At 41.3% G+C, this 72,089-nt stretch overlaps 4 protein-coding genes and 2 pseudogenes across 7 annotated transcripts in view; 4 read left to right on the top strand and 2 right to left on the bottom strand.

Annotated features, from left to right (window-relative positions):
* Positions 1–152, bottom strand: part of LOC4346489 (uncharacterized) — a 6,297-nt gene extending 6,145 nt beyond the window's left edge. Inside the window, exon 1 of the mRNA XM_015756971.3 lies at positions 1–152. This exon is cut by the window's left edge and continues 114 nt beyond it. Coding sequence (XP_015612457.1) covers positions 1–38 — 38 coding nt within the window. The 5' untranslated portion in view covers positions 39–152.
* A 29,521-nt stretch (positions 153–29,673) lies between these two features.
* Positions 29,674–34,748, top strand: LOC4346486 (uncharacterized). The gene is made up of 5 exons (XM_015755961.3): positions 29,674–29,822; positions 30,921–33,434; positions 33,508–33,810; positions 33,886–33,994; positions 34,072–34,748. Exons 2-5 carry the CDS (start codon positions 31,558–31,560, stop codon positions 34,573–34,575), a joined length of 2,793 nt encoding a protein of 930 aa, XP_015611447.2. The 5' UTR covers positions 29,674–29,822; positions 30,921–31,557; the 3' UTR covers positions 34,576–34,748.
* Positions 34,749–36,540: 1,792 nt separating this feature from the next.
* LOC4346485 (uncharacterized) lies at positions 36,541–41,734 on the top strand. 4 transcript variants are annotated; one of them, XM_066304038.1, is made up of 17 exons: positions 36,541–36,715; positions 37,496–38,083; positions 38,158–38,376; positions 38,462–38,554; positions 38,644–38,730; positions 38,817–39,152; positions 39,250–39,345; positions 39,427–39,504; positions 39,585–39,674; positions 39,921–40,007; positions 40,090–40,179; positions 40,258–40,359; positions 40,434–40,514; positions 40,593–40,673; positions 40,767–40,811; positions 40,916–41,161; positions 41,257–41,734. In XM_066304038.1, exons 3-17 carry the CDS (start codon positions 38,158–38,160, stop codon positions 41,290–41,292), a joined length of 1,767 nt encoding a protein of 588 aa, XP_066160135.1. In that variant the 5' UTR covers positions 36,541–36,715; positions 37,496–38,083; the 3' UTR covers positions 41,293–41,734. The 4 variants fall into 4 exon arrangements, with proteins under 4 accessions (XP_066160135.1, XP_066160136.1, XP_066160137.1 ...); XM_066304039.1 differs by having other exon boundaries at positions 39,424–39,504; positions 39,927–40,007; XM_066304040.1 differs by having other exon boundaries at positions 39,424–39,504; positions 40,258–40,353.
* Positions 41,735–47,519: 5,785 nt separating this feature from the next.
* LOC136351855 (uncharacterized) lies at positions 47,520–49,436 on the top strand (annotated as a pseudogene).
* Positions 49,437–49,678: 242 nt separating this feature from the next.
* On the top strand, positions 49,679–50,580 carry LOC136351854 (E3 ubiquitin-protein ligase listerin-like; annotated as a pseudogene).
* Positions 50,581–62,192: 11,612 nt separating this feature from the next.
* On the bottom strand, positions 62,193–67,246 carry LOC107278817 (BTB/POZ and MATH domain-containing protein 1). Its single transcript, XM_066304276.1, has 2 exons — positions 67,067–67,246; positions 62,193–62,834 (listed from the first exon to the last, which is right to left on the bottom strand). The coding sequence occupies exons 1-2, from the start codon at positions 67,244–67,246 to the stop codon at positions 62,193–62,195; spliced, it is 822 nt and encodes a 273-aa protein (XP_066160373.1).
* Between the last annotated feature and the right edge of the window lie 4,843 nt (positions 67,247–72,089).

Below are 72,089 nucleotides of genomic sequence, written 5' to 3'. Positions count from 1 at the left end.
ACCCCGTCGACACAGCTCTCCGCAACCTCCCGCACCATCCCTCCTCCTCCTCCGCCAATAAGAGGGTGCGAGAGAGAGGAAAGATCTAGGCAGCGCGCGGAGGGGTAGTGGAAGCTGGATGGACGAATCGAGGTCCCGTCGCACGAACCCACGCCTTCTCCCGTCAGGTCCGGACGATCCTATCAAGCCACAATCCCTCGCACGCACGCACTTGATAGGATCGGATTTGTACCTGAACCCTATAATAGGATCGGATTTGTACCTGAACCCTATAATTTGTATCTGCAATTACGTATAGTCCCATCATAAAAAAAAAAGAGAAAATTTCTTTTGAAGTCCCAAAATTTGATTTTGATTTATTCCATGCCCCTCCCGTCAGTTTATTATTAGTTGACCGTCTAATTTTTATAAAAAAATAATTATTACACATGAATAAACATTAAAATTTATGAATTATATTATTGAAATGTAAAAGTTTATTACATAAGACTTATTATAGTTATGAGTTTATTATGCGACACATTATTTATCACAATTTTTTTTAGTTAATGAAAGAAAAACAATATGTATTTATTTTATTTATTAAAAAGTTCTACAAATGAGGAGTATTCAAGATGGGTCTAATAATGCTCACAATTCTTTTTTACGGATGCTCCTCATTTTTTATGACGTTCGCAATAAAAAGTCATTATCCTATTAAAATATTAAATAAAAATTTCAATTTATTACATTTTTATTTTCAAATTTTATGTTAACATTTCCTGCACTAATTATTTAGTCTCATTAGTTTTATAAAATGCACATACTAAGCATTCAAACAAAATTTTAAATTTAATTTTCAATCGTTTTTTAAGTTTATATTCAAACCTACATCGTCAAGGGATAAATGATATTTGCAAACAAACTTAACAGTGAAATGAAAGAAAATATAACAGTATAATCATAGAAGGATCAAGTTAAAATTTTAATGGTATAGAAGGGATCAGATAAATATTAGGGATATGAGCAGGATTGAGTGAGTTTCCAATGATATACAGGGAATTTACTCAAAAATGCTATAGCCGTTTGATCGTTCCTCATCTCAAATATCAGCCATCAGATACAATATGATTCCTGCTAACGCTAGGCCCATTTTGCACATTAACCACTGTTGGTGAAATGAGAACTAGGTACCCATTTCCTTGGGGACCCGAGGTTATATTCTCGTCACATAAAGAAAACATTGTTTAGCTATTATTTAAAATAACCGCGTGGCAGGGCAGGGGTTCGCGGTCAGGAGCTACTCTGCTTAGAGTCCCGAAGGCCCCCGTGCCCCTCTATATCACACACCCCACTTTCCAAGGGTTGAAACGTACAAAATTTATATCTAAGGTTTACATCTCAAAATAACAAGTCAGGGAGGCGCCCCACTCCGCTCTCTCCGCGCACCTGATGCACCCCACTACCCGGAACCACCTCCACCACTCTCGCCGCACGTGGTTCTCCTCAAAATCGGCGGGATTCGATTTTCGAATCCAGCCGTCGTCTCTCTCTCTCTCCCACGTCCGTCACAAAATCTGCCCCCTACTTGCCACATCCGAGCTCCCCACCGCTATATAAATGATACATGTGCTCCCCTCCTCAGTTTCCCTCTTTCGCCGCTTGCTCCCGTGCCCTAAATCGCGCCCACACCATCACTCCCGCCGCTGTCGTCTCCAGCCGTCGCTAGCTACTGCGCCAAGCCGCGCTGTCGCCTCCATCGGGTTCGCGAGGTCGAGAGCTACCTCAGCCGTCGTTCCCCTGTCGTCTTCCACCGCCGGAACCGTCCTCCCTCGGTTCGCCGGTGAGCTCTGCATGCCTGCCGTCTACGGCTGGCAATGCTTGCCGCCGTGGCCTCTCTCTCTCTCTCTTTCTCTCCCTCTAACCCCTCTCATCTCCTTCCCAAGGTTGCTCCGGAGCCCGTTCACCCCTTGCCGCCTTCGTTGTCGTCCGCTCCGCGTCGGTCGCTGTCATCGTCGGTGAGGCCCTCCTCTTTTCCTCCTCTCTCTCCTTGCCACATCGCTGCTCTCCGGTGGGCGCCGCCGCCACTTGCCGCTCGCTCCCGTGCCGCCATCACCTAGCCGGCTCGTCCCGAGCCGAGCCCCTATCCCCGTGGACCGGCAATGGACTGTCGCGGTGGTCCCGTTCCACAGTGGACCGGGCATTGTGTCACTGATGGGTGGGACCCGCGTGTCGGTGCCGCCTCTCCCCTTGCTGACATCAACATCCGGCTTTAATACGCAGTAATTGATTAAGGATTGTTCTGTTTATAGTAAAAACATAGTGAATCTTCTAAATTTCATATCTAATTCATCCGAGCTCCGTTTAAGTCCATTCAAGTCTCAGTAAATTCATAAAAATGCCTAGAATCCATTAAAAGTGGTTTGTTTCCTGTTTCAGTAGTCTTATAGCCTGTTTTGCTTATGTGCTTTGTTTGTCGCTTAGATTCCGGTAGTTTCGACGCTCTCTTCTATTATGAAGTGGTTGCAGAGGTTCTAGCAGCACAGGAGCAAGGCAAGTCATGCATCCCTCATTGAACATATTATACCTATATTGCAAACATCTTGCTTTCTATTTAAATTGCATTATTTTACATTGTCATGTGGATGGTTCCTATTACTCAGCCATATGTTGTTTACCACATGCCTTTGATAAATTGGGATCTAATATGATGCTTAGCCATGCTTAGATCAACTAGCTCACTATGAGGAAAGTACCATGGTGGCTATGATCATGATCTTTTTTCAGTAGTTCAAGACGCCCGGTCGCTGTGCCCCGGGGGTGGCGCGGCTGGCGAAACAAGCCGCGCCACCTCCACCCCTCTCCTCCCCTCCCCCGTCTCGCCGCTGCCGGCAAAGCCAGGTGGCTGCAAGGACAGCGGCGGCGGGCTCTCTCTCCCTCGCTTGCGGTCAAGGCAGTCGGGGTGCCAGCAAGATGGAGCTCAGGGCAAGGCGCCAACACCGAGGAAGATCCGATGGCAGCTTCCAGATCCGGCGCTGGAATGCACGGATCCGGTCCCCCTATGGTCGGATCTGTTGCTCCGGGCAGCGGAGAGCCGGGTCGTCGAGTTGGCGGGGTCGGCGGCGTGGAGTTGGCAGCGTCAGCTGAGTGGAGGTTGTGGATGGAGTTGGCGGCCTCGGTGGTGCGGAGTTGGCGGCAGTAGGCAGCGGAGGCACGGGTGGTCGTAGCAGGCACAAAGGCAGTGCTGCTGTGCCCGGCGGCAGGCTGTGGCAGGCCGGCGGCTCGAGGCGGGTCGCCGGTGCGAGCGGGCCGGTGAGTGGACGTCGGTGGCGGGCGTCGGAGGCTGTCGGATCCGTAGAAGCTACGAAGGTGGAGAACGGCATGCTCGCGGCGGCCTTCTTCACGGCGATGGGGTGGCGATGACGGCGCGGTTGGTGGTGGAGCGACAACGGCGGTGGCGGAGCCCAGGAGGCGGAGGACTGGGGCTGCGGCGGCTGTGGCTGTGGTTGCTGTGGCGACCGTGGCTGCGGCTGTGGCGGGAGGAGGCACGGCGGTCTCGGATGGCTAGCCAGGGGCGTGGCAGACGGCTGCATCTGGCTGGCGCGCAGCAATTGGAGGAGGGGTCGAAGGCCGGCTCGGCGCAGAAAGGCACAACGTGAGGAGGTGCGGCCGGTAGCGGTGGAGGCCAGTTTGGCGCCTGAGGCGCGGCCGGTGGCAGGAGGTCGGCTTGGCACGATGAGGCGCATCCGGCGGTGGAGGAGACCGATGTGGCACGATGAGGCACTGTTGGTGGTGGAGGAGGCGACCACGGTATGAGGAGGAGCTGCTGGTGGGTGTGGCGCGGTCTACGGCGCACGACGGCTGGCCGGCGGGAGCGCCAGTGGAGGGGTCCCACATGTCGGTAGAGGTTGGGTGGTGGTGGAGCATTGGTGCGTCAGCCATGGACTCGTAGGTGGTGAGCAGCTTTTGAAATCCTAGCCCGGCCTTTGCCGGACTGACAACGATGGCGCTCGAGTGTCATTCCCCCTCCTAAGGGCGTTGTCATGCCGTCTCACCGCTCAAGGGTGGTTGCCGGGCGAAAGCCTAGTCTTAGCTCTTTTGAGACCTTGATGGATGGCGGCGGCGGTTTTCCATCGCTTCTCTCGTTGGAGACATCGTTTAGGTATCCCCTTGTCGAAATCACTCGAGCAATCGGCGCAAGCACGCTCTAGATTCTCATCCTCTTGTGGCGGCGTCCTAGTTTCTACAAGTTGGCCACGTCGGAGGGCCTAGCGGGGACATGGCAATTAAGGACCGGTTCGTGGATTACGCTGGAAGAATTACCGTGCTTACCACAAGCCAGTGCGGTCAATGGCTGGGCTTGTAGTGTAGCTTTTCCCTAGCTGACGTACCGCCGGAAGGGTGAGCGTGATGGAGTTTGGATGGGCCATGTGATGGCTTTTGCGGCTTCCGGATTCACCTAGGCACAGGATGGGTAGCCCGCCATGGTTATAAAGGTGGTGGCAAAACCTGAAGTGGGTATGATTGGTTAAGGAGGGTTATGCGATGGGTCCTGTCACAGTCTCTTTCTGGTATATCATGGTGGCATGTCAGCGCACGGAAACGTGTCGTGGGGCTGTGTCTTGTGGGTATAGTTGTACACCTCTAATCAGAGTAAAACTATTCGGATAATTGTGCCCGCGGTTATGGGAGATCAACCAGACTCACCGTGATTAGTCTCACCCTTAATAATTCGACTTAAATGGAACTGGTTTAGTTCAGGTGGTTGGTTGGGCCTGTTGTAATGTTGTGTAGCGTTTGACATAGATGATTAATATTGCTTAATTTACTTTAGTAGTTTTCCTACTTTCAACTTCTGCTTTTAAGCACTTTATGCAAATAACCCCTAGCCTCCTTTGGAATTACCTTGCATCATACCTCCTCTTGGTATGACTTGCTGAGTACATTAGGTAGTATTCAGTCTTGCTCTATCTTCCCTACCTCAGAGGCAGAGTACTTTTCAGATGAAGGTTACTCGGAGAAGTAGGCTCGTCGTTGCCGTCAAGGATGCATATAGAGTGAGAGTGGAGTCGTCACGTTGCGAGCGTCAAGTAATCTAGTTTAGCTTGCTTTTAATTTCATTCCATATGTAAAACTTTATTATGTTTGTAAGACGTGGATATGTGTATCAATTTTGTCGTTTGTGTACCCTGGCCGGTCCTGGACAGGGGTTCCAATGAACATTCTGCTTGGGGATTTTGGTTCATGAATTTCTAGGCGTAACAAGTTGGTATCAGCACTGACCTTGTATAAACTCTTCATCACAAAGCACATGCGTCCAAAGGTGGTGTCTATTAACAGTGAAATTTGCTAAGCTCCAAAGTCATGATCGGTCTAGAGTCATTATCGGCTTTAGAGTCCTAGAATCGGCCGATAGGAATTATCAAGTCGCCAATAGTCGGATTCTTACTATATTCGGTTAAGGAAATTAATCTATTAAAAGAAACTTATCCAGAAGTGACCGAGTTCAAGGAGGATGCGGCATGGCAGTTTATCTATTAATTAGGAAGAGTCTGTTAGTTTAGTTTTATCTTTAGGAAACTGTGTTTAGTGTCCAATAAGGACTTTATGTTTTCCTTTTATCTTTAGGAAAGTTTCTTTCTTGTCCGAGAAGGACTAGTATCTACCCATGGGTATAAATATGTACACCTGGGGTCATTGTAAACTATTCACAGATCAATACAACTACTCTCAGCGCATCTCCACCCTCTTTACCGAGGTTTTTACTTATCGCGGCGGAACTTGGCACCAGATGCGGGGTTGCATCGGTTTTCGATCTCCGGCGAAGGGGTAAGTCCTACGTTCCGCCAGCCCCTGGCAATTATATTGGCTACATTGGCGTCGTTCAAGGTTGCATCAGCACATTCGACCTCTTGGATTGCTCTGGTTTAGTTGATATATTTTCCTACCTATTTATCATATATCTTAGTTAATCTAGTTTAGCATCTTAATTTGATCATATCAGCTGAGATTCGTTTTAGGGTTTATGTTGATATCGGCTAAATTATCTTGCTAGATTAGATTAACTAAGGTATCTACCACCCTGAAAATCAGTCAAGGGCTTGATTGTCTAGATATTATGTTTCTTTTCATACTTAGTGCTGCATCAGTTAAATTTGATCTACTAAGTCGTGTTTAGACCCTAATCTCTACCCTGCTTTTTTATTGCCAATAAGGGTTTCATCGGGGTTTCAGCCGTTGAGGTATCTAGATGTCGCATTTGGATTTAGCCAATCGCAACACATGTTTCACTATTTATCTAATCTCGTTGATTTTATGACATCGGACCTTCAACCGATTCATGCTTTAACCTTCGAATCGTTGCTTATTCTATCATATCATTGTTAGCCGATTGGTTTCTACTGGATTATATTTTATTTATCATCATCAGCCGATTGTCTTTATATCATTATTTACATCAAGTTTCAGACTCTACATCAAGCATATAGCCAATAGCTCAAAACCCTATCGCTATCGGCTGGTATCGGAATCGGTTGGAATTACTCCATCGGCTTGTCGGCCAATCGGCTCATTGATTTTTTATTTGTATATCTTGTCACTTGCAGGATCAAAGCCATGCCCGCATCTCATCAACCTTTAGACCTACATTGGAGCTAAGAAAATCTCCCAGGTCGTTGTGTTCGTCGACTTAGTTCGCGCCAACACAGTTCCGGAACCATTGGCCAAGCGCGGATTTTTCGTCAACTGTGTCGTTCTCCTCAGACGGTGACTTGAAGGTGCTGACGTCAGCAGAACTGCCATGACGAGGGTGGTAGTGGTAAGCAGTGTTGTGGAGGTTATGGTCGTGCAGCTCCCTTATCCTGGCCATCATCATGTAAGCGGCCCTCTGACAAGCATGCTTGAAGGTGCCTCCTATTGTTTTCACCACCATGTTGGGTAGAACGGTAGGAATGTCGTGAACCTCCAAGTGAACCTAGTGTGGGAGCTCGCCATTGAGCGGACAGTTAGAACCACAAACGATAGCCGATCGGCTAGAAAGTTGATGACGTATTGTCTTTAAACTAGCCGATGCAATTAAACAGGATCGACTGTTAGGTGTGATGTTAAAATAATACAAGTAAACCCTAAGTATGATGTATCGGCTGTAGAGGCAAACAATCATCTAATCTCGAAGTCAATCTTTTTTGAATCATAGACAAAAGGTATAGATCAAACTTATAGAGACAATATGGATTGTATATAAATCAGATTGACCATCTTTAGAGATTAGATGTGTTTATATCATAGCCGATAGAACAATACTTAGATAGACACTAAAGTGGAGGAGAATCAACATCAACTCAGACGATAAATCAATTAGACGATGTCGAGAACCAGACTTGTGTATGAATGGGCCAAGAACTCAGAATTGACACGATGAATTGGGCCAAAATTCACAAGTCTGCGGAGAAGAATAACGGAGAAGGCCGCCAACCGAAATTGGGCTGGATTGGGCCGGCCCCAGGTTCGGTGGCCGAACCTCCCTCGCCTTCGTTGAATCCAGGTTTTGGCTGGACGGTTGAGATGAAACCCCAATGACGGTTGGAGGGTACGTATTACCGACCATTCCAACCGTCACAACCGTCATAGTTCAGTTATAAAAGGACTTCACCTTCTCACTTCACTCACACTCCTCAAGCAATAGCTCTCTCATTTCTCTCAAGTTTAGTTTAGTAGTATCTAGCTAGTGGAATAGGAATAGAGTAGAAATCAGGAGTCCGGAAGCCTTCGGAAGAGCTCGGGTATGGCTCTAGTAGCTTTCCTTTCCTCTTTTGTAAGCTTTGTACTTTTATTAGAATACTCTTCTAAATATATTTATGGTATTGAAATACTTTCTGAGTATATGAGTACCTAATTTACATTATGTTCATGTTATATTGAATATACGGCTAGCTTATCTGGGAGATGCTTTGGTGCGGGTATAATGTTTGCTTATGCAATTGCTCTATGTCATGACAATGATATTAGAGTAGTATATGGTAGTTTAGGCATAGTGTTTAGATTATGGGATATCATTATTTGGGGTTATATATTGCGGATGAGAGGTGGACCACTGATGGTGACAGCTCAGTACGGGTATTCCTCCGCGCCGATATATAATCCTATGTTAATTCCCTGGGGAGGGTATTCCTCCGTATTTAGCCCCGGTTGTATGGTCATGATGGGCTGTCGTAAGGAACTCGGCAGTTAGGAGTGGCTTCTCGAAGTACCAGGAGGGCATCGGATAGGGGGTATTAGCTAGTATATCAGTTAACTAGAATGTATGTATACTATGTATATTAGAAGTATAGGAATAGATTTTCTCTCTTTTCTTTCCACTTAGCTTAGATGATTTATTATGAGAATGAGTAGTAATGCTTGTGTGTCACTCTACTCTTGGATTATCTTAACCCTTGCTTAGAATATGATTATCATAAATAATATATAACTTATTAGTTGAGTTCTCTCTACATGATCTTCCCACGGAATAAAATAAATACGATACCCTTGGAATACTCTTGGGTGAGATGCTACAATGGTATATCCGTGCGCTTGCGGATGAACTCTGTAACCGTAATATACCAGGAGTATTTCTGCGCCATTGCTGGGAATTATATTTTTAGTAATGACGTTAAGAAATACCAACAGCGCGCGCAGGGTGGAGCAGCGTGGCGGCCCCGCGGGTGCACGCACAGGGAGGCGCGGCGGCCAGCGGCCCCGCAGCCAGCGCGCAGCGGAGAGGAGCGGCGGCTCTGTCGACCAGCAAGCCAGCGAGCAGGGAAGCTTGGCAGCGGGATGGCGCAGCGTACAGGAAGGCAGTGAATCTGGCGCAGCGCCACGGGAAGGCGGCGGCGAAGGCTGTGGCGAGGCAGCTCCTGCACAACGCACGGGCAAGCGAGCAGCGAGCAGCATGGTGCGGCAAGCCGGCAATAGCGACACACGACAAGCAGCTCGTCCACAAATACAAACAATGCCATGTCGTTTGCTGCTTGATTTTCCTTTTATTTTCCCCATCTCATAGTATTTGTGACTTGCGACGAATTTGTGATGAATCTTTGTGCTGATGTTCTGCAACCGTGCCAATTGTGTGAAAATGCTATCAAAATTCTAAAAGAAGTTGGACAAATGTTCAAGGGTATACATGTCTTTTTATGAGTGAATTGACACAGTTACCTGATGTTAACAGAATATGGGTAAACTGAAGCTTCGTTTGAAAAAAGTAATGGCAAAAATGCAAACCCTAAAAAAAGGGTAAAATCACAATTAGAATACAAAGTAGGGGTAAGAACACAGTTGCCCCAGTATATTTATCTTAAGTGATACATATATATAAAGGATAGATATAACATGTAAAGCATGATTAGATTAACTAAACATATTAAAACATCTATATTAGGTAAGATCGGCTGAGACCCCGATTCTACCCTTATTGGCAATCAAAAAGCATGCTGAGCTAGATATTCAAATCACATATTAATAGATCAAACTTAACTGATGCAGCATTAAGTATGAAAAGAAGCAATATATCTAGACAATCAAGTCATTGGCTGATTTTCAGGATACCTTAGTTAATCTATTTAACAAAAACAACTTAACCGATACCGGCAAAACCCTAGAAAAGAACTAGCCGATACATATAAAATGAACTATTGACATAGATTAACTAAGATATATATGATAAACAATGATTATATTAGTAAGATTAAAATATCTAAAGCGACATAATAACCTTAATAATACAAATCTCTGAGACAAGCATTACCTCTTGTCAGTAGATCGAAATCGATGCCCTAACCCAAAGCAAAGAACTCGTCGAAAAGAACTAAAAGAAAAGCTGGCAAAGCGCCAAGATTGTATTGAACGATTGTTGTCTTTTACATGGTTATGGGCACATATTTATACCCATAGTAAAAACTTGTCCATTATGGACATGACTCAAAGCTTTCCTAAATTACAAAAAAAATACAAACAAGTCCTTATGGCAGACTCTTGCCAAATCTTTAAGAAACCCACATTAATATACCTAATTAATAGAAATAATTGCTTATAATGGACTCTTTCCTCGCACGGCAATGTCTTGTAATCCAATCTAGGCCTGGTGCAAGCTCAGCCATACCCGTATCGGCTCATGTCACCCTATATGGGCTCAACCTAGTTCGACTCCGTTTCTACCCGATATGGTTCCAGTCGATGCGCACCCGAAATTTGGGAATAATTCCATCTCCCTCCAAATCTTCCTCGATTTGTTCTTTGACTTTGAGTTTATCTCTAAATTCTGCAGTTAACACACAGCTCCAGTTTGCATTCTACTGGTGCACCCACCTCCACCACCTCCAGTAGTCCCAGCACCAGCACCAGCTCCAGCTCCAGCTCCAGCTCCTTCATCTTCGCCAGTTGCAGCTCCTGCACCCGCACCCGCTCTTGCACCAGCTTCAGCCTCCACTCCAGCGCCAGTTCTCACCTTCGCTCTAGCCTCAGCTTTCCGAGGCGTAGCTAGTGGCAGCAGTAGATGGTTACCTTCTACACCCAGTGGCAACAACAACTCTAGTTCAGAGGCAGCCAATGGCAACACCAACCTGATGGACTCCAGGAGTCGCTTAGAGGAGCTGGGAGACGAGCAAAAGACTGGCTACGACTCCACCAACCGCAAGAGCCGCTCCGAGCATTAAGCTCGTTACCCTTTAGTTTACCTCTTTGCTTAGCTCGTTACCCTTTTGTTTAGCTCTTTGCGCAGTTCGTTTGCTTGTTAGTTTCCGTGTTTAGGCCTGTTCGCTTGAGGGTTAGTTGGTTGTCGATACCATGTGCATATGGTATGGCTATCTTAATAAGGACTTGGTTGCTGTCTTTTAAGTGTTTTAAGTCAGATAAGAACAATTGCAGTTTAATTATAATGTAACAAAGCTTAGTTTCTAAGCAGTTTGTTTTTCTTTTTTTATATCCCCTTCTTGCCTGTTACCCCTTCAGATGGTCAACACTAGGACTGGCAGTCGTGTAGCAGGAGATGGCAGCAATAGTGAGGAACAGACTGCTCATGTCAATGGTGTGCCAGGCAACGGCCCACCTCCACCACTGGAGAATCCAACTATCGCTCAAGTGCTGGCCAACCAGACGCAGATGATGACTATGATGATGCAGCAGGTGCATCAATAGATGCAATAGCAGACGCAGCTGTAGCAGAACCAACAGTTTGGTCCTCCTCAATCCAAGCTGCCAGAGTTTCTCTGTATCAGGCCACCTACTTTCTCAAGCACCACCAACCCAATGGAGGCAAATGACTGGCTTCATGCCATTGAGAAAAAGCTCAACCTTCTGTAGTGCAATGACCAAGAGAAGGTTGCCTTTGCCACTCACTAGCTATAGGGTCATGCTTCTTCTTGGTGGGATAACTACTTGGTTACCCGTCTAGTCGGAACAGAAGTCACTTGGGCGGAATTCTGTTGTAGCTTTAGGAAAGCTCAGGTTCCTGACGGGATAGTGGCACAGAAGAAGAGGGAGTTCCGAGCACTTAACCAAGGCAGCAGGACAATGACAGAATACCTGCATGAGTTCAACCGCCTCGCGCGCTATGCTCTGAAGGATGTGCGTACTGATGCCAAGCGGAAGGAGAAGTTTCTTTCTGGCCTTAATGATGAACTGACCAACCAGCTGATCTCTAGGGATTATGCTAACTTTGAGAAGCTGGTAGACAAGGCAATCCGTCAGGAAGATCAGTGCAACAAGAGAATAGTGGAGGGATGTGATTGGTTGGGAAGAGAATGTTGGTGGAGAAATTGTTATATTGTGGGACAAATCTTGAGGGCTAAAAGTTCTTATATTTTGGGATGGAGGGAGTAGCACTTTTTAGTCTAAACATTTTCTCTATATTTCTAACTGCAGCTTGAGGTTCTAAATTCTGAACTAGGCTCACATTTTTTAAAGTGTGATAAGTTCAGTTGTGAAAACATGTGTTATAGTTAATTTAGGATTGTGATGAATCTTAATTTTCGTCCCTTTTTTTGAAAATGTGTAACACATAGTTTTGCATACATAAATTTATTGGGTGATGGATTTGTATTATTATTTTGTTATAATAATCTTTTCAGACAAAGTAAATTAGGTATTAGACTGATGCAAGTTTTAATGGTTTGTGTAAAAATAAAGGCATTAGACTGGCTCCCTTGCTAGCAGCCTAGCGACATATTGTTCAATCTACTCACATGTTCTTGTTGTTATCAAGGAAGTTCTAATCTTGTATACAGAACACCTATGCATTCTCGGTGTCGTCAAGGATAAAACTCTTAGATGGATAAAATTCATGGAGTAGTACGATAGATTTGTTTTAGAACTCATATATCTTGCATAAATAATAAACTGCCTTTCATAGTACATGTAAGTAGCGAAAGTAACTGTCAACAGTTTCAGGAGCAAATGAACATGCAATCTACCCATGCCTTCTGTATATAGAGAATTGTCTACATTAGTTTAGTTTTATAGAGGAATAGACTTAGTGCATTTTTTCTATATAAGTATCAATGTAAGACTACCCAACCATTTCAATTCTACATACTATGAGTTCATTTCAATTCTATTGGTAGGCAAATTCATTCTGATTAAAGTAGAGTTTTCATTTCCTATCTCTTTTGGAATATAGGAAATACGGAGGATTTGAATCCTATGGTTTTTTCATAACTTATCTGTAATTATAGTAGTTGGATAATTCGGTTAAGCGACTTGCATATATGGCCTATTTAACTACCTTTGTTGACAACGCATGAGAATTCCTATGGACACTACACCGGATCAAGTCACCTCTAACGGGCCTAAACCCTCACCTTTGACGGGTTTAGCCCTGGTCAGAGATTAGTGGTCACTGATGACTTCGATTCACCTATGACGGGTGAAGACCCGTCAGAGGTAAGAGTCACCTCAAACGGCTCCCAACTAAAACCCGTCACTGGTGAGAGTCATCTCTGACCGGTCTCAACCAAAACCCGTCACAGGTAAAAGCCATCTTTGACGGGTATATATTTTAACATGTCACTGGTCAAAATTAGGAGCCGTCACTGGTGTGAAAAGTGGGGAAAAAAGAAAAAAAAACACCATCCTCCTAGGTTACCATCAAATTCATTTGGACAATCACAAATCACATCTGGCATTCACAAATCAAAAAAATCATCGCAATTCTTCTCGTCTCCATTACATTTGTCCCAATTACAAATCACAGGAATCACAATCGCAACAAGAAGCAGAATCATCAATCACAGTAGCAACATGAACAACACAAGGAAGGCAAGCATAATCGTCCATCATGAACAGAACAATGGGCCTCCACCTGCCATCAGCTTGGGCGCGGAGAAGACGAAGAAACGGCGGTCAGCACTACGTGGATGGAGGCGACGGCGACCCGAGCTCGGTGGCGGAGTAGACGAAGAGACGATGGCGGCGGAGTAGACGAAGAAGGCGGTGGCCGGAGCATGGGGGTGACCAGATCCGGTGGTCCCCAACCACATAGAGACCGGATCTGATGCCCAGGAGCTCGAGATGGTGGAGATGAGGCGACCGGCGACCTGGGGCGGAGGGTGAAGGAGGCAGCGACCGGAGCTCCGGGGCTTCTAGATCCGGTGGTAGGGCTTGTAGATCCGGCAGTACTTGAGGGCGCTGACGCGGAGAGAGGAGGCGGCACGGTGACCGGTGGTGGCGGCGGCGAGCAGCCTGCTGCTGCCACCGGCGGCGGCGGCGCCGTAGAGGAGGAAGGGCGAGGCGGCGTCGAGGAGGGAGGGCGCCATCTGGGGCTGCGGCTGCGAGGAGGGAGGGCGCCATCCGGCGGCGACGAGCGGCCTGCGGCTGCCTCGTTGCCCAACTCTCATCGCTCGATCTCTCGCTGCTGTGGGGGAGGCGCCCGGAAGGAGAGAAAGAGAAGGGAGGGAGAAAGAAGAAGAGGATAAGGATGGACTCAGCAGTAGGGAGAAGAAGAGGATAAGGGTGAGGAGAGTGAATTTTTTTTTTGTGATCTTTGACGGGCACACAAAATTTGACCTGTCACAGGTTACTTTAGCTCACCTTTGACGGGTTCTATTTTTGGACCGTCACAGGTGACTAGTTATCTGTGACGGGCTAAATATTTTTGGCCCGTCAGAGGTGACTTTACCTCACTTTTGACGGGTTCTATTTTTGGACCGTCACAGGTGACTAGTTACTTGTGACGGGTCGTCGCCGGATGGCTCACCGATGACGGCATCCCGCAGAACCCGTCAAAGGTGACCCTCATCATTGACCAACACTTAAGCCCGTCACAGATATGCCGTCACAGGTGTGAGGATCTGGCGTAGTGGGATTAGATCGAATTGAAATCTTAGGCATCTATCTAAGCTTTGTTATCTCTATTTATAATAGTCCATTAAGCATAGCAATAATGGCCACATGCATCTCTAACATTATATACCAAACATAAAAGAGCAATAGCTCCCTGTAACCAAATGATTTTTGGGATGGAGGGAGTACAATAAATGAAAATCTCTTAGATGTGGAAGCTTTTTCTTGATTGTCACAAAAGGAGCTCTTGCTTAGATGCGTACCAATGTCATATCTCCAATCACCCTGCTAAGGTAAGCATGATATCTTTCCCACTTAGGAAAGTAATCAGTGTGGTTTGAAGAAATAAAATGGCATGTCATTTTTAATCTAAAATGAGAAAACAACACTTTTAGTGTGTATAGGGAGATAGATTGAGCTAAGTTTACATCTTGTTGTACTATACCTTTAGATTTCAGTTCTTTACTACAGAGAATAGTGGCACAAGGTTCCTGATATGAAAATATTCTGTTACTGCAAAAATAGTTGTAGACCCCCGATTTTGGAAATCGGAAATCTTCTGTGTTTATCCGTACCAATCCATGAATCAGTAGTTGGTACACACATACATAGTTGGATCACAACATATCACGAATGAATTCAGGCTAAAAGAGTTAAATACTTACATTAGGGCTATGTAGGCCAACAACTATCAGAGAACAACAGCGGAAGACAAAATAATATAAGGGCCCGGTTGACATGCCACAGGCAGCCGACTTGGGAACGAGACCTAGAACAAGACTGCACTCCGATCATCTTGTCAGGTACGCAAGCGTACTAACAAGGACTTCTCTTCAACACTCTCCTAAAAGATATATAAATAGCAAGAGTGAGTACCAACTGTACTCAGCAAGCCACCACAGCAACGATGCATATGATAGAGGGTATTTCAAGGAATGGCTTCAGGTTCCTTTGCACAAAGCAAGTTTTGCAAATCTTTTCACAAGCCTAAGACCTAGCATAGACTGATCAAATTTTAATACCAGTGTTCACATTAAACAACGACGGTTCTGTCCACCATCCATTGTGATCCCAAGGATAGCTTCCCGCCATTGAGTCGTCATGGTTTTCTGAGGACGTCCACCTTCCCGTCTCTCAGGAAGTGGCTCCAACAGCATAAAAATCATCATGCAATATCTCATCCCACACAAGTTAAGAATTTAGAGTCTAACCAAGTGTAATACACGTCCCGGTGCTCAATCATCGCGAGCACAGCTATTCGAATAGATTTGGTTTGCTCACACTGCAGTGGATGTATACTTTACCCACACTCCGCGACTGCCCAACACATGAGCCTCATCCCAACACATGAGACGCGTCACAGCAAAGCATTTCGATAACCTCGCATTGGCAGTACCCGCTCCATGAACTTTACATCCTCATGCACTCTACGCGTACACGGTTTCTAGCAGTGAGAGGAGTTCTGGCGCACCCGGGAAGGAAAGACTCACACATGCATTAAGTTATAACTATGTTTAAATTCTCACATGGCAGTCCTACCGATGGCGACACCACTGTAGACACCCGCCTCGCGGTTCTACCAATGGCTGCCCCACCGTAGAGCCCCTACCTCACACATCAAGAAACCACTATGCATGGATACTGCCTCCGCTCAGCTATCTATTCCACTAGGTCTATACCCATACGAGAAGTGCGGTTGTACGGGGGTCGTTTCATGCTTAACTTCATGGCTCGGTCCTTAATTGACCGGGGACGGTGCTAGCCTTTTCCGGATACCACCTAAATTCTCCGTCCGCCCCAGTCGAAAACAGTTGTTTAATTTTATTTCTCCTTTCACAAATCATGTCATCAACATCATGGCAATGTGGCGCTCATGTCTCCACATGCCGCATCTCAATTACCTTCCCAAAGGTAATTGCCCAAGCATATAGCATTTGATAAATATGAGTATGCATGATTCTAGAGTAGCATTTCTAAGCATTTGTCATAGTTGGCTAGGGACTCATACGTAATCATGGTTACAAGGGAATAAGGGTAAACAATAATCAAGGCATGGCATATTCACAAATAGTATGTTCATCATTGCATGCAATCTTATTTATAAATAAAATAATTTCGTAATTGGGATCAACATGTTCAAGGAATAGTGATGACTTGCCTGCTCAGGATAATCCTTATTATTGATATAATCTTGATCAACCTTCACCTCCTGGAAGTTGCAGATGTTGCCTCACGACTAACCGATACACAAGGTCTATAATACGCGAGAAAAACCAATATTCAAACAACAATCAAATATGCACAACAAAATATACCATTCGTGTTTGCTAACGGATCCCAATCATGCTAAAGGCTAAAGTTTCTTAATCTTTCTATTGTCATCGTGGTCTATTTAGGAGTTAACCAACATAGCATTTATGGGATACATATATATTTGGCTAATCGGTGGTTTAGTCTATCAAATGGCTATGGAAGGATTATGGCTATATATGCATCTATCTAAATAGCACGGTTACATACCAGAGGTTCTGTTGTTAGATGGATTTAGGATCAATCAAATAATGAATCATTTGTATTATTATTTAATTGATGGAGGCTTTACTTTAATTATGAACATATTTTACTTGTCACAATAAATTATAAAAGGTTAATAATTATCCATGCTTTGTATGTTAGAGTTGTTTAGGTTAATCATATTATGGTTACAGATTATCCCATCACATAATTTTACAATGAATAATCCTAATTTACAATTGAACTATAGTTATACGAGGCCAAGATTTATAATTAGTATTTATCCACTATACATGTTTGTCATATATCCTCCTTAATTTTAAAATATGCAATCAAGCGATTTAATATTACAACGTATAGCTATAATGGATTGTATAGTATATGTGAGTGCACAATATTAGTGCACAATATCTTAATATTGAATTATTTATTTGAATAGCTGCTATTTACTTTAAGCTATATAGTACATGTGATTTTAAGTGGATTTATGAGTGAGTTACTGCCTATACAACTTAAGGGTCGATTTCCAACCTAAACATATACTACTGTATTGGAAATATCGTTAATTAATTTCATATTGGTGGTTTAATCATACAAGCTCTGGTATTATTTCTCATAAACAAGTTAAAGACTCATCAACATGTGTTCATATTTTAGTCACAAAATATGAGGCTAAACATTATTTATATATAGTTTGGACGTTATGGGTATAATTATATGTGGTCATGTATTAATAAATGGCACTAGCATTTCCTATGCTTTAATTAATTTGAAACAATGATTATAATTAATTTATGTGGTTGCTACAGTGACAAAACATGTTAAAGGCCTATATTATTACATCTACTCTATTGTACATTATCAAATCTATTTATTAGCACATTTTTAAGTTGACTACTATGCATCATCTTGATATTAATTGTTTAATAATTATAAATATATTTTATTAAATAATGAATTATATACCATTGGAAAGCTTATGAATTTAGATGAATTTAGGATCAAGTTTCATTCAAATCGGAGTTAAAATGAATAAGTTATGCTAGTGTAAAGATTCAAATTTGAATAATTGCGAAACAGTACTGTTCCTAATTCATTTATTTTTATTCCATAATTTACATTGACTGACCCGTGGGACCGGCCTGCCATGGACACAACATACATATATATATAAGTGAATTTTCATAGATTTTAATCATAGGGACCCCACATGTAAGGGACTTAACTAATAAAGATCAAGGGGAGGATTACTATTTACTAATCACGTGGGGCTCACTCTAACCTCTCTCCTCCATTCTCTTTTCTCTCTCTCTTCTCTGTTTTCTCCTCTCTCTCTCTCTCACGGCTCGGCTAGAACCGGCGGGCGGCGCGGCGCGACGACAAGCGGTGGGGAAAGGGGAGGCTCACCTGACCGGCGGCGGGGTCGACGGAGACGCGGCGGCGGGGTCGACGTCGGAGCACGACGCGACGACGAGGCGCAGCGCGGCGGCGGGGCGCGTCGGCTCAGCGGCGGCTTGGTGGCTTCCAAAGAGGCGGCGACGCCGGGGATGGGAAAGAGAGGGGAAAGGGAGGGGAGGTGGTGAGGGTAGTGTGGGAAGCAATGGGCAGCCGGAGAGGGGTTTATATAGGCGCGGGGAGGGGTGGTCGGTCTGATGGCGATGGGACGGCGCGGCGCGCGGAGAGTGAGGCGACGGTGACGCGCGGCGACGCGACGGCGCGGGGCTCGGAGCGGCGACGCGACGGGCGGGACGGCGACAGGCGAGCGGCGTGTGGCGGCAGCGACGGGCGCACGGCGGCTCGGGGCGCGAGGCTGACGGCGATGGCTCGCGGCGCGCGGCGTTGGCAACGCGACGGGCGACGCGACGGCGGCGTGATAGGCGCGCGGCGGGGCAGGGGCGCGGGGCCGACGGGACAGGGGCGCGGCGATGGACGGCGACAGCGCGCGGCGCGGGAGCGGCGACGGAACGCGACGGCGATGGCGGCGCGGGGTGAGAGACGGCGCGACGGCGCGCGGCGACAGCGGCGGAGCGAGGCGACGGCGACGGTGACAGCCCGTGGCGGCGCGGGGCGCGAGGACGGCTAGGCGCGGTATGGCAGAGGAGGAAGAGAGCTAGGATGGCTAGGAACCAAATCGAACACCTAGGGGCTAATGAACAGTGACTTTTTTCTATTTATCCAATTTTGGGGCCTATTTCCTATTAAAACTTGTCCCATAAATTCTAGATTTCATACAAATGGAGTTTACCTAATATATGTTTTAATTTAGATGAAAGTGTACCAAATTTTAATATTACCCATATTTTATTTCTTTTATATATATATATATATATTTTTCTATTGCATTATTTAAATGAGGTCTAATTCTAAAATTAACCTAGATAATTTTGGAGGCTTTGAGGGCTCTAAAATTAATTAAAATATCCTATTGTGGCCATTATTATTACAATAGCACATTGAATGAACTTATTTGTATAACAATGCATTTTACGTGGGTCTATTCATTCTATAAATATAGATTGAGACTCGGTACAACATTAATCTAATTGTTCAATTATACACTCACATATTCTTATATATATATATATATAGCTTAATTTATTTATATGGCTATTATTTTATATGACTGATGTTCATGTCATGAGGAACTCGGTAAAATGTTCTAAGTATCAATCTATATATGCTGGTGAATTACTTATTTATAAACACGATCATTATAGTGGTGATCATCATTTCATGTGTTCTTATATTTCATGTGAGATTGGATTCAAATCAATTAGATTCGATTTTACTATTTCTTTTAGCTAATCATGGCATCAAGCCATCAGCATGGTTCAAATATTTAATATTTGATCCATGATTTATAATAGAAATTAATATTTGACTTATACTTGATTTGGCTTGCTTTCTTGTGCACTAATATTTGTAGGGTTAATAATAAATAACATATTCTCATAAATTATATCTATTGCTTAAATGTAGATCTTTTCTTTACTTTCTTTGTGATCATTTACGGTTTGGCAAGCAATAGCAATCATAACAACCAGCATGATGCAAAAGTTTTAAAAAGTTCGAAATTTTAGTGATTTTTATTGTTGGGAATTTTCAGGATGTTACAATAGTCAATAAAACTTCTCTATTGTCTGTGATGCTTATTTCCATTCAATTACTTCTCAGAAGCTATATTCCTTCTTTGTCTTGCTAGCCTGTCCATTTCACTGGGTTCAATGGTAAGAAATGAATTATTCTGCCACTTAACCCATGTAAATTCTTTTGAAAGGACATTTAATCTTGGGATCCCGTATTCACCTACTTGCATCTTATTGTTTGCTTTACAATGCCTGGTCTATTAAGAAAGTTGTCAATGATTCACACTTTTCCCTTTACCGTTAACATAATTTTGTTTAAGATATTTGTCAGACTATCTTCTTCTGCTGAAAAAAAGCAAAGCATCATTATTTTTTTTATTCCTTTCCATGCTTATACAATGTGAAAAAATGTAATCCCTAACCTATAATTTTTCATACCAATAACAAGTACCAACATTTTTTTTCTAATTAGTGGTTATTAGTACATTTTTTAGCCTAATATATCTGTATAGCAAAAGCAATAATCAATCTATATAAGCTAACACAATTGTTGACAATAGTTGTTGAAGAATGCAATCAAATGGTGGGTTAAGCTTTTGCTTTTGCTGTGATGCCTTTTGAATAGCTATTCTGCTTTTAAATGAGCAAGTAATGTTTTCCTTCCTAAGTGAAGAGGTAGCAAATTGCTGAATTCCTATAATTGTTTTTGATTGAAAATATGTGATATGCTTCAATTGCTTATATGTTACATTGGCTTAAATGAAGTTATGACTTGAGTTAGAGAAATGTTATTTACCTTACTTGCATCAGCGTCTGAACATTTGTCTTCTGGGTCAATTAGTAATGCATCCATTAGGTATAATCATTGGAAGAGTACCTAGCCGACTAGCTAAATCTACAAAATTGCATAAGCTTGTTGTTTTGTGCAATGATGCTAGAATTTTGGGTGATTGAATAATGTATGGATGAGGCATATAACTATTTGCTTGATTGCTTTTTTCCTTCATCCACCAAAAAATGTATAGCTAGAAGTTTCTTAACCGTTGGATCCTCTCATCCAACGATCCACATCGTGAGTTGGATTAACACATGGATTAGCGCTTGCACCCCGTCGTCGACTCCTAATCCTTCTCCTGAACAAACCGTCGGCCGCGCACTCCACCCCGTTCGCTCCTCTTCGCCGGCGTCTGCGCCTCTCCGCCGGCGCTTGCTCTCCACCCACCCGCGCTTCTTCGCCACCGCCTGACCTCCACCCTGCCTGTGCTTCCCCCTCCGCCGGTGCCTAACCTCTACCATGCCCGCCGCCGCCCGCTCCCTCTCCCTCTGCCCGCTCCCTCTCCCGCGCTGCCACCTCGCGCCACCGTCTCGGCTCCCCCCCGCGCCACCGTCTCGGCTCCCCCTCGTGCCACCGCCTCGACCCCCGCCGCCGCTGCCGAGCGCTGTCGCCGCCGACCCATCGCGCTGCCACCTCCGCTTCCAGCCGTCCCCGTCGCCGGCCACCTCCGCCTCTCCCCCTCGCGCCGCCTCCACCTCCTCCGCCGCCGCCATCACGTCGCCGTCTTTGGGCGCCTCCGCCTCCCCCCTCGCGCTGTTACCGTCACCGAGTGCAGCCGTCTCTGCCTCCGCCACCGCTGTCGCCGTCGCCGAGCGCCGTCGCTGCCGCCTCCGCCTCGCTCCGCTGCTGCTGCTGTTGCCGAGCACTGCCGTAGCACCGTCCTCCACTACTGCCGCCATCACCGAGCGCCGCCGCTGCGTCCTTCGCTGCCTTCGCCAACGGCCGCTGCTCTGCCCTCCGTTGCCAGAACCGACGTCAAGGAAGGCGGGTGCTGTAGCGAGAAGAGGAGAGCCGTACGTTGCCAGCTCTCGAGCTCGCCCCTTGTCACCGATCCGTTCTTCGCTCAACCTCGCTTTTGTCGCAGGCTCCAAACCTAGAAGGCGGTACAAATCCAGTGGAGCTTTTGGCCGCTTGCTGGTCGTCACCTCAGGTCAGTCCCCTCTCTCCTTCAGGTCGTCGTCTTTGTTTATCCTCATCTATTTTGTGTTGTCCATCGCCTCCGCAGGGAAGAAGAACATGCGATGAGAGTGAGGGCCGGTTCCAAATGGAGGGTGTCCCTAGCCTGTACCCACAGATCCGCCATCCCCACACGTCGACTCATCCACGGTATATCTTGATTCACATGTATATTGTCTGTTTTTTGTGGAGTGAAACTGAAACTTGGCTCTGTATCTGCCCATTCTTGGAATGGCTTCAATGATTGTTGTGTTGTGGCTCTATTGGCAATGGAAGGAGAAGACAGTGTTGGCATCTCCGTGACAACAAAAAAGTGAAAAACTAAAGAGATTGAAAAGATAAAACGGTGTCGGCGCCTTGCTCTACTCCTTCCTGTTTTTTTCTTTCTTTTTTTTGGCTAAAATTGATTGGTTGGTTTTCACCTTTGCAGGTTTTATTTTCAAAGGTTCACCGAGGATACCAACATGGAGGGAAGAAGAGAGGGTGAAGTTGCAAACATAAACCATATACCTTTTGTTATTCTTGCATTTACCTAGGGTTTGGGGGTGGTTAGGGTTAGTTGTTTTATTCTTGCTTTTCTTCTAGGACAGATACTTCCCTTCATTTTTGTGATTTGGAATACAAATTAGAAGCTGATGTTAGAAAAGCTTGTGATTCTTTCCCCCAATTCACAGTTAAGAGTTTTTTTTATTGTTAGAAAAGCTTGTGATTCTTTTCCCCCAATTCACAGTTAGAGTTTATTTATTTATTTATTTCCTGATTGAGGGACCCTGCCTATTTGCTTGCCCCTGAAGAATGAAAGTTATGTATTCCTAAAAAAAAAGAAAGTTATGTTTTATTCTATCAAAATGTCTGCATAAATATGTGATTGTTACGCACGCAATGCCATGCATACTTCCATATCCCATATATTGATGCTTTCGATAATGACAATTATTTACTTATCTAAAAATTGTCTATGAATTTTATTTCTGTATAATCCTCAGAAATGTTAATAAAAGATGATTTGTGGCATGCCTCATTTGTACTGCTTTTATATAAAAGAAGGAATGATGGAGCTGTAGCACCTTCATGTCCATTATCTCGGCTAGCAAAATTGGCGGAGAGGTACTGCAACCAAATCGGACTGTCCTTTTCTGATTTCACTATATGTGTTCTTGGTTGTGTCTTAATTTGGATCAAAGTTATGGCCCATTATGAAACTAACTATGAAGCTGTTTCACAATTTTAAACAACTAAACATATGGTTTTACATGAAAGTGTAATTTATTTAATGCTTGTGATAGGCCACTTAAACTTATGTAGTCAGGCATTACATTCCTCCACTTCTTGCTCTTACTTCTCCACTTCTTGCTTCATTTCAGTTTTGTCCACTAAGACATTGTTCAGACTGAAAAATTATATATTATTGTTAACACCCACATCATAAATGTGTTGCCATCTATTTGTGTCCATTAGGTATTACCAAGGTTATCATTTTTTGTTAATTCAAGATTACATGACGGTTTGTTAACTGAAAAACGGTGTTATCTGAATCAGCAGAATGTGATGGTGGCTGACAGATCGGGAAAAGAAGTTCAATACTCTAAATCTCTAATGAAAGGTGTGTCTGCACTTTATTTTAGATGTTCTAACTTTGTTTTGTCTCTGTCTGTCAGCTGTCACTATATCTGTACTTCCAACCTACCGCGCAGTTTGGCACATGTTTATAAGGATGAAAAATGTTTTCTTATGTTTTTTAGAACCATTTAGTTTAGTTCTTTCAAAAGGTTTATATTAGTACCAATTTTCTCTCTCCTTTTGTCTTGAATATATTTTTCCTCCTTGTAAGTAGCTTACAATATTTACTATTTTGTCAGCATGGAGATCACAATAATTATCTTTTCATTCTTCTCATTGGTCACATTATTTAGGTCTGCTACTCTGCTATTGCCTACTGCTTGTGCTACGCTGCTAGCGTAAGACTACAAGTCATGCTATTCACTGTCTATTGAGTGAGAATATTTAAACATCATAACTTTGAGATGATCTGATGCATAGTTATTGAGACCGGACCGGTAATTGAACCGACGAAGCCCTTGGTTCTACCCTCGGTCTAAAGCGGTTCAATAGTGTTTATATATACTACTGATTCCATTGAAACGCAAGATCAAGCTTCGCCTGGTGGCAAGGTTCGTGGCTTCCTTGCGTGAGCTCCTTGGTTCGATTCCCACCCAAACCCTTTTTTCTTAATTTTCGCCCCTCCTGTGTCCACCATGCAGGCACGCGCTCCTGGGTAGTTAGCATTAATCAGCGGCTCAAGGACCGGTTTCCTAGCCAGTTTTAAAGAAAAACCGGACGGTCCATCCGGTTTCTAGCGAGTCAATTGCACAGCGGTCTTTTATCCGGACCAGACCGGCGGAGGCTCTGGTTCCGGTTTTTCCCGGTCCGACCGCCGGTCCGGTCTGGTCTCAATAACTGTGATCTGATGATGTGATTTTTAAGAAATCGAGCCTTATGTTTCATAGTATTTGATTTATTGGTGTATTTGTAATGGAGAAAGAAACAACATTGCTTAATTATTTTATATGTGTTGGTGCTTGCTAACTTGACTACTTCCTGAGGTCTAAGAGAATTCACTTTGCATCGGCAAGTTATCCCTTCGTTTTCGTTTCTTCTCTTTTCTTCTCAATCATATGTGTTGAATTTGCATAATGGTATGCTCTTCAATTTAGTTCTACTGACTTTGCTTTGAGCCCATCCTCTATTTGTTATCCTGGATTCACCACTAGGTTAAAGGTTAAACGACAATGTATGATAATTCTTATTGGTCCAATGACTACATTTATCCACTGCTCTTTTTTGGCTTTTCATGTTTGCTCATTTATAATACTTCGTTTGGTTTCCACAGGAAAAGATATAGTGGGAGTCAGAGCAAAGTATTTCATAGCCACCTCCAAAGAACATTGGTATGCACATATATGAAAATGTTGGGGGGTTTCCCCCCAACATTTTTCTGGAAACAAACTGCCATTACTACAGGTTACCCTGAATCTATTTCCCATTAGTTCCTTGCTGTAGCTATGTCCACTATGATTTCATTTATGATTTTGTCTGGGCTTACCTGTTTGTTTCCCTTGCAGAAGTATTCAATCCAACACCATTCTGCACGCTCTCTCTCTCTCTTTGCCCTGCAGCTCCATGTTTACTTTCTTCCCAGGTTTGGTGGTCTGTGTCATGAAATAAAACCTTACAACCTCTTCCTTATTATTTCCAAGGTTCCTCGTATTTAAAGCATTACATATCAATTATTAACTGGTTAAAAAGAAAAAAAAAACTATGAATAGATGAATAGTGGATTTTAGTTTTTCCTTTTTATGCCCTGCGCATACAGTTCTAATATCACCCAAGATAGCAGCTAACCAATGCCTAATGTGTCAGCTTTTAGATGCTTACAGTAGACATATAATGATGTTTCGGCTCATCATCTCAAAGCTCTTCTTCTCCTTTATTGATTTCATATTCAGTTGCTTGAGCTTACAGCCTGAGAGAAGATGTTTTGCACTTCTGGATCTAGGTGCAGCTGCAACACAAACTACACCAGTGGGTACATCTAACTTGCTGACTTTTTTCTTGATCTGTAGGGAAATGCTTTCATTATTTCTCTGAACACAATCAGGACTAGCCTGTGAGTTACATGTATGTTGTAAAATTAAGTTTTGTGGTAGCTACTTAATATTGATTTTGTGGGCGGCTGGTTGCAGAAAGAAGTACCCTGACCCCTGGAAGAGGAGAGTAACAGCACCAAGGTTACTATCGTCCTCGACTTGGCGCTGGAGAAGAAGGCACGACAGTTTGAGGTGGCCACCAATTTCGGCAAGACTGCCCATGGCTGCTGCTCGGCTCCAACTGCAATTGCAACCCTTGCAACGGGTAAAAATCATTTAGACGCCTGAATCTGCCTGCCTTGCTGCTATTCTTTTGGTGGCCTGTTCTTATAGCTGGTCTCTTTGCCTTCGACGGTGATTGTACATGTTTGTTGGTTCTGTGTAGTCATAGCAAAATAATGGAAAATGCTGGTCATTCTGCCTCGCTGTCTGTCCACATAGCAAAATGATTGAGTTTTTTTTTTTTGCATTCCCCTTGAAAAAGAATCTTCAGATGCATTCATTTGTAGGTGTGGTTGATTCGGCAAAGAAAAAAATAATTTGTTTATTACAAGGAATCAGGGATGCAAGCAGTTTGAAGAAATTTTTGGACTAATCTGAAAAGAAGGACGCAGCTCTGGATGAGGTATTATACATTGCATTTATAGGTTAATTTTGGTTCTATATATCCAATTCGCTCGATTCATTTGGTACATATTCATATAGAAATAGTGTGATTCTTTCATTATGTATGGATAGTATTACAGAGCGATGTGAAAAGAAAATCATTAGGTGAATGTAAATAGCATGGTGAAGAATTATAATGACTAGCAAGCAGATTATGTGGAACTACTCCCTATGTTTTTAATAGATGACACTGTTGACTTTTATCATGATGTTTGACTATTGTCTTATTCAAAAACATTATATAAATGTCATTTAGTTTGTTGTGACTTCTATTTTATCATTTAAGAAACTTGTGGTATGGTTTATGCTTTGGCATATTTACACTTTCAGTATACCTGCAAGTAGTGGAGCGTTCCTACTTCAATGTCTCTTAAATTTACAAAATAGGTGGCTAAAATTTTGTAAGCCTCTAGGTTGTCATGGTTGATTTCTTCATGGCTCATCAGCTTTGCAGCCAGGTAAGCACTGAAGAGAATCCATACGCACTAGGATTGTATTTGCTCAGCAGAGAATATTTTCAATGTGAACTTATCAACATGATGAAAGTGGCTTTGTAAATGTAAGTGTTTGTCTGAATGATGCCTCTATGCTGGAAAATTACTAATAAAACAATACTGATGCAAATAGGTACCACTACTTCGGAGCATGGAGTGTCTGGCATGTTATTGCATAATGAGCAATTACAAGACTATGGCTACAGCACAAGAGTGAAGCATTTTACAGACTTGGCTCGTGCAGTATCCTTACTGCCTTACATAAATATTGGTGCTGCCAATATATAGTGCAATACTTATTATATCCTCAGCTTATCTACTCTTGGTGGTATGTTATGTCATGTATTCTTTGGATATAGTGAGATGCTCCAATCAAGGTAACGTCGGTTGAAATTTATGCTTCCCTATGCATATATTTTTAGTTGTTTATTCTAAAATCTATAAATGAAGTTGTATGTGTTCCTTTGCTAGCCTTCCTTCTGGTTCATGTTATTATATGCTTACACTTAATTCTATTTTGGTGCGTTGCTATTTGGTCAATATTCAATAGAATTGCATGATTCATAGGCCCACAGCACAATTGAATATACATGTTCTGATCTGCCACCTCCATGGTATAAACCTTGCCTTTTATTCCATTCTATTTCCATTTATTTCAGCTTCAGCAAACCTCACAACAGAGAATAATGAATTGGATTTTTTTTTTGATAAAGGAAGCTTTTATTAATCTCAGACGATTACATCAAGTTGATAGGAATTGGATTAGTGGCAGGTTTACATTGAAGATGAATATATGTCTATGTATATATACCACTTTGAGAATTATTATAAGAACTAATATGAAAGAAAAATCTTACTATCAATCTTAATTTGCATTGATATATATCCCAGGGTGAAAATTTGGCATGGAGATGTCAAGTGCTATTTGTTATGTATATCTATATATCAAGGCCCAGCCTATATATTAGGCCCATATAGTCCCTGAGGACTCTATATATATTGTCATCCAGAGAGAAAAGGATTGTATTGATTCTAATCCCCAAGGTAAGTAATATGGTATCAGAGCCATGGATTAGGGTTAGGTTTGTAATCATCTCCTACCCACGATCCATCCTGCTCATCACGGCACCATCTCACCACTGTCAAGCCTCCTTCCGGTCATCATCGAGGCTTTGCATCCTCTGCATCATCCTCACGTTTGGGAGCCCAACCTCTGGTCTTCATCTAGGAGCACGCTCTGCAATCTGCTCTGGACTGAGGACTGCTCTGGTTTGGATTTGATTGGTAACTGGTATCTTTCTTGTTTGGCTGCTGTGGCAAGTATTAGTACTAGTTTACAACATGTCACAGATCAATGCAATTTCTATCAATATCATCCTTGATGGTCAGAACTATAGGGAGTGGGCTTTTTGTGTAGAGACTGCTTTGAGGGGTTATGGTTTAGCTTTTCATTTAACCGACGATCCACCTGCGCCTAAAACTGGTGATAAAACTAATGATACTAATGCAGCTGAAATTAAAAGTTGGAAAATTAATGATGGTAAAGTGATGGCTGCCATTTTTAATAGTGTTAAGCACTCCTTGATTATGAGTCTGTCCAAGTTTCAAACAGCCAAGGCTATATGGGGTTCTCTGAAGCAACGTTATGTTCAAGATAGTGGTGCTCTTTTGCATACTCTCATGCAGCAGACTCATGCCATTGAGCAAAATGGTATGTCCATTGATGAGTACTACTCTGCATTTGATCATCTTATTGACTTCAATGGTGCCTACCTATACAACTGCTGCATGTCCAGCACACCAATTTCTTGAAAAGTTTCTTACATATTGCTTTGTTATGGGAGTAAGAGAAGATTTTGACTTTATCCGTACTCGGCTGCTTCACAGTTCCTCTACTCTAACCATGGCACAGGCATTGTCTGATTTACTTGCTGAGGAGACACGCCTCAAATCTCTACCTGCACCATCTGTGTCAGTTTCTCATGGTGTGTTAGCAGCTTCTCAGAGGTTTGGCGCATCCAGAGGTACCTCTTCAATGCCTTGTAAGCATTGTGGAAAGACAGGACATAGTGCAGAGAATTGTTTTGCTCAACACCCAGAGAAGTTGGCTGAGTATAACTACAACAAAACCACTGTTATAAGACATTTGACTTAAGACACTCTGTAAGTTGTCTCAACTTTGAGAATTACGATTAAAATAGAGGCGACTTTTGAGACGCTTTACAAGTTGGAGACATAGTTTAAGACACTTTACGATTAGCATAAGACTACATCGTTTAGATATGAATATTGAGACGTTTTCAGACGTCTCATTTCTAAGATGTGTTTAGATATGAATACTGAGACATTTTCAGACGTCTCATTTCTGAGATGAGTTTAGATATGAATTTTGAGACATATTATATGCATGTCATTGACATCAAACAATACAATTATTATTTACACAGAAAAAAAGAATATTTGAATCATTTAGATTCCATCGGAAAACTACATAATTCCTTATCATCTTCATCACATAATATTATAATTATTTAATCATTTAAATCATGAGGGTTTCCGAGACTAAAATAATATTATAATAATTTTTGAATCATTCAGACTCAATAAAGTCTCTCTCAAATGATTAATATTATAATATTATTTGAATCATTTGGACTGCATTGAAAAACATGAAAAATAATGTACTCGTCCACAGAACGTACAGATTGCGATAATGGGGCACTAACCAAATTAACGTGAATAACTAAGCAGCAAGAATGTGCTTCTTTGTTAGATAGGATAATTACAAACATATACACGTACTTGGTTGATAGAAGTGGGCTGGACCTGCTGCAAACCACTTTATTTGTTGGGCCGACGCTTTGCTTTGTTGGGTGCGTATTTGTGAGAATTCTTGGACGATAGTCTCCGCAACAACCTCCTGAACAATAACCCTCGTGAACAATCCCCTTGGTGGCGGCGACACAACTCACGCCAACAGATTGCGCCTCCGCATCTCGCAGCGCCTCCTCCGTCGTCGGGTGCGGGGTTCCGCCGCCGCTCGCGACCTGAGGGGCAGGGCCTCCACCGGCAGCCGTGGGCATAGGACCTCCTCCGTTCGGCAGTTCACCAACAGGTACAGCTTCTCCGCCGGCTGGCAAGCCCAACGCATACAATCCATTACTCCATCATCACCATTCAGCAGCCATTTGGTCCTTTTCCCTTTTAAGTCTTTATTTGGATTGGGTTTTGTTATGTGTTTTCCCTTGTCATTTAGATCCGATGAATTTTAGAATTAAAATCTTAATCGCTTATCTAGCACTAGTAGTACTGCTAGTGCGGCTATACTGGTGCAGATTCATCAGGGTCACTAGTGACCAAGCATTGGAGTACATTATCCCTGAGAGGCTTGTGAGCTTGAATGCTTGATAGTACTAACAGATTTTGGTGCATGGAACCTGTCTGGGATGTACGACTTCCAGCCACATCGCTGACTATGAATGCAAACAACCCTTAAACTTATATAGCTATTGAATTGAACTTGATATGCAGAACAAGTATTATTCTAATTATCTCTAGTGATGTGATGTCATTTGGCTAACTCTATTTACATTACATGCTTACATATATTTTATGCATTATGTTTTCGCTCTGTATTTTTTATTTTTTAAAATATATATAGACGTATCCCCGTATCGGTGTTTTTAAGAAAATGACGTATCCTCGTATCCCCGTACCGCGTATCCGTATCCGTATTCGTATCCCCGTATCAAGGTAACATAGATATTACGTAGAACCAAGTTAAGACAACTTACGAGAGAGTGGATCCACGCATCTTATGAAATTTTGCTGTGAAGGTGGTTCTGAATGCTAGATATCAGTTCCCAAAAGATGAAACTACCTTTCACCAGTGGTATTTTAAATTATGGTTATGAAATTTGTTAACTATTAACATAGTTATTTCTATGCGCATCTTAATGTCCTTCTCAAATCACCCAATCAATTTCACATTCTTTTTTGTATAACTCAGAATTGGTCAGTAGATCAATAGCTAGTGTAAGTGTTAAGACTTGATGTTGTGTATTCTCGATTAATTATGTGAAGAAAAAACTAAGAAAAATCATGAATTTTGACTTATAAAATATTGTTCGGATGCAAATTTTGAATATATTCTTGTAGTATTGAAGAAGACAATGTTAATAACAAGGTTGATGTTTCTCTCTTATTACTCCAGCATACCATATGACTGATGATGGATCGAGATTGGATGAGTGAACCAAGATCATCCGCTGCTTATAAAGATGGTGTAGAATATTTCTTATCTCTTGCATTTCGTGATGTTCCAGAGGATGCCGAGGTCCTTTGTCCTTGCGTGAATTGTAGAAACAGGATAACACAGAATTTTGATAGAGTTAAAACACATTTGAGATGCGCCGGAATTCTTCAAAGTTATACCAAATGGATTCACCATGGTGAGAAATATGATCCACCACCATTAGTATTTGCTCATGTATCAGGCAACTCCATGAATATTCCTATTTCTAGTGTTCGCAAGAGTTGTGTGGTAGAAGGTGGAGAAGGAAGATCGGATGACATGGAAGGACTCCTAAATGCAGCATTTGGCAAGGAAGATAGCTACGAGTCTCTATCAAGTGCTTCTATCAATGATGATGATATTCATTTTGACTCTAACAGTGTGGAACCTGGCATGGATGAGGATGAGAATAATACATTTGGAGATGATCATATTGGGGGGGAACAAGATATGTTCACAAGCTTGTTGAAGGATGCAAAGACAAAACTATATCATGGGTGTGATAAATTTTCAAGGTTGTCATTCTTGGTGAATTTGTATCACCTGAAATGCATACATGGATGGACACAAGAATCTTTTACAGCACTACTTGGTTTGCTATCAGATGCACTTCCTCAAGAGGCAGATTTACCGAGGAATTGTTATGAAGCAAAAAAAAATCATTCGTGGTTTAGGTCTTGACTATCAGAAAATCCATGCTTGTCCTAAAGATTGCATGCTCTTTCGAGGTGACAGAGCTAACCAAGAGTCTTGTCATGTGTGTGGTTCCTCCCGTTGGATAACTGATAAGAATGGGCATCCAATTAACTCTGAAGGAAAGAAGAAACCAGCTAAAGTGTTGCGTTATTTCCCATTAATTCCAAGAATCCAGAGACTATTTTCTACTGACCAAACTTCAGGAGAGATGCGATGGCACGAGGAGGGACGTACAAAAGATGGATTGCTACGGCACCCTGCTGATGGTGAGGCTTGGAAAGATTTTAGTGCTCGTTTTCCTAGTTTTTCTGCTGATGCCCGTAATGTGCGGCTTGGTCTTGCCAGTGATGGATTCAACCCTTTTAGGAATATGAGTTCAAAGCATAGTACTTGGCCAGTGATGCTTATTCCTTACAATCTTCCACCTTGGATTTGCATGAAACAAACATCGCTAATTTTGTCGATGATCATTCCTGGACCAGATTCACCTGGGAATGATATAGATATATATTTGGAGCCACTTGTTGATGAGCTATTGCAACTGTGGGAGGGTGTGGAAACATATGATGCTTCTGCAAGGAAGAAAATTTCTCTCCGAGCTGCACTATTATGGACATTGAATGATTTTCCTGCATTAGCTTACCTATATGGTTGGAGCACCGGAGGGAAATATGCATGCCCATCTTGTGCCACACTTACAAAATCATTTCGCCTTAAAAAAGGTGGTAAATTTTGTTATATGGGTCATCGTCGATGGTTGCCACGAGATCACAAATATCGAGAATTGAATAGTCAGTTTGATGGCACTGAAGAGAAGGAAATTGCACCTAAAACATTGAATGGAACTTCTGTTTTGAGAATGCTGGAAGGCAGAGTATTTGTATTTGGTAAGATGGCGAAAAAGAAGGTAAGCGTAGCAAAGATGGCGAAAAAGAAAAAACAAGCCAAAAACAAAAGTAATGAGAAAGGGAGCAATCGGGAACTCAAGCGTAAGAGAAAGACATGCAAAGAGAAATCAAGTGATAACGCAAGTAAGTCTGGAAAGAAACCTGAAGATTGGTTGAAAAAGAGGTCAATATTCTTTAAGCTAGAGTATTGGGAGTTGAACAAATTAAGGCACAATCTAGATGTGATGCATATAGAGAAAAATGTGTGTGATAATTTAATTGGAACCCTGTTGGATATTAGTTCGAAAACTAAGGATGATCTCAATGCACGACTTGACTTGGTAGATATTGGCATTCGACCAGAACTTCACCCTACAGTAGATGATAAAGGAAAGCAAATATTGCCACCTGCACCCTTTACTATGTCAAGAGAAAATAAGGAGATTCTATGTTCAGTAATTCAGAACATTAAGACCCCACATGGTTATGCATCAAATATTTCTAGGTGTGTCAACATGAAAGATTGCACACTCAATGGTCTAAAAAGTCATGACTGTCATGTTTTACTAGAAGACATTCTTCCCATAGCACTTCGATCATGTTATCCTAGTAAAGCTGTCATGCATATAGTTAACGGATTGGCTCGGTTCTTCAAGAAGTTGTGTTCTAAAGTTATAGATGTATCCGAGCTTGCTGAACTTCAACAGAGTATTGTGATGACATTGTGTGATATGGAGAGAGTTTTTCTTCCATCATTTTTTACTGTCATGGTGCATTTGTTGGTACACTTGGTCGAAGAGGTTAAGCTCGGTGGTCCAGTGCACTACCGCTGGATGTATCCTCTAGAGAGGTATTTATATATTGTTTTGCTCTATTATATTAACTATACCATGGACATGACATATTTTTTTAATTATATATAGATCATTTGTTCGGATAAAGGCACTTGTGCGAAACAGAGCTTACCCAGAAGGTTCAATTGCTGAAGGTTATATTGCAGAAGAGTGCCTGACATACTGTTCAAGATTTTTAGAAGGAAGTACACGCTTTACAAGAGCACCTAGAAACCCTGAACCTTCAGATAATATAAAAGACATTTATATGTTTGAGAGTGCTGGTGAACCAATTGGCAAGGCCATCACCATAGGACGGTTTGACAACCAGCTTCTAGTGCAAGCACATCGATATGTCTTGCGACATTGTGATGAACTTGAAGACTTTCGCAAGTGCGTAACATAAGCATATTCTATCTTTTTTTTTACAGTCATATATATATTGTTTAATGTATCCAATTGTTGCAGAGAATTTCTTGATGAAGAGAAAAGAAAACTGCCTCATACAACTAACTTGACACAGTCCGACGTCGACAGGTTGATCAATAGAAGCTTTGCTGATTGGTTGGAACAAAAGGTATGATTGTCTATGTATTCATATTTATGCTGTAAGAAGTTATTTAGATAGCCAAGAATAACAATATTCTTATGCAGGTTTTACAAAATGGTGGAGTAGATATCGATGAAAAGACGAGAGCGTTGGCTGCAAAACCGAACAAAACTGTTGTGTGCTACAGTGGCTATATTATTAATGGTTTCAGGTTCCACACTATGATGCGTGAGGCTGGCCGCTCCACTCAAAACAGCGGCGTAGTTAACATTGCTGATGATGGTGTTAATTACTATGGCAGATTATCGGACATCGTAGAATTGTCATATAGAAAATACAAGGTAGTGCTCTTCAGATGTGATTGGTATGACGTCCATCATAAAGCCGGCATCAAAAAGGATGAATTTGATTTCACCCTTGTGAACTTCTCCCGAAAGATACATAGTGGAGATAAATTAGATCATGATCCATTTGTCTTTTCATCACAAGTGGAACAGGTTTTTTATGCTGAAGATGCAAAAGCTAAAGGATGGCACGTCGTAACGAGATTTAAGCCCAGAGATATTTTTGATATGGGTGTGGAACAACAATCTAATGAAACAGAGTAGAGGATGGTTGTGTGCTTTCAGGGATGCAGTAGCAGGAAATTATTTTATCTTGGACAATACTGTGTTAAAGCTTGTTTGTTTACCCATACACTCTGATTTTACTTTTTATTTAGCTGCTTGATTTGATTGCATATATTTGAATGAGCAATGATGTGAGTTTTGACTTATGGTGAATTTGTCGACTGGTTCTGTTTCTGTTCACTGTTGATATTGAAATCATCTAAATTTGTCGACTGGTTTTGTTCTGTTCACTGTTATGTGATGATAGGTTATGGTTGTTCAGTCCTAGTTTCAGGTTTGCCAAATACATGTCTTTATACTTTTAGGGAGTTGCTATGCATAGAAGCACAAATCTTACATTTCCTTGTTGGTTAGCACATCAATCTATCAATCAGTAGTTCTAGGGCTCGATTCCACTTCAACGCATCACTCGGTTTTTATAACTGAAAAACACACTCATATTTTTGCCCTTTTTCTTATTACATCATAACCTGATTTTTTTTTCTTTTGAAAAATACATCTATTATGAATTGTATTTTTATGAATTTGAACCCCTTTCCTTGCCTACGTGAATATTTTTTAAAAAATGCTTAAAATGATTTATAATATAAATAATCTACCCATATATATAAGTCAAGCCTAAAATATTTTTAACTACAAACCAAGTCACAATACAATAAATTATAGTTATGTAGTTCTTTCGAAAAAAGATAAATGGTCAAATAAATATTGAAAATCAACGGCATCATTTATTAAAAACCGACAACTTATACATATGTGGGTACATTAGGGATAATTTTATGAATTATCGTCCAGCCAACATATGCAAATTAAAATAAAAAAGCTTTTTTAATTGTTAAATCTCCTATAAATACAGACTTTTATTTATTAATTCTAAAAAAAATCGGAGCCAAGTATGCGTAGTACCATATAACATATCACCCATCTCGTATCATATCCCATATTATTTCCTTCGAATCGGATTCAGGAACAGATATTAATTTGTATCTCTAATTCATATATAATAAATATAATAAGGTAATTAAAGTATCAAAAAGATACATTAAGAAAAAATATACAATATTACATATGAGCACGTAAAATAATGGTTAACCAATCTTTTATCATGTTTTTATAATACATGACATACGGGCAAATACATGTCTTCCCCTATCCTAACCCATATTTTTTTAACGAATTCGAGTTCGAACTCGGATAGTATCGGGTATCCCCTTTTTTTCATATTCCTCCCATGAGTCTCGGGTCGGGCGGGCGGTTGGGAAATACCCGCCCTATTTCACCCCTACCGACAAGTTAGATCCGCCCCTGACCAATTCCGAATACAAACTATTATTTGCTAATTCCAAAAAAAATCTCAAGCCAACTTATGCAAATCCAGATTAGAGAAAATATATTTTGGAATTATTCATCTGAGATGGACAGGGACTTTAATTTATTAATACTAAAAAATTCTGAAGCAAAGTCATGCAAACCCAGATTAAATAAAAATATATTTTCAGATTGTTAATCTGACATGAATATATTTAAAAATATCTGAGATGAACATACAAAATTATTTACTATTTTTTTAAAAAAAATCTCAAGCAAAGTCATGCAAATCCAGCTCAAAGTAAAAAAAGCAAAAATACAACGAACTTTTGAGCTCGAACAATGTATGTATGTCACAGAAAAACACCTGTTAACCAATAGACCACAACAAGTATTGAGATTCTCTACACGTATGTTTGTAAAGATACGTGTAGTAGTAGTAGTAGCGTTCCTGTTTTGCCGCCTAAGGCGGATTTCTTTTGGCGGCATATTTTTCGAAGCGTTCGCGGTATATATATCGACTGCCGTTCCTAAATATATTTTGTTTTGCCGCCTAGGCTGATTTTTTTGGCGGCATTTTTTTTTTGGAAAGCTTACTGTATATATATCACGGACCTACTTTTCCACGCCACATCCCTAAACCTCTCCATCTCCATAGTACTCTCCTGTAACAGAATTGGAAAACCCAATCTGGCGACGGCTGCCCGCCGCCGGCACCCGGCGGTGCTGTTCCTCCGTTCTTCCTTGCACACGACGGCTGCCCGCCGCCGGCGCCCGGCAGTGCTGTTCCTCCGTTCTTCCTTGCACACAGGTGGGTCAATTAACCTCTGCTGATTCTTCTTGCTGTTTCTTTGTTGCGCATTGAATCGATCTAGGTTAGTACATCGCCTTCTCTCCTTAATTTCAGTCAATCAACAAGTTAGGCAAATTCAAAATCCCCCCTAGCTTCTCTGTAGTTTGGCCCCCTATTCCCCTCCATCAACAGCAGTTCATCACTGCCATAAGGGTTCGTTTAATCCCTAAGAGAAAGGGGGGTTTGGAGAGGATTGAGGGGGAACGATTCCACACCATAATAGGTGTGGAATAAATCCCTTCCAAATCCTCTCGGTCCACTTGTGAGAGAGGGATTAGCAGAACAAGACCTAAAGGGGTAGGGTTCCACTACCTTCCATTTCCATTTTTCTAATTTCTTGGTTGAAACTCTCAATGGTGGCCGACAAGTCCTCCTTGGGTCATCGTCTTTGTGGTCGCAATTGTTGCTGCTTGTAGTGTGCCCGATCTGCGAGTATCCTGGTATTGTGTAAATTGGATTTCATCAATGCACAGCTATCGTTATTCTGAAGATCCACCAAGCACAATCTTAATGTATAATTTATAATTCACTAAATTATTCTCATTCCTCTTTAGTATATTACTGTTTGACAGAATAAGGCACATATGCAGATGGAAATTAGATTGTGCAGTGCATTGTATATTATCTATGCCTAATTCTGTAAATGAACAGGCCATAAAAACAATAAAATTGCTTATCATGCATTTCAAATTTCCTATGCAGTTAATTAACTTTCATTATATGCATGTTTTACTTCAGTAAACAATTATGGCGAGGGGGCCAAGACGTCTACGGAAGTTGAACCTAGATGCACAGAGCGCAGGACATGTGCAAGCTGAAGAAGAAAATTTGCTGTACAACTTTGAAGCTCTAGATGAAGCAGATGCACAATTCAATGACGATAATTTGCATCTCGAAGCTCAAGATGCAGGGAATGTACAACCCACAGAAGATAGTGAGCAAGACCTTTCAGAGAATGATGACATAATCACGGAGTTGCCTCTTGCAGCCAAAAGACCAATTAATATAATCTGTTCTTCCTATATATGTCTATATATATGATTTTTCCTATCACCCATAGCTGAACTGTTCCTAAATGTAGGGCCAAATGGGGAGGTACGACGGGTTCTAGGAAATTTTAATGTAAAAAACTTGGACCAACTGAAGCAAGGAAAGGTAATTGTAGAGACGGATGAACATGGTATTCCAAATGATAGATCAGGTTCTGTTCTAGGCTCGTATCTTGGTAAGCTTGCACAGAATTCAACATTTGCACCATTGGACATTCCAAAATGGGACCATGACTTATTTGTGGGACCAAAGGAGAGCATAGTCGCTGACGTGGAGGTGAATTTTTAATTAATGTAAACAAATATTATCATGCTTATTTCAGATCTAACTTTTAGTTATTCATGGTAAAGATGAAATTTGTGTACCCTTCTGAGACGAAGCAGCTTACAAGAGACTGGATTCTAATGAAAGCTGATAAAGGGTGGAGATCTTACAAAAGCCGTTTAAAGGGAAGATACTTTAATCCTGATGTGAGGACTCTAAACGATATATTAAAATATGTCCCAAAAGGTGTCAATGGATATCAATGGCGTGGTCTTGTTAAAATATGGTGTCAGGATAAACACAAGGTGACCTCTCCATTTTAATGCTAAACATACAGTCCAAATTTTGTTTCCTAATCATCTGTATTTAGTACAGCTTCTCTATTTTCAGAAATTATGTGAGAAAAACTCTGAAAGCGCAAAACAGCAGAGGAATCCACATACAACTGGTAGAAAAAGCCATGCTAGGCTTTGTAAAGAGATGGTAATTATTTTGGACTTAAATGTTATTGTTACATATCTATAGCTTTCTAATGCTAAATTTGATCTATCTTCTGATTCTTTGTTGCCTAGGAAGCAAAAGTTAAAGGGAAGGTCCATGACATTGACGTATGGGATGAAGCACATAAGAAAAAGGATGAGCGCATTAAGGCAGTAGTGGTAAATTTCTTTCCTTGTTAGTTGTTATCACAAATGTAGTTTGGTTCATTTATGATAAACTAATTCATGCATGTTTAATTATGTAGGAATCGGCTTACCATGAATTAGCTAAAAAGAAATCTACTAGTTGCAGTGGTCTTTCATCCAAAGATTATGATGAAGTTTTTCGACGTGTAGTTGGAAAAGAGACAAAACTTCGAGGGTACTACGATCATAAGAATTGGAGCCAAATAAGGGTTTCTCAAGGACTAGATGTTGTTGGACAATCTGAGGAATATGCAATGCTTAAGTTACAAATGAATGCAATGGAAAATAAAATAGAGGCTATGAGTGTTGATATGACTCTGATGCGTGCCTTCATAGAACAAAAATTCCCTGGAGAGGATTGGAGAAATATTGTGGTTGCAGAACAAAATAAAGAAGTAAGTGTCACTGTACACCATCTTCCCCTGTCTAAAGATCAATTAACGAATACACTATGTGATCAGTACATATGCATGGATTATGCTTTTTTTGCAGGTTGATATTTCTGAACAAGTTGGTAATGATATCCAACATGAATCCAATGTTGAAGAATCATGTGAACATGTACATTCTACACCAGATAATGTGCAGGTGGTACAATATTTACTTGATAATTTTTAAATTGATGCTTTTGTAAGTCTTTATAATGTTGTTTTTCATAAGTTGCAGCAGAAGCATTTAATCAGTTATATTCCTGCTAAAAATGGTTGCCACAAACCATCTGTACCACATGAACACATGATTGCCAAGGTAACTTATGCAAATCTCACTATGCTCACCATATGCATTTTTTACATTATATATATAATTAAATTGGCCTTCAATTGTAGCAATCAAGCATTGGAAGCTTTGCTAGAAGGTCTGAAGCTAGTCAGAGATACATGGAATCAACTATGGCACATGACCATGGAACTGATAAGGTATACAAACTAAGCATGCACAAAGATTGAAAAGATTGATACAAGTAGAAGGTCTGAGTTATTTTTTGGTTACAGGTTGATATGTTTGATCAAGTTGACATTGACTGTACAAATGAATTTGATAATAACTTTGATAATTCATTTGCCAATACCTATGCTAAGTCAAATCATGTGCAAGTGCGGTGTTTACTTGAAAAGTTTTAATTGAGGCTTTCACAATTTCTAAATATTGACATTTATCATAAGTTGCAGCAAGTACATTCTATTAGTTCTGCTAATGGCAATGGTCGTCGTTTCAATCCATCTATACCATATGAATGCACAAATGCTAAGGTGACTTAGGAAAATCTCACTACATAATGAGTTCTGCTTGATTTAAACAACAATACCTAATTTTAATGAATTTCAATTACAGCAACTAAGTGGGGAAAGCTTAGGCAAAAGGTCCATAACAAGTCAAATGAATGTGGAATCAATGGTGCCACGTGAGAATGTGACCAATGAGGTATATACAACTAAGCACGCAAATATCAATTAGTAAATTTATTTGGCAATACTGTGATTTGTTTGATTTTTTATTCAGGCTTATGTTTCTGAACAAGATGGTACTGATATTATGAATGGGTTTGTTCACAACCGTGAGGAACCACATGCCAATGAGAATGCTATACCAAATAATGTGCAGGTTCTGGAATGTCTACTTTAAAAATGTTGAATCAAAGTTTGCCAATGTCTTAATTCTATCATTTATTATTACAGCAATTATGTTCTGTTAGTTCAACTAGAGCTAAAGAGAATTGTTCTACTAAAGCTTTGCCATCTGACCACATAACTGCAAAGGTGTGTTACAGAAATCTTACTCTATTACTGAAACATGTGATTGTTACAACATTTCACAAAGTTGACTTTCAATTGTAGCAATCAATCATTAAAAGCTCTGTCAAAAGGACTAGAACTAACTGTGTGGATTCAATTTTACCACCTGATAAAGCCAAACAGGTTAGATTCAAACTATTATGCTCTTTTAGTTCTAGTATTAATGCTGATCAAGCCTGCTCATCCACTTTTGATTCTTTAAAATTTTTAACACAGGGGCCTCAGAGAAAGGGAGTATTAGAGAATACTTCATCTAAATCAGTATGTGGTTTCCATTGTTTATGATAAAATAAATATTCATATGCTCATGAATGACAATGCTCCTAGTTTTGCGAATGACAATATTGTGTTTCTCAAAATGATAGGATCAAAGGGTGGTGTTCTTGTTTTCATTGAATCCAGTATACAAAGGCAAAGTAGTGGCCAAGGGAAATTTAGTGACTACAGATAGCACATATGTGGTTGGAGGAAATATGCTTGGAAATGAATATTATGGTGTGGCTGTTCATAGTGTTACAAATATTGGTGATGAGAGACTGCCAAGACCATCTGAAAACTGTACTACATTAAGAGAGGCAATTGGTTTTGTCATTCCTTGGCCTCGTCCCTATGTAATATTAATCATTTCAACTCCTATTATAATTTGTCACGTTGCATTTTTTTTTTGCATATATCTCGTTACTAATATAATATCTTGACCTTTCAGGTAAGAAAGCGTAGGGATACAAGTTCTGCCCAGTAGCAAGGCCCTTTCATACGAGTGCTCTGCTCATAACCAGAATTTTGCTGTTATTATTGGTCTGACTATAGGATAATGAATGGAGGACTGAAGAAAAGAAAGAGTGGAAGCCCTGATATTCAACTTTCCTTTTGAAGAAATATTATAGATTTCCTTCTAGCAGTTTAGAAAAACACGCACAACAAGCTGTAGGATGTTATATATGTGTGTGTCTATTGCACTTTAGTTTTCCAGTTAGTCGTATATGTCTATTTAAAATTACATGGATGTTTTATTTAGTTGTAAACTCCTTGCTCTCATACAAGCATGTACAGCCTTTCCCCTTTTAATATATTATATGTTCTTGTATATGGTCGGGAATATGGTACTGCCTGCCCATGTAATTTTTTACATGCACATGTATATAGACTCAATTAATATATGATTAATTTAATGTGCATCCATATATATAATTATATACAATACGTACTCGTTACAATATACTAAATGTATAAAATACATACTACGCTATATCTAAAATACTGCCACCGAGACGCAACAGAACGTCTTAATTAATGTGCTAAAATACTACTACTGAGACGCAACAGAACGTCTTAATGGATGCGTCTATGGACGTTGTACATTGTTTTTTAAAAGCGTCTCTATGCCTATAGAGGTGATATTCCACGTCTCTAACAACGTCTTAAAATAAATTAGGTACGCTTTAGGAAATGTCTCTATTTTTTTGAGACGGTCGAAACGAAGACGTTCCTATGACACTTTATAAAAGCGCCTCGCTTGTTTGCGGAGACGAAACAAAACGTCTCTATATTACAAATAAAATGTCTTCTTTGGGGGGGTTTTGTTGTAGTGTATCGTGCCCGTCGTGCTTCTCGTGGTCGCGGTGCAGCTCCTACTACTAGAGGCTCTGTGTCCGTTCCTGCCACCTCACCTATTGGCGCCCCTCAGTGGCTCAGTCGTCTTGGGTTCTTGATTCCGGAGCTTCTTTTCATGTGACATCTGATCAGTCCTAGTTGGTAGCTTGCAAGCCAGTTAGTGACGGTGCCTCTATTCAGACAGCTGATGGTACATCTTGTTATATCATTCATCAGGGTTCTCTTTGCAATTCTCATTTTTCTGTACCTGATGTTTCTTGTGTTCCTCAGTTATCAATGAATCTTCTTTCAGTCGGTCAAGTTACCAACCAAAACTACTTTGTTGGATTTGATGATTCATCTTGTTTTATTCAGGATCGTCGAAGCGGGGCTGTGATTGGGACTGGTCATCGCCGTAAAGGTGCTGCTAGCCTCTATATTTTGGACACCTTGCGTCTTCCTTCCGCTGCGCCTTCTGCTCGTGTCTTTGTGTCTGCCTCCCATTTCCTCTGGTGATGATATCTCTGCACTAGCCAATCCTGATACTTCTGTTCCTAACATGACACCTTCTCTTGATGAATTATCTACACCCACTCCTGCTCCATCACCACCACTCCCTATATCACCTTTCCCACATGTATACACTCGTCCCACACAACCCAGAGAGCATCTATCTACTCCTACCTCCTCGGCAAGTCCTGACACCCTTGTTTTTGATGAATCTAACACTATTGATGAGTCACAGGTTGGTCCTAAATGTAATCTACGAGATCGAACTACTATTGCAGCTCCTGACCGATTGGGTTTTCCTCATGTGAGTGTTGTCATTCCAGAGCCATCCACCTACCAGCAATCTTCTACTATTCCAGAATGGCAGCTTGCTATGTCTGAGGAGCTCGTTGCTCTTGATCGTATAGGTACTTGGGATCTTGTTCCTTTACCTTCACATGCAGTTCCTATTACAGCTAAGTGGGTATTTAAAATTAAGACTAAGTCAGATGGTTCTCTTGAGCGATATAAAGCCCATCTTGTTGCTCGAGGTTTTCAGCAGACTCAGGGACAAGATTATAATGAAACCTTTGCGCCTGCCGCTCATATGACCACAGTTCGCACTCTCGTTGCAGTGGCAGGCTACCTCTTCTTGGTCCATCTCTCAAATGGATGTTAAGAATGCCTTTTTTCATGGTGATTTGTATGAGGAAGTTTATCTGCAGCCACCCCCAGGTGTTGATGCTCCCTCAGGATATGTTTATCGTCTCCGCCATGCTTTATATGGTCTTAAACAAGCTCCTCATGCCTGGTTTGAGCGTTTTGTATCTGTGATACAAGCGGCTGGGTTTTCACCAAGTGAACATGATCCTGCTTTGTTTATTCATCTCTCTCCACGTGGACGTACTTTGCTTCTCCTATATGTTGATGACATGTTGATTACGGGCGATGATGTTGACCACATTTCTCATGTGAAGAGGCACCTTAATGAGCAATTTCAAATGACTGATCTGGGTCCCCTTAGTTACTTCTTGGGAATTGAGGTTTTGCATTCAGCAAAGGGATATTATCTCTCTCAATCCAAATACATACAAGATCTTATTGTGCGTTCTGGCATTACTGATAATAGGACAGTTGCAACACCTATGGACCTTCACTTGCAACTTCGTGGTACTGATGGTACACCTCTTGAGGATCCTTCTCATTATCATCATATAGTAGGCAGCCTTGTTTACCTTACCGTTACTAGACTTGATATTGCTCATGCCGTCCATATTTTGAGTCAGTTTGTGAGTGCTCCTACTTCAGTTCATTTTGGACATTTGCTTCGTGTGCTGCGATACTTAAGGGGAATATCATCTCAGTGTTTGTTCTATGCTCGTGATAGTCCGCTTCAGCTGCATGCTTACTCAGACTCCACTTGGGCGAGTGACCCAACGGATCGTCGTTCTGTTACAGGTTATTGCATTCTTCTTGGCTCTTCCCCTCTTGCATGGAAATCCAAGAAGCAGGCGGTTGTATCTCGCTCTAGTACAGAGGCAAAACTTCAAGCCCTTGCCACTACCACGTCTGAAATTGTATGGCTTCGATGGTTGTTAGTTGACTTTGGTATTGTCTGTGGTGCCCCCACACCTCTTCTTTGTACTGGAGCCATACAGATTGCTAATGATCCTGTGAAGCATGAACTTACAAAGCATATTGGTGTTGATGCATCCTTCACCCGATCTCATTGTTATCAGAAAACAATTGCTCTCCAGTATGTGCCCTCAGAACTGCAAGTCGCGGACTTTTTCTCTAAAGCACAAACTCGTGAGCAGCATCGTCTTCACTTGCTCAAACTCAGTGCTTTAGATCCTCTACTTCCGCCTTGAGTTTGAAGGGGGGGGGGGGGGTTATGTATATCTATATATCAAGGCCCAGCCCATATATTAGGCCCATATAGTCCATGAGGACTTTATATATATTGTCATCCAGAGAGAGAAGGATTGTATTGATTCTAATCCCCAAGGTAAGTAATACTATTGACCCTAGCAAAGATTTACATTTATAGTTTTAGCTTCGACTAATCACTTGCGTTTTACCTAAATAAAGTGTTACAACAATTTGCTAATTAAATTCATATAAAACTTTATTGGCCACATATCTGTTGCACATGTTCCTGCTTCATATTTTCCTTTAAAACATGAAAGTTACTAATGAATAAAGTGCTTCCATGTTGTATATGCTTCATTAGTTCTGTTGTATGCGCTCAGATTTTTTTTAGTGCTACTTGCAGCGTAATATATCCACCTATTCTTTTTATATCATCGAAAATTTGATAGATTGCAATTTTTGTATGCTGCGGGATGCTTTGGTACACATGACATGAGTTAAAGCAAGTCTTCGTCTGAAGACTTCCCTTACTATCCTATCATACCATTTTTTTTCCTAAAATCTAATGGAAGTTATCAATATTTTGGCTCTAAGGCAGTATTATAGATCTTGTAGGATATGAGTACCTAATGCTTGTGTTCTGGTTTTTCTCTTTTTTCCATTTCCATACATTGTTCTGAAACATTCTTGCTAGGTGTTCATCAAAATGTAGTTTCTTTATTTCTAGCTTCTTTCAAATAAATCACATCTATAGTATTATAGGACTCCCAAATAGTGATTCCATCTTGTGCTCTGAAATCCATCAGTTGAAATGAGAAAACACTCAGGATCAAATCCGAAAATGAATTTTTAGGGAACATTGTAATTTTGTAGTAGACTTAACACACATTTTCTTTCGCTAAGCATCTTCATTTGAGCAAATGAAGATTTTATGAAAAAATAGATTTTTCATTCTTAGTAGATTTAATGGTAATGTTTTATGAAAAAAAAGTGATGAGTTTGACATTTTACAGTACATTATATAGAGCTAACTTTCAACCTGTACAGTCTTTAGGTGGCACAATCATCTAGATCCAGAAACAATGAAAGACGCTTGTACTGCTGAAGAGAAACATGCACTCATGAATGCCATGTATGGATATATGGGAATAAAGGGGCATAGCAAAAGTTCCTGGAAGTTAGTTTATAAAGCTTACAACTTATAATTTAGCGCCATGGCCCTAAATTATTTAAGATTGGTCGTGGTCGGTTGTTTGCAAATCACAGTTATGAGTTGTGTTGTTATTTTGAAAAGACACTTCACATTTTAGTGAATCTTGAAGAATGCATGCTTTTGAAATCTGAACATCATCATTTTTTGTCTGTGGGAAAAAAATCAAAATTCAAAACTTTTTCTCCCTATAATAGTTACTTCCCGTTGCAGAAGCTACAGACTTGTTGAGCCCATTTGAATCAGGCATAATAGTAAGATTTAGTACGGACAGTTACTCTCTTAAGCAGGCCATGAATTCATTTCCTTTATTAGTGCCATCCGGTGCTTAACGTCTTACCCTGATGTCTGACGGAATTCAGTTTGGTTCCTTTCTGTAGTAGAACATTAGCACTGAGATCTGAAAACTACAACAAGGTACCAACTTTATACCCATCTAAACTCCAGTGATTTCAGTCCGTTCTGTGTACCTATTTTGTTTTTTCTTTCATGCATTGAGTTCTTCTTTCATGCATTTTCCAAGCCGAGCTTTTGAGTTTAGCCAAACGATCAAGAATTCTTGTTCTATCCAATCTGTTTGATTGATGTTGTAGATAGCCACCGATATCTTTTTCTGTAGTCAACTATATAGAATATCACGTGAAACATAGATGATAAACAACAGTGACTGAATAATTAGTGTTTTGTTGGTAAGGTACTGAGGTTGGTAATATGCTTCACCAATGAATGATTGGACTAACAGTCCGAGAGGACAGAGGAGGAATGGTACTGATATATGTAGCTATTCTACATTTTATCAGCAGCAAATGATTCAATTTAATTTGTATATTTATCTCTATTAATTTGACTCGATATCTCCTAGCATATCTCTTTTCATGCTAGGAAACCTTGACATGTCTAAAGGTGAGCTTATGTTATATATTGATGCCAGCAATAGGACAAGGGATAGTATGAAACCTTGACATGTCTAAAGGTGAGCTTATTGTTATATATTGAATGTAATATATTATGCTCCTGTTGCAGATTATGGTGACATGTTTTTATTTTTTTTAGCATGTTTCAGGTAATTCCATTCCATAGTTCAAATGGTTCTCCTGTTTAATCAACACTCGAGTGCTTGTCCTCTCTAGGTCTTGGCCTCCTCATGCCGGTGACCGGCCTTCATCAGCTTGAACTTCTTTTATATTCTTTTTGCAATCTTTTTCTTTTTGCATACGAGTAATGTTGAACTGCTTCAGTAATTTAAAATTTGGTGCAATGATCTGGCCCGATTCTCATAAAAAATGCACTATTACGAATTCATCAATGAACACTTGCTCTTACCACTATCAGTCATGACATTACTTTTTTTCCTGTACCACACGTGTGTAATGTTGTTTCTCCATCTGAAGCAACTCCTGCTAGCAGGTGATCACTTCGTACATCCTTTTCTACATGAATTCACTCCTAATTTCCTGGAATATATATGTATATATGTATACTTATAACTAGGTATATACTCACAATTTGAAAATTTTAAAAAATTTGGGTGAATTTGTGTTTTTCATACCATGGTGCCCGGGCACCATGGTGCCCCGTATGAGTGTCCTATATATATATATACATATATATGTATAATATATATATGTATTACAACACCCACACATTCAAATCCTAAACCTTAATTACAAGAAAAAAAAATTCTATTCAGTTATCGTTGTTTGAAAAAGTAATTATGCTTCATGATAGTTTTATTTTCCAAAGAGTATTCATTATGTTTAGTTCTTTCAATTTATGCATATAAAAAAATTGGTTGCTTCTTCGGGATGGGTGAGGTATAGTTTGAACTCTATAGTTTGTTATATTTTGGGATGGAGGGAGTATTTTGATTTATGGATTTCGCACATTCTGTTTGTAATTCCTACTGCACTTCTATTAACTGTAGATTTTTTTTCTTTGGCCTACCTCAGTATCATCATCATTAGGTGTAACATTTGGCAATGACAACTCTAATTGACAGGCGTAACATTACAAAATTGTGGCCGTGACAGTTAGAATTCTGCTACTTTGTCTACTGCTGAATCTGCATTTTCTCATGATTTGCCTAAGTAAAAAAAATGTGATTATGCGTTATGCCACATACTCACTGCTTACAAGTTATATCAAACATGTTTCTCATGTTTTCAATGAAGGAATCATGAAGTTACTATATCCTGCATTCTCTACAAGCTTTCCAGAGCTTGGTCATATTTGCAAATTTGCAAATCACAAGGTTGTTTTCAGCCGGTTTTGGCACTTCCTACAAAATGGATGCTATGGGTCCAAGCAAGCTCATATCGTCCATCTAAAGCTGTCACTGCAGAGCAATTTTTCTGACTTCTCATAATCTCTGGGCTAGAAGAAACCATAGGCAATTATTGGCTGCTGTCAGTTTGTCTATCGAGGTACTATTTTTCTTTACTATTTGGTTTCATTTACTTTGTAACTTCTGAAGTTTTTGCATACTTTTCCAAGATATTCTACAAGTCGTTTTGACCTTTTTCCTAATTTAAGTTTGATCAGATTTATAGGAAATCTTTAGCAACATCTATAACATCAAGTTAGTTTCATTAAATATAACATTGAATAAATTTTGAATTTTTTTATAATATGTTTGTTTTGTATTAAAAATGTTTGCTCATTTTTTCGATAAACTTGGTAAAACTTAAAGAAGTTTGACTAGGAAAAAAGGTTTGCAATAGGCAAGGTTTTCAATAAACTTGGTGTTAACTTTCAAATAGACAAAGTTTGTGCATGTGATGATGTTGCCTACTGAACCAGGGCACTTGTCACTTCAAAGGTTATAGGAGCACAATCATTGTCATCAAGCATTGAGATGGTAGCTTATTTGCCCTCACAAATGCTAGAGGAAGATTCTTTATTTCCTTCTATTCAGAACATGATTTGAAATGTTATAAAGAAGATATCGATATTGGGTCTTCTGCGTACAACAATTCAGATGCTAACCTTGCAGAGAGTACACATACCTTTTGGCAAAGCTTAAGCCTATCCTTACTGAGTGACCTTCATCCAACACCTTGAATAGTTTGTTAAATATTTTAGCTCACTCTGTCAGGCGGGTGGTGGACAAGTTGAAGAACATATGATGGCAATGTTTTTTTTTTAATCTTCTTTTATCTGAGGGAGAATATTGGCCACTCTGGGTGAAGCTATCTTTACAGAATGGGAGTGCACCCGTGAAGATCCAATTTGAGCCTGTTATTACATATGAAACTGTGAGAATGTGTCTCTATTTTGCGTTCAAGTTAGTAAAACGATTTCATTATGTTCTACATAGTGTAATATACTGATACTCCAGTTTAAATTTAATATGGTATACCTGCGGACACGCACATGTGCCATGCCTTTTACTGCCATCTTTACAAATTCTGTTCATGTTCTGAAATTTATGACAGCATAGTGCCTGACAAAAAAATATATAGTTTATGGCAGTTGTTAGGTTATTTTCTTTTGAAACACCGCCAATTTGTTGCTTTTGTTGACAAGCTTGTTAGGTGCTCTTGGAAATACGTGTTACAACATATCACAATCAATTGATACTACTTCAACTGTTCCTTCATTCTCTAGAGCATGGGTTGCTGCTGAGATCCTTTGCACTTGGAAATGGATAGGGGAGAGTGTATTTGGCAGTCTTACCTTCTCTGATTCAGCACTCAAACATGGAATCATTTTGTGGAGCTTAAAATTATAATTATCAAACCGTTTTCAGGAAAATTAAAATTGAATGAAGCTTCTTGTTACGCTGATTTTGGCGAAAAGCATTTTGAGTTGGCTTGATGTAGCCATCTTTTGCCTATCATCCAGCCCAAGGGAAGTAGTACAACAAGGTAATCTGCACCATAACATTTTTCAATCGTACTAGTACAACGCTACATTCATATAATCTGTTATTTTTGGCAGATATTGTTGATTCCCATTGTCAATAATGGCTGAACTAGGTGGGGTGGGTGTGAAATTAACAGCAGTTATATATGGTTGGCTGATAATAAGAAAATGATTGTTGCAACCTCTGCTTGGAGAAGCTTAAATTAGTGGTTAGCGCTATAGATGAGTTAATGTTAAGCTTTGGTGAATCCGCGTTGGTTACATTGTGTTACCTTAACTGAGTTGAATCTGCTTTGGATACCCAAGAAACAGAAACTTCCTGGGTTTGCAGATTATTGATTCAAGGGATTATGCTGAAAGAAATAACAAGATGATGGAATTATTTGTTCTTGGCCTCTGGTGTTTCAGAGGCAATTGCAAAGTCTTGTTGTGAAGAGGCCTCATTCATCATATCTTCAAGTCGCATTGCTTATATGAATTTTTGGGAACTTGTGGCATCATTTGTCATTTATGCTTCACCAGAGACTGGAATGCACAAGAGTTGATGGAACTGTGGGGGCTTGCGAAGGGCTCAGTCAGTGGGCTATATTCTTAGTTCTCTTCACAGCCAATATCTCATCCATCGTCTGCTGCTTACTCTCTACTTCTTTTTGAACGCCTCTCTCAAATTTCACTAGTAAAAGAGTGTTCTCCGGGATTAATAGAGCACTGACTCAAGAATTAATCTGACATGGGCCAAAGTATTGAACTGATAACAGATTCAGAGAAGTTATGAGAGAACTCTTATCCTTAATTGAGATGTCTACTTCTGAATTTCTCCAGACTGATCTTTCGGAAGGTATGTTTTCTCTCACTAGGATGATGCCCTTCATTGCCTGGTCATTGTTGTTGTTCCACCTGCAATTGGCACCTCCAGCTTCTGTTACTAGGGAAAAGGTATTTCAACATATACAAGATAAGATCAGCCCATGCATATTGGATTGCATTTTCCAGTACATGTGATATCTTCTAAGAATGCCATAAGTACACGTTCACACCTCCAATTCATTGAATCTCTTTGGCTAGATGATGACTGGACTGTTGCCTTCCTGCACATACATGGTTTACTAGTTTAAGAGATCGTTCATTGTGATACTCAATTGAGTCCTTGTCACGTCCCAAAACGACCCAAAAAATATATCCTTTAAATTATGCCTAGATTAAAATCCTTGTGAAAGCCTCCAAAAATTAAAATGTGCAAAGCTAAAAGTCAAATAAGGCTTGGAGGATTTTTGTATATTTCCTAAAAACCTAAAATGTGTAAATAAATTTTAGTGGAATTTTCAGAGCACAAATAATAATTATTAAGAAATAAACAAAGTTGAAAAGGTTTTATAAAAAGAAAAACCCTAAAAACCCCTCCCCCTCTAATGGGCCGGCTCGGCCCATCTCCCTCCCCCTCTCTCTCCTCTCCCCTGCGGCCCATTCGGCCTTCTCCCCTCGCGCGCGCCGCTGATGGGCAGGCCCGCCCGCCACCCTCGCTGACGGGTGGGGCCCACCTGTCATCCCCTTCCTCCCGCCGCCCCGCCCGCGCCTAGCGCCGCCGCCGCCGCGAATCTCGCCGCCTCCGGCCGTTCCCGCGTGCAATTAAGTGGGGGAAATCATTCCCCGTGATCTCCTCTCCCTTTCCCCCCATTTTTCCCTCTGTCTCCTGTATTCAAACGGCCGGATTTGCTCCCGCAAATCTCGCCGGCACCATTGATGGCAGCCGGATCCCCCGCGCCGGTTTCCTTCCCCGCCGGCCGCCCTCTCTCCCTCCCAACCCTATTTAAACCCTCCCCGCGCCTCCCTCGCCCGTTTCCGCCACTTGCCGCACCTTCTCCTCGCCGGAAACGAGCTCGCGCCGTCGCCCTCTCTCTCCTCCGTCGCCGACGACCTCCGGTCGGCCCTCTCCGCTCACCGGGACCGTCCCCCGCCTCGGCGTCGCCTCCTCCGGCTTCGCCGCACCGCCGCCGACCCCGTCCACCACCTCGCCGAGCTCGCCGACCGCCGGAGCGCCGTCGTCCTCGTCCACCCGAGCCGCGCCGCTGCCTTCCTGCGCTCCGGCAGCCTCTTTTGCCGTCGCCGTCGACCCGGGGTGAGCCATGGACCGCCGCCTCCTCTCCCTTTCCCTTCCCCTCTCTTGGCCGCCGCTCCGCCGTGCCTATGGCCGCCGCCGGCGACCATAGGGGCGTGGGCGCCGCCTCCCGCCGGCCGCGCCGACGTGGCCGCCTCCGGGCACGCCGTGGGGCCCGGCCGTCAGCCGCCCGCGCCCTTGGGTGCGGCTGACGCGTGGGGCCCACGGCGCCGGCCGGTGTGAGCCCGGGTGCGCCCGGTCCACCGTGGACCGTGAGGCTGCCGCGTGGGCCCCACTCCCGTGGACCCGGTCCGCGCGCCCCCTCCCCTCGGCTGACGCAATAAACCCTTTTTAAATTAAAATTTAAATGAAGAAATTCGCAAATATTCACTTAAAGAGCATATAAACTTCAAATGGCCATAACTTGGCCATTTGAACTCGGAATTGGACCGTTCAAGTTCTAATTTTTCCTTAAGAAGTCAAGAACCCATTTTTGTGCTTTGTTCCTGCTTGTTATATGGAGTTTATTAGAGTAAAAGACTTTTTCCTTTCCGTTGGTCGTGTAGACGCTGCAGCTTCGGAAGATCCGCTCTACGTGGAGGTTGAAGCCGACGTTTGGGAAAGCGAGCAAGGCAAGTCACATCATCTTTGAACATATTGAATCCTAGTCTGTGAAATTATTTTGATTTAAATTAATGCATTATCGCTTTATTTAAATTCCCGCGTTATCACTCTTTTATTTAGCCATGCTTATTTACCTTTGTTATGACCTTATTATTATTGTTATTGTTATTATTACCTTGTTCACCCTAGATTAAACAAAACCCCAACTAGTGGGTACTCTATTCATGGTTCCACTAGTATGAATTTATGTAGATGCTTCGCTGTTCAATTAGTCAACATTAGGTGGTTTTATAACTCTAGACTTTGGGAATATTCATATCACTTGGACATTGTGGAATGGTTGGATTATTGTGGAATTGGATGCACACCTCCCCCTCTATTCAAAACCCTCAAAATGGTTTTAGGCTGGGCTCGGGGTGCATGGTTTTGATAGTAGCACCTCGGCCACATAAGGACCGGTCTTCGGGCCTCTATTGCAAAGCACTACCGTACTTCCACATGTCTAGTGGATAAGGCTTAGTTTGTGGATCAGTCTGGTTATAAACAAAAGTACACGGATGGAGATGGACGAAGTCGGGGGTCGATGGACATCTCTAGGACAAATGAAGGCTATACGAGCTGCGGCCCGGTTAGTCGAGATGTCATGGCACAGGGCTGTTGTCCTGCTGCTAGGGGCTCAGTCCTGCCTACCTGTCCCGGAGGTTCCGGCCGTAGGTGGGGTTGGGTCGGTACTCTTGTCTATGGCTAGGATGGGTTGGAAACTATGTCATGTCTTCCGTCCATATGCCGTGGTGGTATGTGGCACGTGGTTACACGTGAGTAAGATGTGTCTTGTGGGTAAAGATGTACACCTCTGATCAGAGTATAATCTATTTGAATAGCCGCGCCCTTGGTTATGGGCAAGCCTAGCATTGTACCCAAGTTAGTGTTTTAAATTCTTAAAAGCCTGCTTAACAACTAAAATGTGGAAAGGTTGGCCTGGGTTGGCTTGGGACGAGCTGGGACCCAGGGTCGGGTTGCCAGTTCGGTCTGAATCATCGTAGGCCTTGGGTTAAGGCAGGTTCGTGTGGGTTCACGGCCTTGTTTAATAATATTGTATAGATCTAGGATCGTGTTTTCTAAAAGTAGCTTTGAGCAACTAAGTGTCTTCTAATGCTGTTTACTACAAACCCTAACCCCCTATATTATTACTCCATTGTACTCCTTTGCATTTATTCTGCACTCGTGGGTGTGTCTTGTTGAGTACGGTGGTTGTACTCAGTCTTGCTCAATTTTTCCCAAACCCAGAAGAGGAGTTCCTGGATGATGAAGGCTTTGGTGTCTAGCTCGTGCCTGCCGTCAAGCGCCTGTGGTCGTCACCCTAGTCTTCCGCTGTTTTTCGTTTGTCTTCATGTGTGCCGGGCCTTCGCCGCCCATGTAATAAATTAACTATTTACGCTTCCGCTTGTTAAACTCTGAATTGTATCAACTTTTGATGTACTTTGCCTCCTGGGACAAGGAATAATACACGCACGTAAGGAACGCCCGTTGGGTTATTTCCGGTCGTGACAGTCCTTCACTAGAGTATGGTGCAGTCTCTTCAGTAGAGCAATCTCTTCTACCTGATTAAGTTTCTGAGGTATGACACTCTTATTTTTTTTAAATATGCTTATTTAATTTGTTTTCCAGTTCACAGCCCTTGTAAACCCTAAACCCTAGGGGCCAACTTTAAACCTTGTGTTACGACAATGTATTTCAATGTGAAAAAAATGTTTATCAACTTTTTTAGCCAACCCTTGGACCACTTTGGGTGAGTATCATTTCTCTGTGAAGAAATAGTCCCAGCATAAATATATTTTTGACGTTTAGGAAAATATTCGGTCAAACTTTTTAAACTTTAGCTATTAATTTTAGGCAAATTTGCTACAGGACATCGTGACTTAGCGGTTTTAGCTGTAGGACACTGCGCAAAATGACTTTTGGGGGAATACACTCAATGGATATTTGCTAGTGGACACTGCACCCATTAAAATAATATTTTTTGGTTGAAGAAGAGAGAAATCGTGTGAAAGTTCTGAAATGCCCTTGGGTCCACATGTTAGAACTCACATCTCTCTTCTCTCTTTATCCCCTCCTTGCACAATGCCATGGCCGGTGCAGTTGCAACCACCGGCGCTGCGTCCAACACCATTACCACCGTGTCATGGACCCAACCCAGAAGAGACGGAGGTGCACCGAGTGAGAACGCGCCGTCACCGCCACGGCCTTCTCTGTCATGACAACCCCACAATGGCAAGGTACGCCATGAACTGTGCTGCGAAGAACACACTTCGTGGCAAGCCATGAGGTCCACGAGCATGAGCAGAACGAGCGACGCGGCCATAAAACACACGGACTTCACTAGCCCGACCCCATTCCGCAACCTCCCTCGACGGGGCATCGCAACCTCAGACAGCAGCGGCGGCTTTGCGAGCAGGGGTTACTCGTCCGCGGGGTTCCCTTTGCCGTTCGTGATCCTCCTGCACCGGAAGCGCGACAAGTGAGCACGGATAGTGAGGAACACCACCGCGAGGAGGAAGTCAAGGTCGACGCCGCCGCCCAGGACCACGCGGTGTGGGCATGTAGAGAGGGAGAGGAAGGCGAGGCGGTCGGGAAGAGAGAACGGGGATGGCAGCGGGGAGCGCGCGGATTGATCGCCAGAGCCGTCCCAACCGCGCGGACAAGCCCTAGATCTGGGTTACCTCCTGCCGCACGTCCTCGGCGGCGGCCGAATCCCAGACATCGCTGACGAGCGGTGCCGAGTAGTAGGAAGACGAGGTTGGCACCGACACTGGCCACGTCATCGCAGGCTGAGAGCAGCCGCCGCCACGTGCTCTGGTACATCTCCGACAACATCACGCCGCCGCCAGAGAAATCCATCGCAACGGTAATCGAACTTGTCGCACGGAGTCAGGATCGAGGAGGGGAGATCAGATGTGGGCCCAAGGGCATTTCAGTACTTTGACGTCTCCTCTTCAACCGAAAAATATTATTTTAATATGTTGTGACCAGCAAATATCCAACTTTTCAGAGTGTCTTTCCCCAAAAGTCAGTTCGCGCGGTGTCCTACAGTTAAAACCGCGAAGTCACGATATCTTGTAGCAAAATTTGCCTTAATTTTATATTAGAATAGTCTTACAGTTTATTAAGCTTATTTTCCTTGATCTCAAGATTTATTATAATGATACATTAGTATTACCCAGTCATGTTCCCTGCTTTATGAGATCCATTAGGTAGCCCTTAACAAGTAATCTGTTAGCCGTATACCACTGCGGCAACACCAGATGCACTAAGCAATTGATGTGGTAGTGGAGTTGTCAGCAGTGGGTAAAAGTTCCGAAAATCAAGCACTATGCCAAGTCAAACTGGAGAGGGTATCAGGTAAAAGTTCCGAAAATCAAGCACTATGCCAAGTCAAACTGGAGAGGGTATCAGGTGAAAATTACTTTGAAATTTTTTTAAAAAAAGGAGATTTGGAGGGAGATATCACCTTCCAATCCTTCCAAACATTTTTTTAAGAAAAAATTGTGAGTGTGCGCTGGGGATTGAACACGGGACCTTAGTATTGAAACCACATACCCCTTGCCGTTGCACTATCAAGTGCATGTCATTACTTTGAAATTTGGAAGATCTTAAAAATTTCCATATGTAGGAGGTGTGTATTCTTTCAATCCAAGTTTTTAGATTGCATGCAAAAAGTGTCTAATAAAATTACCACCATATCATGCAAGGTATAATATACGCTTTTTACTATATTAATAGTTTGCTACCATGCATGTATTTTTGTGATTTGTGTTGCAACAGACATGTACTTGGATATAGCCAGTGACCAATGCATGTTCAATTAGATGCGTGCCTCCACATTTTAAAGATCATGAATGCTGTATACATTTGGTCATCTCAATCTGAAATAAACTATGTACTTGTATGATGGAGTATATCTGTACATGGCACACTTAATATGATATAGCACCTTTTATTCTAACATTTCATCGTTAGTTCTAATTGCAGCTTGAGGTTCTAAATTCTGAACTAGGCTCATGTTTTTTTAAAGTGTGATAAGTTCAGTTATGAAAGCATTTGTTACAGTAAATTGTTCCTTTTTTAAAAAATGTGTAACACATAGTTTTCCATATATAGACTTGTTTGGTCATGAATTTGTATTATTGTTTCGTTATGTTCTTTTCAGACATAATAAAGATAAGTGCATGGAGGGTCATCCGACTTATTTAGTTGTGTCATATAGGTTACTCTACTTTCAAAATGCAAATCTAGGTCACTAATTTGAGTTAAGTGAATCATTTAGCCATCTAATTATCCACATGAGCACCTTATACACATAGCATGCCACCATAGTTTGTGTCCACCGCTGCCTAGGATTTCACTTGTTGTTTATATTCATGTCTTGTCGTCATAGCCGCCACTGCTGCTGGGTTTGATGGCAAGTGAAGGATAGGACTGAGAACTAGAAAAACTCATCAAAACAGGCATAAATGAAATTATTTGGTTCTCCTAATTTCGTGTATTATGATATTTACATCATAATGGACATGTCAGGTACTCTATTCCTATTATACTTCACCATTTACTCTGCCCAATCCCTTTCGTTTGCAGTGGATGCTTCATCTTTTATTGGGCCAATTTAATTATTTTGCTAGTTGTATACTTGGTGATATTAGTTTCCCATACAGGATGATGATCTGTTGATCTATCATGATTCATGCACATAACCATAAATTCATTGGTGTGAAATCCTTGTGGGTTTTCATAACGAAACTCTTCATGCTTTGAAATACTAAGTCTTCTGTTCATTTAGGGGCCAGAGGCTTGCATATGTATTTATCAATACACTCATGCTTGTGGTATATCAATCTAAATCTGTTGGTTTGATTTATTGTATGGAATTTTGGATAATCAAGTACTCTATTTTCTTGCCAGATTTACACTCTCCTAATTAGGTTTGCTTTTTTTAAATTGCATACTAAGATGTGATTTTATTGGTGTTGGGTGCTTGGGTCTACTACAATTCAGCAATAAGGCCTTGCCAGATTGATGAGACAATGGGAGTAAGCGAGTAATTGTATTTGTGAGGCATCAATATCTATTTGGGATTATGTTATTAATGTGTTAGGAATTATATTTGGCAAGGGAATAGTGTTTGGAAATGATAATTGCAGCGTGATTGATTAAAATTTCGCACAAGTCCTACATTCTACTTGCTATTAAGTCCTGTCATGGTGTGATGGAATGTTTTTTTGGGAAAATTGACTATTTGCCACCCAACATAGGTGGCTTGAACAATATGCTTCTTAATAGATGAATTATTTGCTATCTAATATAGTTGACTGCTACTAATAGAATGCCACTTTAGTCATCTAATAGGTGAGGATTCACAACACGCGCCCCTAGGTAGCATGGTTACGCCCTGTGCCACATGGGTCTACCCCTAGCACACAACAGGTCACCCTTAGGCGGAGCAGAAGCTATGATCTTGTTGGTGCCATTATTTTTTTTCTTTATGGGGATGACCCTTGATTTTTTTAATGAGTTTTAGAATTGGGGAATAGACTATTGAAATTTTCATAATTTCAAGGTTCTCTTGCCACTGATGTTTTAAGCTGTGCATCTTTGTTTTCTGTGTGAGATTATTACTTCTTGGTCTATGGCTTGTACTGATTTAGTAGTTGTATCGATTTGTCTGTGTAGAGAGTTCAATTTGCATAGACGTTGATTTACCATGAATCTATGGTATAGGATAACCGAGATTTTTCTCTGTTATATCTTCACATCTGTGCAATTTTTGCATAATTTGAACTTTAGGTTTGATTAGATTATAGAGGAGAGAGTTCATATTGATGTGAGGCCTATTAGCTGCAACCACCGATTTTTATGTAGCCCCTGAGCTGTTCTATGCGTGTTTTTCCATCAAGTTGATTTTCTGCTATATGCACATGACTGAAATATTCATTGTAAAGGGATTTATATTAGTGGCTATTGTTTGGGCTTGCTCTGTGATCTATAATCATAAAGTGTTGGTTTTTTAGCATGATAATCACCACATACTAATATTTAATATGAGATCCATGTTTATTTTCTTTTTGATGGTATCTTAAGGATGATCACAACAATGGAATTGACCATTGCTAATAGCAAACTATATATGAAGTGTCTGATTTAAAGAAACCAGCTTTTATACCTGAGCATTGTAATTTGTTACTCCTATGTTCACTCTAATTTGACAACTGAAAATACATGTTTTTTGGTATTGTGAGGATGGAGGGAGATAATAACCAGTGCATATGAAAGAATGTATATGCCGAATTAATTTCTAGATATTCTTGACAAATTAAGCTATAATGAGCCCTATTTTGAAGATCTACATGATAAAATGACTCATTAGCTTTCTTGTATTTGTTAAGCATTGTTGAGCACTTTGTGTCACTATGAATCACTTTTCCCTTTTTGAACTTGTGATATAAGTCTTCCTTTGTTTTTCACTAAGGATAATACTGAGTAATATCATGTTCCTTTCTTGTAGTGTGTTGATTCTATTTTGTCCCTTTATTTCAGGGTTTTACTTTATATTTCTTTACTATTTCAATTAAGTATCATTTACTGTTATTCTGTTGGTTTAGTTTTTATTACCTGATTTTATTGTCTTTGTCCATGTATTGGTGTTCATTTCTAGCACTTCAGTTCCTCTTTGTTCTTTTTTGAGTGTAGCAGAGTCCAATCTATGGTTTCTACCAAGTCAGTGTTACTTGTTCTGCCTACGGAAAGATATGTTGTGCCACCATTTATCAGCCACCATTTTTTTTGCACAATATAAGGATTGCAAGCGAATTTATTGGCATGGCTCCTTTTTGGCCCATAATTATAGCACAACCTTTCTTTTTTTACCCATAATTATAGCACAACCTTTCTCCTACATCTCTAAGAAACATCTCACTAACCATCTCCTCTGCTATTCCTAAGGTATTTAAGTATGGGTTGGACGGCCATTTCAACTCCTTTTGTCTTGGTTTTGTAACCACCTTAGGCTAAGTTCAATACTCCCCTTTTTCAACTTCTACTCTCATTTTCTGCGTGTACGCTTCTCGAACGACTAAACAGTGCCAATATCAAATCTTTCCACGAACTTAAAATAAGCCTTACATTTTGAGATGGAGGGAGCACAAGATTTAATCTACAGATTGCACATTCTATAATTCCGTCTATAGCATTTGAAGGGACAAAATTAATGAAGATGGCATTGATGAAATTAATTTAGAAATACGGAAACAGAATTCGTAAGCAAAGTGCATTCCTCCTATCAACCAACAATTGAGTTTCATGTGCCTTTTGTATTGCATGTATGCAATCATGGTCATATGGTTTCTCTGAATCCTTGAATCCCAGTGTCATTGCACTTTTCAAATTTCAAAACTTCAGTTCAAATAAGCAAAAGATCAGATAATTTGGTTTCTAGTTTCTACTGCTACAGTGCTTCAAGCATACAAAAACAGAGGTCAGAGGTTACATGGGATCACTAGGCCAAGAGTGATGTACTGCGACCAACAATTTTTCTTTTATGAATAAAAATGCTTTTAAGACTGCCAATCAAGAATATTGTGATCAAGAGTTATAAATATTGATATATAAGCTCCATGAATTAGAAGTTATAAAGTTGGGGCGTTTACTACTTATTTGCTATTGAAATGGTATCTTTGAGTTATATGGGTCATTTACTACATATGATTCTTTTTTTCTGGCCCAATTTGGTTTGGCACATTGGAGCTGCTCTGGGAGAAGCATGCTAGAAAATGCGGACTTACTTGTGTTGGGATAATTTGGCTCATGGAATCATCTATTTGATTATACATTAACCATGTGTTTTTTGGTCTTAAACAAGTCTGAAAAGGCTCGACAAGAAATGCATTCTTGGTTCAAGAATGGTATATTCATGGTACAAGAATCCGTCAATCCTAACCCAAGAGCATATGATTAGTTTAAAAAAATGATGTATACTATATTTCACAAGAAGTCTGAAAGGCTTTGGCCAAATTGTGAAGAAATATCCACATCTATTTGAATGGAGCGTGCTAAAGCATATGCTAGTCTAGTATCCAGGTTTATTGTTGTATTCGTAAATTTAGCTTCTCAACTGGCTAACACAAAATCAAGGCATCCATTATTCCATAATATTGAAAACCTAAGTTCACTTCATTCAATGGTGATGCATTGGAACACCTGGATATGTATATATTTAGATTCAAGATAGTAACTTGCACTATGAGTTATTTAACTATTCTATGTTGACAGGGCATGAGGATGCCTAGATTGATTTCATTATCAGCTATGTATTCACCACTATTGTGTGAGAGTGTCCTGATCTTCCGATGAGAGGATAATCCAACTGAATAGAGCGATGTTGATGATCCAACTATAACTGTCCAGGGACGTTGTGCCTTAGTAATCATTACACCAATTCCAAAGGCTGTCATGTTTGTTCCTACAAGCAATCGAGATCTAGCAAGAACAAGATAAACAAGCAACTCAATTTGCAGAATAAATTAAAGATATAGGATTAAATCAGCAAGAGTATCAAAGGTGGGGTTCCGTAATGAGCAAACCGACGATCTAACCGATCACAGGATTACACGGCAGAATAGCGAAGCTAAACTTTGATCTAAACAAAACCCGAGTTGATCTATGGCGGATAAGGGAAATATATAGGTGGGAGGACGAGTTGGGGTCGTCTTCCAACCCTAAGATACGCCCCTAATGGACTCGAGTTGATACACAGCCCATGGGCCCAAATAAGGTGATGCAGCACCATGGACAGAAAAAGATCTATGTAGTAAAACAATGATTGTGGTCTCTCTAGAACAAATATGGACATGAGGACGGATCCATTTAAAAGTAGACTTGATAAACTTTCCATGAAGTATCTGCGTGCCCAAACCGGAGTCTGCATCTCAAATCTAGCCTGCGTAAATCCTCTCCCATTTTGATCCTCTCCATCATTCCTATGTAAAACAAGAGTGCACACGTCTCTAGGGTACAAATAAGATGAACATGAAGTCACGAATGAACTCACATGATAGTTGAGTTGACGTTTACGAGTGAGGGTAATAAGACCATGAAGTTGTACTTGTGTAGACGTGGATGTATCGTGGTATTGATGTCCTCATCAACTAGTAGGTATTTTAGTTACATCTAATTTTGTTTTTATTAATGATCTCAATCCATTCACCCCTGAACAAATAGGAAATGAAAGTTGTGACAAAAATATCAGCTCTGCTGTGAAGGAAACACTGTAGTGCTGAAATTTTCTATTTACAGTGTTTTGTATGTGAAGAATGTGGTTTGTATATTTGATGGGATATGGCGCGTAGAACCAAGTTACTTGTGTCAATTGTTTATCATGTGGAGCTATTTTATGTTGATATATGAGTGTTCAAGCTGGTGATTTAATGTCAAAAAGGCAAGTGAACATAGCGGTTGTGCTACACTTTAACATTTTATTGTTACTGCCTCCACTATTGATGATTCAGCGTGTACTGTTAAATTGAATAATTTAGAAGATTAAACTTGTATTTATGTTAGTGGTATGTTTGAATATTTTGATGGCAGTATGCTGTATGTTGTGTTATGCATTAATGTATTTCATATAAAATTCATGCATATGTGAAGTATCATTAATATAACCTACTCCATTTATAATCACTAATGAACGTGCACGTGTAAGGCACGTTATCATAATACATATTATTGCCAACTCGCGATGTGAATCGTTGGATGAGAGGATCTAACGGTTAGGAATGTATGGGTGTACTAAATAGAAAACTGGTGTTTTTTATATCAGTATAGATTGATATAGATGTATGTAAAGTTTTTAACTCTCAATCCGCTTTTTTATCTCTTCGATAATTAACGGGAAATCCTGCCTAAGATGAAAGTAGCCATCAGTGAAGGCCACCTTCTTGAAGCTGCTCTCCGCCATCAAGAAGCTGAGGCACTTGCTCTTTAGCTCCGGGCAATGGTACGTCTCGGCGTAGCCTAGTGTCGTCGCCACCGTCTCCACTGACACGCTCCCCCACAGCTTCTGTGCACACATCAGCTTCAACCTCTTCAATGCGTACATGTCCACCGCCATGAGCAAGCTCTTGAAAAATCCGGTTGTCGTCGACGTCGAGCTGGCACCGCCTCTAGTCGGCGACAGCAAGGCGTCCATGTACACGAAGTGTAGTAGAGCTTTGAACGTGGCCGGGTCGATGTTGTGCAGGGTGACGCACGGCATGGCGGACTCCGCCATGGACCCGAGGAGCTCCGTCTTGAACACCGGCGAGCGCGCGGCGAGCACGGCATGGTGTGCGTGGAACATCTCGCCGCCGACAGAGAACGGCACGTCCGAGCCGTCGGCACGGTCCACGATGTCGCCGAGCTGGCCATTGAGGTTCAACCACGGGATGGGTATAGTGCCGTCGTCGTCACCGGCGTATAATATATATTTAAGAAGAGTAAAAATAGGGGGAAACTATGTGCGCAAGGATATATTCATAAACTGACTTGAGAAACATGGCATGGCTGTGTCCACACGCTGAATTTAGATACATTCCATGTTCACGTTCACAAAATAATCTGGATTTTATAAATACCTAGAAATCCAAATCAATTGTTAAGCATGAACTTGTATAATATGAATTTAGTATGAATTTGTAGAGAATAAATCGTAACCTTAAATGGTAACAGGAGTATATTGTTTACACAACCTGCAAGGGCCAAGGTCAGACACTAAACTCAGACAAACCTTGCATCCATTGGTTAATTTGTAAACTTTCAGTACTTGAGCTATAAGAACTCATAACTTTAATTTGCTCACAGAAAATCAAAACATTGAGCAACATGTAGCTATGGTCATGTAGTTGTCAGAGGAAATATAGAACTGAGAGATCAAGCGATCTGTAAGTACAAACATGTGAATGCCAAATATTATTCTGACAGGGAAATATGCTTAAGTAATGGTGTCCTCTAAGCTTACAATCGTGATTAACTTGCTCCACTTAAGTCATGTCCATCACCTTGCCTAATGCCATCCTCCAAACCAGCAATCCTGATAAAATTGCTCCACTGAAGTCATATGCATCACATTGTGCCTAATTCCATCCTCCAAACCTGTGGTCAGAGGTGCCACCAGGTATATATTAAGGTTGCCTCCTCTTGCAAAGAAGAAAATAAAAAGACTACCTGTTAGTAGCTTGTGAGCAATGGCAGGATAATCCTAGATCAATGCCGATATAAAAATGAAAATTATGTATGCTATAGTAGTGCTCGATATAAAAATGAAATTATGTATGTTGTAGTAGTTATAGACTTATAGAGCATCATGGAATGTGTTTTGGTCGTGTCGCGTGCCCCTGGCGTAGAGGTTGGGGATATAGCACATCTTCTGCTTCAAAATAAAATATCTTCTTTATCTAAAATAAGGTTTACCTCTTTGGAGAATATATTTCACCAAAAATCACCAAAATTCTATCAATTCATAAACAACTACCAGTTGGGAGCATTTAAGCCTTGCTAATGAAAAGGTACCCACTCAAATTCGTAGACTAGAAAAGGGGAGTAGTAATTCCTATTCAGAATCAGTTGTTTCATGCTTGTACCTCTGCATACACTAAGCTGAGCTTATCTAATAGGTTCATACTATAAAATATATCCATTTATCCTTGTCTAATCATAGTAAAATAGTAAAAACCTAAAGTAAAGAAATAATCCTGCATATATGGATATTACCTTTTTTTCGTGCCTGTGGAGTACATGAACTCAGATATATCAACCGAAGGCCAATCAATGGCAAATAAAAGAACAAAATCTCCTTGGCCCTCCTCATTGAGCATCTTAAAGCTAAAAGCCATCAAATAAAGGCCTATTGTTCTTCCATTATGCTCACTCCATCCCAGCGTATCTGCATATACTTGTAGCTGCAGAGACAATTATGGCAGTTTTTTTTAGCATGGCTAGCTATATAAATCAAATGGTGGATTGCAGTACCACATTAAATTAGAAATTCAGATTTACCTTTTTAGGCTACATAAATAAAATACAAATCTTTCATGTTCTCAGGAATAACCAATAAAATTAACCTTTTTCAACTTTAACCACATCCTTGGGAGTAGCCATAATGTTGTATCCTTCAATTTTGGCGCAAATTATCTTTCTATGCCAAAAGTAAAAAAAAAAGAATGTTTCGTTATAACCAAGGGAGATCGAACCAAAAGAGTCAATGAATTAGAACATCTAAATACCCAATATACTGATCAGCTCCACACACGCTCTTCCAAAGCACAGGTCCCGCCCGAAATACTTCTGTCTGATTTGTATTGCAATTGGGATTCCTCTGAAACAACATGATCCAAATTTATAATTCTCGTTGATCTGGCATTGCTGTTCCATAATGGATCTCTAGCTTCGTTTTCAATGGCATGTTGCAGAACATATCATGATGTATTTGATAGGTGCATGTACATGCTGTTAAGAAAAAAACCAAGGTGTATTAGTGTCGAAACATGAATTCCGCAATAATAAAAGGGGGTAGCGCACGAGACCTAAAAGTGGATGGATGCGGAGACAAGGATTTAGACAGGTTCAGGCCCTCTCAATGAGAGGTAATACCCTACTCCTGTTTAGGGATTTGAATCCGCCGGGTGTAGTATAGATCTGACGATCATATGTGCTCATGCCCCCTAGAGGGCTTCCTGCTCACCTTATATAGGATGGGGGGCAGGATTACAAGATAGAAACCTTAACCAATACGGTATCGGTTTCCTAAATCCAATTTACAATATTATCAAACCAGGACTTCAGGCCGTTCCATAATATACAAGGAAACGTAATGCCCAAGTCATAATTCGTTACATATTCCATAGATATAAGTTATCCCCTATAACTAGCCGGATAACCGTGCCGTATGGGTACGGGGTACCCATAATCTCCACAGTAGCCCCTGAGACCTTCGCAGTCAAAAAGATAATCTTCTCTCTAACCAGATTACTCCAAAGCCAAGTGCTTCAATCATTTCTGCCATGGTCTCCCGAGTACTTTTACCAAATATGAAGACTGTGGAGGGCTGAAAAATAAAGTCAGGTGCATCGACTAGATGCACCTAATAGGTGTAGCCCCTGACTATGTGGTCAGTTGAACAAATTAAGCATATAGTCAAGGAATAAATAATCCAACCAACCGAGTGGTTTTGATAATTGTAGTCAACCAAGTGACTCGATATCAATATATAGCATATGCGGTGTGAATCCCTGAATAATATGATCCAAGTGATATACCGAATGCTTTGTAAAATATGATGCGTGCAACCTAAAGTTGACTACATTATTGAAAATTCACATAGCAAAATAGCCATAAAGAAGTTTGTATGTTGTGAATAAAGAAATTTCCAAAGTATTGGGCACACACCATGCGCACACTGCTTTAACAGATGTGCTTAAGTCCCTAAAAGACACATGGTTTCACCACACCTGGAAATATATGGCATATGTGGTGTAAAATCCGAGTAAATAAACTCATAAAGGATTTACCAACCGCCTAGAAAATGACCATAATATATAATCAGCCTTAGCCATAATATTGGTCAATAAAAATGCACACTTATGTGGCAAAAAGCAACGATATTGTATCCAATCAATTGGTTAAAAAACCCAAACAACACCTTGGCTTATATAAAAAAGTCAGCGGGGTAGCTATATAAAGCTTTACTGTTTGACACCTTTTAAGATGCATTGTACCAACTCCTAAAAAGTTGAGTAACTGTGATATAAAAGGATTTTAAGGTATTGGGCACTTGATCACACGCACTTTGGCCTAAGCAAAAAGTGCTTAAGTCCCTAAAAGAACGTGACAAGCCACACCTGAAAATATGAGCTGTAGACATATTAGGCCTAGGCCAAAAAATATGCCTTCGACACCCTTTAAAGGATTATGCATATAACATGCTTCCGAGTAATAAATCTTCCGGGTGATATAGACTAAGTGTAGCTCATATGAATAGCTTCTAATCTGAGTGATTATCCCTTATAGGATACTCCAAAAAATATATATAAATTGAATCCCGACTGGCGCAAGTATTCGATTGATAGCCCTTACGGGGAATAATGATTGGTCCCGTCTTCGAGCATAGAAAATAATCTCAGGACTACGAGTGCATGTTGCCTGTATCTAGAACAAAATCCAACTTGAAGGTATGATCCTTGTGTTTGAGTTGATAAGCCCCTGAGCATATATAGCTTGTCCTTCTGTCATAGTCAAAATTGTCCATTGGCAATAGATGATGCAGTCGACATGAAGGCAAGATGACGAACATGGGGACGATACCGCCCGTCAGAGGTGACGAAAATGTTGGTGGTGGTAAAAACAGTGACACCAATCAAAGGTGATGAAGTCGCATAGCCATGGTGGCGAAGAAACTAGTCGACAGCAGACAAGTCAGCCAGCAGTGAAGACGAAGGCGCCCAACAACGGCAACAGAGTTGTGCAGCCATGGCAGCGAAATAATTAGTCGATAACAGACGAGGCGCCCGGTGAAGAAAACGGAGACGCCCATCAGTAGAGGTATAATAAGCCAGCCGTAAAAGCGAAGACACCATGGGTGGCGGCGGAGGCAAGCCGGTGGTGAAGACGTAGACGCTCATCAATAGCAATGGCAAAATCCACCAATCATGAAGATGAAGAAAATAGTCGACGACGGCAAAAGCAACCAACGGTAATGACAATTAGAATCAATAGAGATGATCGAATATGATGACGAAGTTGCCCATCAATAGCAATAGAATAGGCTATGTTGAAGAGGCTCGACAGGATGTTGATGAAGATGACAATGTCGGTGATCCAGTCAATAGCCATGTAGCAGCCAATGATAATGACAAAGACGCTCATCAGCATTTGCGTAGTAGGTCGACCGTGAAGGCAAAATAACAAGTCGGCAATGATGAAAGCAACCGGAGGTGAAGATGTAGTCACCCATTAGCAACGGCGGAGACGTCAGGGCTGATGAAGTAGAGGTGATGGTGATGATGTCAGTGACAATAATCCATCAAACTGTTGAGAAGATATCGAAGCTCAAGTAGTTTCTTTAATGCGAGTGTGTGCATAACGAAGATTGATGCAACGCCCTTTGAATTATAAAGATGGCAATAGAGCTTGGTGTGATAGCTGTTGCAGATGCTTCACTTGGAAGAATGTAGATGTTGTTGTCCAACTCGTCAAAACTGAGCTGATTGATTGATAACTCTAAACTCCGAATATGTAGATTAAATCTCAAACTTGATACATGAGAAATTTGAAGTAGATTGTGGTAGTGTCCAGAAGCCAAAATTGCCGATGAAATAATAAGAGTTGCTGAAGTAGAACGCCTGCTCTGAAGCGAAGACAAAATTGATGACTCTTGAAGTTGACTCATTGATTGATTGATTGCTTCATCTTGACATAATGTCTGTCGAATTTTGAGTCTTGTATTTGTGTAGCCCCCGACTCTTTGGTTAGTTCGGAAACAACTGAACATAGAGTCGAGAATTTGTAGCTTCTTGTCGTTGAGCAGTCATTGCTTGAGTGAAGATGCATGTTGAAGATGTCCGAGTAAAAATATTGAAGATTGGAGCACCACTTGTTGTAGTAAAATAATACGGCATTATACTTGTTGATGCATGCCGAGATGTCAAGGCTCTTGTAGACGTCATGGTCGGCGAAGTAGCAAAGCTTGCGAAGTAGAGGCAATAGAGTTTGCTGGTGCCGAAGATAATAAAGATGAAGTTGCTCCACCATGGTGAGAATGTTGCATAGCCGTGAAAGTGAAGATACCATGGATGGCGGTGAAGGCAAACCAGCGATAACGATAACGCCAGTCAATGATGATGAAGACACGCAGTCCTGGAGGCGAATAATCCAGTCGATGTCAGACAAGGAGGCCAGCAATGTAGACGATGATGTCCATCAGTAGTGGTAGCGGCATAAACCAGCTGTAGAGGCGAGGGCACTAGTCAACAGCAGACGAGACGACCGGCGGTGAAGACGATAAGGCCAATCAACACTGGAAGAATCATGCTACCATGGAAGTGAAGAAACCAGTCGGCAGCAGACGTAGACAGCTTGCATTGAAGATGATCACGCCTACTAGCGGTGGCGGCGATGTGGCCAGCCGGTAAGACGATAGCACCAGTTGGCGTCATACGAGGCGGGCGGTCGGTGAAGATGTAGACGCCCAACAACGGCGGCATAATAGGCCAGCCATGCAGGCAGAGACACTAGTTGGCGACGGACGAGGCGGCCGGTCGGTGAAGACGTAGATGCCTAATAACGGTGGTGTGACCAACCAACCGTGTAGGTGGAAACACCAGTCAGCGGCGACGAGGCGGCCGGTCAGTGAAGAAGTAGACACCTAATAACGGTGGAGTGAATATCCAACCGTGTAGGCGGAAACACTAGTCAGTGGCGATGAGGCGACCGGTCGGTGAAGAAGTAGACACTCAATAACGGTGGCATAATAGGCCAGCCGTGCAGGCGAAGACACCAGTCGGCGGCAGCGAAGGCAAGCCGGCGGTGAAGAGGTAGATGCCTAACAACGGTGGTGTGACCAACCAACCGTATAGGCAAAGACACCAGTCGGCGGCGACGATGGCAAGCCGGTGGTGATGTTCTGACTGATCTATTCCTAGAGCATAGGAGATAAGCTTAAAGCCATGAATCCCTTTTATGCATATCTGGATCTGGATCCTGCAGAACAAAACATATAGGATGAGTAGTATCTGATGTAAATACAGAACTTGAGAAAAATTCAAGTATTTTAAAATGTTTATAAATATGTATTTCTGCTCTTGTCAATTTTGATTTCCCCGAGCGGATGACTCCTTACGTTTAAACACTCTGCCTGACTAGTCATAGCCCCCACGCACCGGGAGTCGGCCTAGGCACTTCCCAAGCATGCATACGAGTGACATGAGTTCGTCATTAATGGAACAAAGTTTCACGGATCAGAGTTTACTACTCGAGTATTTTTGCAATTGTTAAGAGTAGAAAATAAATTATCTTATCTCTATGCTTTTGATTTCTTCCGAGTAATACTTAGCACCTTGCGTTACTCGGTCCATCCAACGAGTCCCCTGGGTGCTAGGAATCGGCCCAAAGGCAACTATCCATCGACAAACCAAACGAAAAGCTTAGGAAGATAGAACTCCGTAACTCGATAGGCACTTTTGTACTCAGATTATATCGCAAGCAATCAAGATAAACATTTGATTTCCTTTAATTTAAAACAAAGGAGGCAAAAAGTAGTAGTTCCCTCCCGGGCAGGTGTGAATATCCTCTTAGTATTACCGGTAAGCCGAGCAAGCGTGATCAGCGCTTCTCAAGGATCATGAACAAAGATCCAAATTGCACTCCCATGGCTATGCATGGTATTTGAATAATGTAAAAAAAGCATCCGGAATAATGAAACAAAAATCACGTCGTGAACTTAAACATGAAGTGAAACATGGATATGTAGCGTAATAACAAAAAAAACACAATTAATAGTAATAAACCTTTGAATAATAATTTGGTAAGTGAAACCAAACAAAACAACCCAATTTATCCATCATACACGTCCGTCTTGTACTTGCCTTAACTCCTTCGATAATTCGACTCAACTCCTCCAACGTTGGAACCCTCAACACCTGTGGATATGCATAAACCACTATATTCAACTTACGATAGTTACAAGGGATATTTACCAAAATAGAAACCTAGAACATATAAACCTTGTACCGATTTGTATTAAATAACATATAGTTGTTCCATTACTGTTTAATGCGTAATTCACAAACCGTATAACGGAATCTAGCAAATAATACAACTTCGGATATCTAGACAAAATTGTCTACAACTAACTTTCATGTTGGGCACAAAATCAGATTAAGCCTCTATTGGTCTCAAATTAAGTAAAACTAATTACTTCCCTATTTTCAGACCGACAGTGATGTAACCAAGCCTACTACAGATAGAACCATTGCTCACATCATACATCAAGAGGAAGTCATCAAAATCCCACGCAACTTCCGAAATCCAATTCGGCCACCTGCAATAGCGCTGGCTTCAAACGGGCGCCAAATTTGCATACGAGCTCCATTTTGACCATACGAGTACTCGTTGGAAACATCTTGTTGTCTATTTTCAGATATGTCCGGCCTCACCATCAGATTCAAACCGAGCTGCCCAGAATGACAAAAATAGTTTTTGCATCTGAAACTTGGGCTTGGGCCTTGTATCTTTACAGCCCATTAGGGGCCCACAAAACTAGGGTTTTCTCCCACCTCCTCTCTTTGTCATTCCTCCACCTATATAAACCCCTAGCAGCCACCATTTTGTATTTTGGGTTTTGTTTGGATGTAAGTTTAGCTGCAGCTACTTCCTTGTACTCGCGTGTGTTGGCTAGACCACCCGGATACTTGTATTCAGAACCCCATTTTGGTTTGTTTCAGTTTCATCATTTGACAAGTGCCGTGAGATGTTTCCTTGTCAACTTGTTCTTGCTTGTTCTTCGATTGCTTGCAGGTTCAAGGTTGTTCTTGGCACGGCAAGAACAACAACAACGTGGAATCGATGTACCGGTTGCTAAGGCGCAGCACCCCTGTGGTAGTTGTAGTCGGACCGCCAACATCGTGTCCTCCCCCAAATCGAAGTTTATCCTCCTCTCATTGAAAGATCGGGAACCCCCGTTGCTGCATCAAGTGGTATCAGAGCTCAAGTTGCTCGGTGAGAGATTTTATCACTCCTTTGTTTTTACCTACAGCCAATAAAAACCACAAAAATAGGTCAGATCCGAAAATCACCAAAACAAGTTGAGCCTTTGCTGTTCTACTTAGTCTTTGCTTGCTGAGTTTTCGGTTGCATCGATTGGTTAAGTTGCTAGTTCTACTAGTTTTGTCCTTTAGAGTTTCGGGTTCTGCTCACGATTTCGTCACCACAAACACTTCCACCACCACCTCATTCATCTTCATTCCGCTGCCACCATCACCATCATATTCACCACGAAATCCACCTTCAACACCACCAAATTTTCGTTCACCACAACCAGCAGCACCCTCATCACCACATCAGCCACCCCTAAATGCATTTATTGCTGCCTCCACCAACAGCCAACCCTTTTGCAACTTTGTGAAGTGAATCAGCCCTTCCCGAGAAAGCATTTAAGTGCTCTCACTTTTGACTTGTTGGCTGAACCATGTAACAAGCCAACCAACCCATCATTACTCCTTGTTTTGACTTGTTGGCTGAAGCTTCTGAAATTTCGAAAATTTTGCTAAGGCTTATTTTGACTTGGTGGCTGAAGCTTTGAGCTTGCTATATGTTGGTATTTCTTACGATCACAAATAGAATCCGCAAGCGCACGGATATACCGATGTAGCACTTCCCCTACGGAGTATTCCAAGGGTATCGAATCCAAGGGAACGTGTGTGATTATCTCCTCATCAGGTTCATCCAAGGACACAAAGCTAATATGGGCAGAGGGCAGAGAGGATTTCCTAATGAGAAACAGTGTCTAAGGAAAGCTTAACTTTAATCCTAATGTAATACTTCAGGCACTGGCAACCCGCTGTTCCTAGATGTGGCTCTACTACGTACCCGGACAGGGAGGACTTAAGTGCTCTTGAGGGGTGTCACCACCTCTACACCCACCTCAAACGTACTGTGGGATACGCAGCAACCACTGGAGATTAATTACCTACACACCGCGTCTACATAATTAATAACT

Source organism: Oryza sativa, chromosome 9, assembly GCF_034140825.1.
Source record: "Oryza sativa Japonica Group chromosome 9, ASM3414082v1".
Taxonomy (NCBI): domain Eukaryota; kingdom Viridiplantae; phylum Streptophyta; class Magnoliopsida; order Poales; family Poaceae; genus Oryza; species Oryza sativa.
Note: the sequence above shows the minus strand (reverse complement) of the source record. Positions and strands in the feature narration are given on the sequence as shown.

Coding starts and splice junctions, on each gene's coding strand:
- LOC4346486 (XM_015755961.3), top strand. CDS start 31,558: ATGGATGGACACAAGAATCTTTTACAGCACTACTTGGTTTGCTATCAG. Junction 33,435..33,507: donor TGGATGTATCCTCTAGAGAG/GTATTTATATAT, acceptor AATTATATATAG/ATCATTTGTTCGGATAAAGG. Junction 33,811..33,885: donor GAACTTGAAGACTTTCGCAA/GTGCGTAACATA, acceptor CAATTGTTGCAG/AGAATTTCTTGATGAAGAGA.
- LOC4346485 (XM_066304037.1), top strand. CDS start 38,158: ATGAAATTTGTGTACCCTTCTGAGACGAAGCAGCTTACAAGAGACTGG. Junction 38,555..38,643: donor CTAGGCTTTGTAAAGAGATG/GTAATTATTTTG, acceptor TTTGTTGCCTAG/GAAGCAAAAGTTAAAGGGAA. Junction 40,008..40,089: donor ATGAATGCACAAATGCTAAG/GTGACTTAGGAA, acceptor TTTCAATTACAG/CAACTAAGTGGGGAAAGCTT.
- LOC107278817 (XM_066304276.1), bottom strand. CDS start 67,246: ATGCTGATGAGCGTCTTTGTCATTATCATTGGCTGCTACATGGCTATT. Junction 62,835..67,066: donor TGATTCTAATTGTCATTACC/GTTGGTTGCTTT, acceptor TTGCGCACATAG/TTTCCCCCTATTTTTACTCT.